This window comes from Meles meles, chromosome 12, assembly GCF_922984935.1.
Source record: "Meles meles chromosome 12, mMelMel3.1 paternal haplotype, whole genome shotgun sequence".
NCBI lineage: Eukaryota > Metazoa > Chordata > Mammalia > Carnivora > Mustelidae > Meles > Meles meles.
In genome coordinates, this window is record NC_060077.1 from 8937647 (window position 1) to 9008321 (window position 70675).

At 51.1% G+C, this 70675-nt stretch overlaps 1 protein-coding gene across 1 annotated transcript; it reads left to right on the plus strand.

Annotated features, from left to right (window-relative positions):
• Positions 1 to 13433: 13433 nt before the first annotated feature.
• On the plus strand, positions 13434 to 56243 carry TBX5 (T-box transcription factor 5). The gene is made up of 8 exons (XM_046025948.1): positions 13434 to 13580; positions 15248 to 15342; positions 17502 to 17621; positions 18383 to 18530; positions 22093 to 22245; positions 30326 to 30417; positions 46168 to 46394; positions 55669 to 56243. Exons 1-8 carry the CDS (start codon positions 13434 to 13436, stop codon positions 56241 to 56243), a joined length of 1557 nt encoding a protein of 518 aa, XP_045881904.1.
• Positions 56244 to 70675: the final 14432 nt, after the last annotated feature.

Here is a 70675-nt window from a genome sequence, read left to right on the forward strand (position 1 = left end):
TCTGCTCCCAAATCCTGAGAAGCTTTGTCAATTCCCTTTCAGATCACAGCACCTCTAGACCTCGGTCTCCCCACGTGTAAAATGAGAGCAGGACTAGTTAGAGCTCAGGGCCCACTATAGGGTCTGTGTCAAAGCCTCAGGGCCTCTGTGGGGGTTGGGGGGGGAGCTGGGAATGAGGTGGGCTGAGGTTGAGGGTTTATCTGGAGATGGGCTTCTCCCTTGCCTGCTGCAAAACCTGCACGGGCTTCTTTCTTCTGAGCTGGTATTGTCCAGCCCAGGGAGGGGCTGTTGAATCGAGGGGTCTGTCCTGAGGAACCTCACCAGGCCCTGGAGAATGATCTCTGGTGGTGCCCATCCAAGTGCTCCTCCTGGGCTGGGGCAGCATCCGAGAGCTCCTGCGTGCGTGACCACAGCGGAGGAGACGTGAGGGTCTGGGCCAAGGGGGGACGTGGGATGGACTGCAGACAGAGGTAGGGGAGGGACTGTAATCGTGATCATGTGGCTTTCTGTGTGCAACTGGGGGCTGGTATGACAGTTTGTGATCGAATGTGTGGCTTAGCTCATGTCCACCTGTGTGCGTGATCACGATTGTGTGTCTGTGTGTGTCTAGTTTGGTGTGTCTGTGTGATGCGGCTGTGTCTTTGTTGGCAGTGAGTAGGAGCCTGTGTGTGTGTGTGACTGAAACAGGAGTGTATCTCTGGATACTTGCTTGTGTGAGTTGGCGGGAGACTAAGGACAGGTGTGTGTGCGCTGTGTTCCTGTGCGCCCAGCAGCGGTGGGCTGGGCACGGCGGTGTGTGCTCTAAGTAACTCCCAAATGGCCTGGTCCGGGGCATCTTGCTGCTTGACCTCTTGTAGACAGAGTGTCCTGCCAGCGGCGTCCGCGAGGGGCGGGCTCAGGATAGTCGGCTTCCTCCCAGCACCAGGGGACACAAGTGGCTGAGGCCTAAGACCACGTTCAGGGCTCGAGGGGCTGGAAGAGCGCCTGGCTGGGCAGCCCAGGTAAGCGCCGTGCCACTCCTGGGCTCCAGGAGGATTTCTGCAAGCTTCCCTGGTGTCTGCCTTCGGTGAGACAGGAAGAAGCAGATCTATCAGGGAGGGAGCCCACCAGGCCCCCCGACATGGGGGACAAGGTCAAATACTGCCTGGAGTGAGGCACTTGGGGGCAGCCCTGCTGTAACCCGGGATCCCTTGGGAACTGACTTCCAACAAGTAAACAGGGTTAAGATTTAGAGCCAACTCTGTCCCTCTGGGGTTGGGGAGGGCCCTGGGGGTGTGCCCAGGTCGGGGTGGCATGATGGGGGTCGAGAGGAGTCGGGTGGGCTTGTGTGTTACCTCCCCACATGCTTAGCTCTGCCTGCTGAGGAAGCAACCGGGCTCCGGCGACCGTCCAGGTGTATATTGGGGTCCCCTTGCACCTGACGTTTCCAACCTGCCGAGGGCGTGGGGCTTCGCCTGAGCCCCATGGGGGCCGGCAGAGCGGCTTCCTTAACGGACACAGCCCCCTCTGCTCCCAGGCACCTCTCACCCAGTTCCCAGGAAGTGAGTGTGGAATTTGTTTCCAAATATAGACTCTGGTGACCCAGCGGCCTGCGGACAGCCCCTCTGGCCTCCCGGGTGAATGGCAGGAACTTCAGCTGCCTTCCAGGGGGCCCAGGCCTGCAGGCCTCCACTTGGAGCTGTGGGTAAAAATAATAATCATAAAAGTGGTCAATAAAAATGGAGGGGAGCTGAACGCTGGGTTATGAGCCCGGGACACCACTTGACCTGTGGTGATGTTTGGCTGGTGGCCGCCCCGCCACTTACATGGCTGCTCCTGCCACACGGAGCCTTACACGCCCACACCCACACCCACACATCAGGACGAGTGCACCGCCGACTCACGTGTTTTCACGTAAGGAGGTAACACAGGGAAAAAAAAAAAAAAATATATATATATATATATATATAAAATAAGGACATGATGGCACGCGCGCGCACACACACACACACACACACACACACACTCAGAAACTAACACAGTGGCAGAGAGACCCACAGGTTCTCCACAAATGCCACGGAGTCATGCAGAGAGACTCCAAGGATAAGGTCATACTCAGTCACACAGGAGGAGACACGAGGCCCATGGGTCCAGGTGGAGAGGGGTCCCTCCAGCTTGCAGCTGGATCCAGCCTTGCCTGTGCTCTGATTCAGGTCTCCTGGGGTCAGACTCTCACTCCTGGGTCCTGGGGTGGGCTTGTGTGTTAGTTCGTTAGTCCTGGGGACTCACCAAGATGCTCTAGGAGCAGGCACGTGGGGCCCTCGGGGAAGCCGTTGATGGTGAGGAGCTGGTACTGGAAAGGTCTGGGAGGAACCCCAGAACAACCCAGCTTGGTGTCCTCTGCCAGCAACCGGAGGGATTGCGGTGGGGGGAGTCTGGAGAGGTGGCAGCCCCCCAGAGAGTGCACTTTGCATGGTGGCAAAGTGCACTGGAAGGCTGAGGGGCTGGCAGGTCCCTTGTAGAACTGTAAAGTGGCTGCTAGAGAGCGGGGACCCCTTGGGCCTCCCTTTGGGGTGCTCTTCTCAGGCTTTGGATCTGAGTCCTCACCTTCTAAAGAAGTCCTTCCCTTTCTAACTAGTAGCAGCCAGCGCTGCACCAGGGCTGGCCTGGGAGGAGTATGGGCAAGCGCAAACAGGGAGCAAGACAAAGGGTCTAGAAGTGGGAAAGCAAAAGGCCACATGCGGGGAGGCCTCAGGACCAACATCAGGCCTCTGGGCCCAGGATCTGGAGCTCCTAAAAGGCCCGGGAGCTCCCTGAGACCTGCCAATAGGACCTTGAGGCCATGGGATCCATGCACATCCTGAAGTCATGTAGGTCTGGGGCGGCGCAAAGACAGAAGGGCCACCCTGAGAGCTGAGCGTCTGGGAGAGGAACACCGGTGACCCGCAGAGTTCGGCCTCTGTGCCCCCAAGGGGGGGCACCCTCAGCAGGCTGAGCCCACAGCCAGCTGTGGGAAGTGGCTGGGGTTCCCTTTCAGGCTCTCCCTAAATGTGCAAAGCTAGGGAATGGCAAGGAGCTGGGTGCATTTCTGTAGATGCTGTGTAACCCAGGCAAGACTTCACCCTCTCTGAACCTAATTATTTGTTTTTAAAAAACAGAAGCAGGGACATCTCCTCCCCACCTCCCCTGTATCCTACCCACCCCCATTTCCCTCCTGTCAGTGTGTGCTGGGATTGAGGCTGTGATGAATATGGGCCAAGGTTTGGGAACAGGACTGAGCGCAGAACACTGAGGCTGACAGGGAGAATGTCCGCCCCTCTGTGTCCTCTCTCCCATCCTGCTGAGTTCTCCTGAATCTCAGTCTGCAGGCCCACGAAGGCCCTCTTCTGCTTCCTCAGTGGGAAGGAGGACAGGGCATAGAGACCCGACAGAGAGATCTGAGCCTTTACTCCCAATGCTAAGTCTCCGGCCACGGCCCTTGTTCGACTGAGTGTGCTTTTTATTTTTTTTTTTACTTTTTTAAAGATTTTATTTATTTGACACTTAGGGAGAGAGCTAGCAAGAGAAGGAACACAAGCAGGGGGAGGGGGAGAGGGAGCAGCAGGCTTCCTGCCGAGCAGGGATGTGGGGCTCCATCCCAGGACCCCGGGATCATGACCTGAGCTGAAAGCAGACACTCAACGACAGAGCCACCCAGGGGCCCCTAAATGTGCTTTTAGATGCTTAAAATGTGTCCGTTGTGCTCACTGTGGGTGACTGTGGCCAGGGCCCCAGGAGCTACCTCCTCATGGAGCTACTGAGAACTAAATGAGTGGGAGAAACCGTGTTCCGACAGGTCCTAGCCTGTTGTAAATGTCAGCTTGATCACACCTCAAACGCTAGCAGACTTCCGAGCCTGGAATATCCACATTTCTCTCTTTGTGGCCGTAGAGACGCAAGCAGAACTCTTCCGAACACATTAATGGGAAATGCGGGGAAGGAAAGACCATGGGGGTTGGGCCTCAGACTGGAAAGGAGACAGGGCAAGCCAGCTGGGAGTTCTGGGGACATTAGATGCCCCAGTAGAAGCTGAGGGAGGGGGATGGGGACAGTGTAAGCCAGCTGGGAGTTTGGGGGACATTAGATACCCCCAGTGGAAGCTGAGGGAGTTTTTTCTTTGTGGACCAACCTGGAGATGGATGGTGTCTCCTTCAGAGAGTGAAACAAGCAGAGGGTGGGGAGCCAAACCCCAAACCTGCAGCCGTGGGATTCCACCCGCACACAGGTCTGCACCCTTCTCTCTGAGGCTCTCTCTCTCTGGCTCCCTCCACGGCCTCTGAGCTAGTCAGTGCCCTGGCTGTTTCTGGGAGCTTGCTGCCTCCAGAATGAAACAGAAAAGTCAGCCTGTATTGTGCGCGGCCCACCCACAGATAATAAGAGGGGGCCTCTTGCCCTGCAGGTTCAAGAAGAAAGCAGTGGAACCCCAACACACTATTTGAATGTTGTTTCTATTATACCCACAATGGAAAATGTTTTCTCTAAAAGGCGGATGAGGTATTCTTTCTCTCTGCAAGGCCTTGCAGATGTGGAAAGCCACGACTTCGAGTTCCTGACTTTTCTAGTTCCCTTTAGACGTTAATCCAGGCAAGCAAAAGTGTTGTTGGGATCCATGCAGGGACTGGGTAAAGAATTGGGTGGAGAGACCCAGCATTCCCTGAGTCCCAGGTCCCTGGCCGGGATTTCGGGTTGCGGCTCGGGTGGGATGCTCTCATCTCCCTGAGCGCGTGCCTCTGAGGTCACAGCCAGCCTTCAGTTCCAAGTGGGGACTTTTGCTCCAGACCTGAACCCAGCCTGCAGACGTGGCACTAAATCTGGATTTTTCTCCTCTGTTTCAAAAAGGGGGGAATTTGTCAGTCCCTGCCGCGTTGAACACATGCAGGAGGTTTGGGAAAGCCCAGACCCACCGGCGGAAATAGAGCCTTGCAGGCCTCGGAACTCAGGGCAAAAGCCCAAAATGGTCCTGAGAGCGTCACATTGTTGCCGGCGATGGGTTTCCTGGGTTGCCATGGTGACCAAGAAACCAAGGGCCCCTGCGGAAACAGTCGCCAGGGACCTTTTCTGTGCTACCAACCTGTCAGGGGCACCCCAGGACAAGCCTCGATCAGTTTCACCCCACGGTTTCCCACGTGATTGTGCTTGGCAGCTGGGCATCTGGGGTCCCCGCTTCTGGAGCCTTCCGTCGGGGCTGCCCCCAAAGGCCAGAAACCCAGCAGTGGGAGGCCAGGGGGTCTGGAGTGGGGTGGAGGCGGGAGGGAGGAGACCCGCTGCGGGCGCTAGAGGCCCCGGGCTGAAAGGGAAGAAAAATTAGAGGTCTTGACCAAGCAATCGTTTTGGTGACGGATCTTTCCAGTTTGGGGTCTGACTGCCTTCCTCACCCGCACCCCCACACGCGTCCCTTCACCTCCTCAAGGTCATTACTACAGTTTTCACTCGCAGCTCGGGGAGGGGAGGCTGCTGCTTCCTCCACTGCCACCTCCCCAGCACCCGTGCAGGGCTCCTCCCGTGGCTGGGGCCTGGAGCCATCCTAGCAAGTTTCTCTAGGAAGGAGAGAAGCGAGGGATGCGGGAGGAGCCGTGCAGATTAAATTGGCCGTTCCAGCCTCTGAAGCAGGACTTTTTAGGTTCTCTGGACCCAGGTAGTTCCAAGTCCCAGAGGTTAGTCAGACCTTAGAAATTTCCAGAATCACTGGCCTGGCTCATTTTGGTTATAAAGTGAATGCTACCTGATTCATTGGCTTGACTAGGAGGTATCAAGCTGAACTTTCTTGAAGTTTGGGGTGGGGGGATGGTCACCACTCCCATCCCCTTTGTTTGCTTTGCTGCTAATAGTCTGCCTTCCGACTCCCTGTAGCACAGACAGGAACCATGTCCCTTGCCCCTTAAAGAAATCTCTTTATGAAACATCAGATCGGGCTCTCTCCGGTGTGGACATCTTACTCTGTGAGGCCCAGGCTGGCTGGAAGGAGGCCCACGGGCAGCCAGAACTGGAGTCGCGGTTTCGTCTCTGGTTTTGAATCCGGCCCTTTGAGCAAGCTTAACACGTGTGGATTTAATTTCCCTTTCTTTCTCGCTTTCTTTTCTCCCCCCACCTCCTCCACCCTTGCGAGGAAACAAGAAAAATAGTCTGTCGTGTCGACAGCGCGACACCGTTCCCTTTGCCAAAGAAAATTTGTCTTTCCAGAGCCCCGGAGAGCAGTGGGTTCCCAAATTTCCACTGCACCCTCCAGTTGAAGGAGGGGGCTACCCAGACAGGATCCCCACCAGACCTGGAGGTATCAGCCTGGGTCTCTATCGTGCTGGGTCAGAGCCCTGGAATTCAGCATATGTCCCCCCACATTTTGGGGGGCTGCAGGGACAGGCTGACCACACAGGAGGCCTTTCTGAAGGTCCTGGGCTGCAGACACGGTTGGAGCGCTCAGGCTCAGTGCAACCCACGGCGTAGGAGGCAGCTCAGTTTCTCAGTTCAAGACCCTTCTCCTCGACGGAGGACTCCCTAAATTGGAGGGGGCAAGAACAGAGATGTTCCTTTGCATCCCAACCCTGCTGTTTACCACCTTCTCTGCTCTTCCGGGCGATTGCAAATCTCTAGCCCTGAAATCTCAGTCGGGCCTCTAGAATGGTGCTCCCGCTTCCTTTTCTCATTTTATTACCCTGATCGCTGCGGCGGGTACCTCACCCGCCAAACTTGGGGGAACGGGGAGGAATTTTTCCAAAGCACAGGGAAGAACACCAACATGAACAAAAATACTAGCAATAATAAATCCTGGTGAAAATACTGGAGGAGAATATGGGATATTAAAATAATAGCAATGGCCAGTATTCTTCCCAGATGCTTCCGGTCTGAAGGGAAGAAGCTAGGAACAGAATCAAACATTGGGAAGGGAGATACAACGGTCCTAGAAAAAAAAAAAAAATAACAGAGCCAGATTTAACTAGGCAGGAGGGGAAGTGACCCCCTGAGAAACGAGGGAACTTCTCTCCCTTAGTCTGACTCCCTCTTTTGCAAAAGGAGTTGGTCCAAGTTTCCTTGGGTCATATCTGTTGTTATAATTCTTACTCATTTTCCCAGGCCCTTCTGCTCTTCTCCTTACTTGATGCCTCCAGGAGAGACCGGAGTCAGGCAGGACGCAATGGAAAAGAAACAGAAAAGAGGGTGTCTTTTTAAGCCACTTCTTTTGGGGGAGGAAAGAAAGAAGGTGGTTTGGGACTCGATTCTGTTAAAAAACAGAGGCAGGAGGGAGGATCCAAGAGTGGTTTCCTCTTGCCTTCGCCTGGTTTTGTTTTGGCCTTTTTAAGTGGGAACCTCTAGTCTTCTGCCCACGGTGATACTAAAATCGGGCCGGAATTTTGCAAAATGAGGAAAATGCATTTTGGGGGGCAAACCCAGCTGGGAGCAGGTCGCGGAAAGCGGCGATCTTCCGGAAGAAGGAGCGAAGGCTGCATGTTGCCGCCTCGCTTTGGAACTTACTGCCCAGTGACTGGGGGGAAAGAATGGGGAGGCTCCGCACAGGCTGAGGTCTTTAATTTATCCTATTCGGCCCGTGGTCCGGCCTCCGGAGCGTCTGGAACAGAGGGCCCGGGAAGCTGAGGCTTCGGAATCCTCTGCGAGCTGGTCCGGGGGAGTGGCGGGGTCCGCGCTAGGGAGCCGAACGGAAAGGAACTGGCCCCGCTCGGAGTTTCGCCTTCCCCTTCCAGCGCCGGCGGGGCTCAGGCCTCCGTTTCCCGCCCACCTCGGCCCCGAGGTCAAGCGGGAACCCATCCCCGGCGAAGGATTTCGGCTTGCACTTTTGGCGTCTGGGAGCAAACGCTGCACCCAACAGACCTCAGATGGAGGAAAAGATAAATTGTTAATAACTTGGGAAACGGAAGAGAATTTGGGGTCAGTCAGTGCGGCCTGGCCGAGCAGAGGGACGCGGGTCCTGCTTGCTGGAAGCAGCAGGGTCTGCGGCCCGGCTGGCCCCGGCGCTCGTGTCCTGCGCTGGAAACCACTGTCCATTCTCCCCGCGGGCCTGACCTTGGCTTCTGGGCCTGCTCGGTCGGCTGCGTTCCTGACTTTTCGCGGTCGCTCCGGCCCCAGACGGCCCAGGCCTGGAGCCAGGCCCTGCTTCGGAAAGCCCTGGGGGTTAGACGCGAGCGAAACCCGGGATGGAACCCCGAAACTGGGGTGAGAGGCCAGATTGCGACGTCTGCTTCCCTCTCGGCCCCTTGGCGGGGAGCTTACCCTTGTGGAAGGCCCGGCGCTCGCTTGCTCACTCCGGGGCAGGCCTCTAGCTCTTCTGCGGACTTCTACGCAGTACGTTTCGCAACCGCACCCAGCGCGTTTCCAGCCGCGCGCAAAAGCTGGAGCGCATCCGCCACGGGGCGCTTCGACGTTATGCCCATCGGTGAGCCCCCCAAAACTACGAATCCTTATTATAAAACAAAATAGAGCGTCTCGCCCAGTGCAGGCCCGGTCGCTGTAATTTTTCTCTGCAGAAATCACTCCATTTACCCCCTCCCCACCACCCACTCGCATCCCGCCCCCGCCGCGCCAAGCTAAGGACGAGTTGCATCCCCGGACCCAGCTAGGGGAGCTCGCGCAGAATGGGCTTTTTCTCAGCAAAACCGTTGCGGACGACTCTCTTACCCGCCACGCCTCGATCTCATTTCCCCTGCGCGATAACCCGGTAATTACTTCTATGCAGGTCTGCAAGCCGGCGCTGAGTTATCGCGTCCCCAACTGAACCAGCTCGAGCGGCGCCTCGATATTCATTTGCCGAGAGCTCCTCCTCGGAAAAAAATATTTTTTAAAGAATAAAAGGACTCTCGTGCCTCCTCCAAGGGACCCTGTTCCACCCTAAACAATCTGATTTCTTCCCAATCCGGGGGCGACGGGGGCTCCCACCTCCCTTTGCCAAGAGCCCCCTCCCCCTCCCTAAGGAAATCGATCTTGGCTCTATTTGTGCCTGATGTTCGCCGCCCCCATTTCCCCCAGAGAGCGCTGGGTTTGTTTATTTCCTTATTTATTCCCGTGGCCGAGGTGTCTGGGACTTGTGGCTGCGCAGACCCGGGGCTGATAGGCGAAGATGGACAGAAATTAACCTCCCGCCGCTGCCCCCCAGTCGAGCGTGACAGCGCGCGGGCCGGTTGCGTGACTCGTGACGTCTCCAAGTCCTATAGGTGCAGCGGCTGGTGAGATAGTCGGTATCGCCTGGTTGCCTCTTTATTTTATTGGGGTATGCCTGGTAATAAATAGTAATATTTAATTTGTCGAAGACCACAAACCAGCTTCGCGAGCTGGGAGGTACATACTACTCTTGACAGAGGCTGGAAGAAGGCTTGGCCTAAAAGGGATCTCTTTTCGGGGCCCTTTGCAAACTTCACTTGAACCCCCACTCTCCAGCAAGGCGCCCCTGTTGGCTTCTGCCGTGGAAAGAAGAGGTGGGATTTTGGAGGTGAGTCTCCCTCTGGACAGCTATGGGGGGGAGAGGTATCCCTCAGCACTTCGCCTGACCAAGGCCCCCTGGCTTTGCACCCCAGCTGGGTCCTGCTGAATACCCCCTCCCAGAGATGCTGTTTTTCACCATGGAAATAAGAATGCATGCTCTTGCGTTTTGCCTTGGAGTGTCACCTGGCAGGAATAGATTCCCGCTGGAGGTTTCAAAATCCCAGTTTCGCTTGGTGGCCGGCACAGCCTGTGTTCCACAGACCAAGTGAATCCGGCCAGGCAGTTACTTGGGGGAGTTCAGATTTGCCCTCCCCGGAGGGGGCTGCAAATTATTTATGGGAATTTATTTTATCCGCAAATCCCCGAGAGTTTAAGGGGATTGGAGAAGTCTTTCTGGATTTCCCCTTCCTTTTGCCAGAGATGCAGAGATCTGAGCTCATCCTGAAGCCATGTTTGTTTCCAGTCTTCGGCCCGGGGTCTCCTCCTTAGCAAGCCCAGAGTCCTCTGAGCTGACATTCTGGAAGGGTGAGGGTGTCTTCACATTAATAAATAAACTGCTGTGGTGAAAGGTTGTTTGCAAACAAACCTGGAAGGTGGAGTGAGAACTGCTGCAGACGCCGGGCTTGCTTATTCCCCCTGGTCGCCCCACTTTTAGGGATGAACGATCTGCTTTGCAATTTTGCAAACGGGCGTGTTACACCCATCTGGCCGCTGGTTTCCAGCGCATCTCTCCTCTCTCCATCCCTCTCCCCGGACCTTGGCCTGCAGGCCCAAGTCTCTAATCAGAGCCCCAGGAAAGAATACGGTGAGGGGGTACAGGAGGCAAGGGTGGGAAACCAAAGGGAACCCTGACAGTCATTCCAAGCCCCGATACTTGGTGCTCCAAACTGGGTCTGCTCAGGGTAAGACCTACTCACTGTGTTTACGCTTCTTTTGACCTCTTCAACCCGCAAAATAATACATTTCAGAGAGCTGGGAGGGGAGGGAGAGGGGCCCAGTAGAGATGAAAACCCCAGCCAGTCTCCCATGACTGTTTGATTATTTTAATAAAACCGGGTACCGCCTGGCGTACACCTCCGCCCGGGGAGGTCTGGTGGCCCTGGGGGTGGAAGCCACCCCCCACCCCAGGGCAGTTTCTTGGCACCTTTGATCTGGGTCCCCATCCCAGTGCACCTTCACCCTGCCTTCACCCTGGAGTCGCTGGGAGTTGGGGTGGTGAGTGGGGAGGAGGAGAGATGTCAGGACAGCCGCCGGCGGCCAGCCGGGCCAGGCGGGGTCATGCAGCTCTGTCTTGAGGTCAGCGCTGGAGGGAGAACGTGGGCCAGGCTGCAGAGGGGGCGCGAGGCGTGTGTGTGCAGCGTACTGTGCTCAGACCCCGTTCTCTGCACAGCCCTGTCCCCGACATCACTTCCCAGGCAGAAGCCGAGCGGGTTTGCGATGATTTGTGCAGGACTTTTTTTTGCAGCCACCGAGCCGAGCTCAGAGCAGCGGAGATGGATGGAGGTTGGGAAGGGGGTGGAGAGGAGGGGTGATCTCGAGGTCTGGGTTTGAGAGTAGTGCTGTGATTTGAGTGTTCGGGAAATCTAATGGAAAAGGTGGTTGGGGGAGGGAGTGAGAAGAGGGAGAGAGGGAGGGAGAGAGGGAGCGAGGGAGAGAGAGGGAGGGAGGGGGGCGGGAAAGAGGCAGAGGCAGGCTGTGGGCAGTGGGAGCTAGTTGGATAGGCAATTTCAGTATTTTGTAAGCATTAAGGCAGCCCAACGTCACTGAGCTCAGCTGAGTCGGCTTGTATTTCTGAGACAGAGAGAGAGAGACTCTTTCCTTGGATTCCAGAACTTTAACCCTGAAAGCGGCTCCCAGAAAGGACCTTGTCCATCCCCACAGCTCCCTTCTGTCTCCCCAGCTTTCCCTCCTGAGGGGTCCAAGTGAGAAGCAGGGCGCTGAGGTTTCAACGTTGAGGGTGCTCCCGGAGACTGCTGCGTGCGTTCCCTGGAGCCCTTCTGGCGCCTGACAACTTGGAAGTCTTTAGGGAGAGCGAGTGAGCTAACGCAAAGCGGAGGAGGTGTGTGTTGGAGGTGGGCAGGCGCTGCCGAGGCTCCAGCGGCGGGTGATCCTTTGTATGCAGCGGTAGCCGCTAGTCTGGGCGAGCAGTCCCCGGCATAACCCCCCCGGAGCCACCATGCCCGCACCCCCGCCTCGCCGCTGGCTTCCCTGCTAGGAGCAAGAAGGGATTTGGTGAATGCACCGGCTTCGCCCAGCGAGGTAACAGTACCTGCAGATAGCCGGGGAGGCTCGGGGAGGGAGCCCCTCCGGCCGAATCGGCTCCGGGAGGTGCGATTGGTGGGACTCCAGCCCTGCCCGGGATGCGGCAGAGCCCGGCTTGTAGAGAGCTCCTGGCGCATGGAGCCAGCCGGGGAGGCGCGCGGCCCAGGAGCAGCGAGGAGGTTTGCAGGACGCGCGGCCTGGTTCTGTCAAACCGCATCTAGCTCGCCCCCGCCAGCCCGGGAGCTGCCGCCGACCCCGACCTGGGCGAGCTGATTGCGATTGACCCCGCGGCCGGCGGCCAAAGGCGAGCGCACGTGGGGAACGGCTGCTCCGGGTTCTTTTGTTGCAAGCAGGCTGCTGGGGGCTCCCATCACCGCCTCTCCCGAACCCCGAGGGTGTGGTGAAGGAAGCTGCTCGGGCAGTCGGGCCTCGGAAGCCGGCCTCCTCGGTCCCGCTCTGGGTGTCCGGCCCCCGCAGCCCTGGGTGGAATCCAGCCCCTTGCTGGAGCTGCCGCTAAGCTTTGGGGGGCCATCCTCGGCGTTCCCTTCCCAGTCTAACCGGGTTTTGAGGGAGGAAATCCTTACTTGGAAACGTGGAGGAGATTGGAAAGCGATCAGAGCAAGAGGCAGGCTCCTCCGGGCTTGAACAGTTCTGCAGCTGTTACTTTTCGTGTTCCAACCTCATAAGCCTGCAACCTGGGCCATTCCACCCCTTGCGCCGGACCTAGGAGGCCGATCCAACGCCGGAAGCCCAGAATTTATCTGGGACCCATTAGATCCTCGCCGGCCCCCTGAGCTTAGGCCTGCAGTTCCAGCGAGCCAGGCCCGGCTGAAGCTCAGAGAAACTCCCCTCGGTTGGCCCCTCGTCAAAAATGCCCGTCCCGGGCTGGAGAGCCGAGAAACCCGAGAGAACACGCCGCGGAGCAGGCGGTGGGGTGCGGGCCACCGGCGCCAGGAGCGCACCTCCCTCCGCTCGGTCCTGCCGCTGCTGCTTTCCTGCCCTTTCCGTTGGGCTACTTTTCATTTTTTTTTTTAACCGTTGCTAAAAGTTGGGGAAAAGGGGGAGGACTCTTACTGTTGAAGGACTTTTAATTTTAAAGGCTGTAACTGATAAAGGATGAACGTGAATTCTCCCGCCGACCTGGTCTCTCGATCTGCAGATCATTTCCCTCCCCTGTTTTTGGTTTTGCAAGAGGCGGGTTGTTGCAGACATTTTGCCTGCTGCCCAGGAATATGCCTCTTGCGAGTTTTAATGAACAGAGCTGTGATGTCCTTCTGTAAATTTGACGAAGAAAAACAATTCTAAAAGGACACTAGGTTTTTGTTTTGTTTTTGGTTCGTACCCAATGGCTTCCAAAAATACCCAGGCCTTATCTTTATTGGCTCTTCCAGAAGTCCAGACAAATTTGACGGGCAGCTGGCTTATCGTGGGGAGCCTGCGCAGGGGGGACACGGGCCTCGACTCCTCCCGTTCTGACCCGGCTCTTTCGCAAGAGGTTGTGTGCGCTCAGAGAGGAGTAATAATGATAATAATAAGGGGACCTCCTGCAGCCTCCTTCAGCTGGGAACGGAGGTGCTGGGAGCTGGAAGCTGGGGGCCCGGCTGCCCCCTCCTGTCACTAGAACAGAGTTTCCAACTGTCTCTTCTGTCTCTCTGCCTCTGCCTCTGTCTCTCTGCGTCCTGTCCTCAGAGCAGGACCCTGCGCGGGCACAGGGCGCCGGACACACCATGGCTGACGCAGACGAGGGCTTTGGCCTGGGGCACACACCCTTGGAACCTGACTCAAAAGAGCTACCCTGCGACTCCAAACCCGAGAGCGCGCTGGGGGCCCCTAGCAAGTCGCCAGCGTCCCCGCAGGCCGCCTTCACCCAGCAGGTAAGGAGACCTCTAGCCTCCTGGCCCTTTGCAGACCTGGAGGCCCTCCTGTGGGGGAGGGGTGGGGATGGGTTACTGATTGCCCCCAATTGTCCCCTTTCCTTTCCATCCGCACTCTTTCCACCTTCCCACGCCCTGCGCCCTGCGTCCCCAAATACCAGTATACTCCTATCCACTTTATTGTGACAATAATCTTTAGGGCTAGAGGATTTTGGAAATACATTTAGGTTGTTAAAGAAGGCTTAATTATCTGGCTCTTTGGGGCCGGCTAACAATAGCCCAGATCATGCCTTCGCTGCTGCACTAGGTGTAGACTCAGCCCCGAGCACCTCATTAAGGGCTGGGTCAGCGGCTGCTTCAGGCCGGCGTGAGCGATGGCTTGACCCCTCTTCAGATCTGCTCTAGTCTTCGCCGCCACGGGCCTCCTCCACGCCGCTGCCCAGACCCGGGAGTTGCACTGTTTGTGTTGGGTCAGGCTCTGGAGGGCTGGCTCGCCCTGGCCGGGGGCCGGGAGCACAGGGGTGTGCTGGGAGGCTGTTGGGAACCACAGTCTCCCCTGGCTGGAAGCTGGGCCCCACTAGAGGGTGAGGCTTCCGCGCACTCTCTGTACCCTCTTCCCCGGGCGCCGCGGAAGTGAAGACGGCCCGAGCTGCTCTTGATAATTTACATAAGGCCTCCGATGGTGCAAAGGAGGGTGACTTGACCAGCACAGAAACTTGGATGTAGCCAAAACCTTTCTTTGGGATTTCGATCGATCGATGTCTTTCCTGCCTACTTTATCACCTGTCTCTTGGCCCTTCCCATCTCAGGAAAATGCGTGTACGGTTATAGAGAAGCCGAGGGCAGTGGGCACCGAGTTTGGGAAACTCAGATTGTTTTTGTTTTCGGAAAAGCACATCTGCTCACGAGACAGTTACGGATCATGGCAGAATGGAGGTTTTCGTGTCTGTGCATTTTTTGCACCGGTTTTGTAAAATAGCTTTTAGTTGAAAGTGGAAATGTTGAGCCCGGAATCAAAACACCTCAAAGTGAACGAAACTGGATGTGAGGAGATCCTGGAAGGTTTGTTAATATAGACATTTGCGGACTAATTTTTTGGACTGTGGGAACCTATCATCCTATAGAAACATTTTTTTAGATTGAGATTTTGACGTGTGTCTATGTTTGCCCCGCCATGGTGAGACCAAACGTACGTAGGTACAGGATTTGCACGCCCGTGTGTTTGTGCGTGCCCGTGCGGGTGTCTGCAGAAGGATGTTCTGAGTGGGCTTTTTGAGATCGAGTATTTTTGTTTTTGCTTTTTGCTTTTGCTTTTTTTAGCCGCATCTTGGCTGAAAGGCATTGAGATTTGTACCCCCCCACCTGCCGCTTTTTTTTGGTCTCAGTCTGTCCTCCCATGGGCATGCTAAAGCACCCTGATGTGTGGGGACTCTTCTCCGGCCTAGTGTTGGTGGCACTAGGAGACAGCAGTGCACCATGGCGGGGTGGGTGCACGGGGCCTGCACCGGGATTCCTACTTCACGCCCCAGAGTCCATGCAGCCCTGCCATGGTCTGGGGGCAGCCCAGAGGCTCCAGAGGGAAGGAGACATCTGTGTTTAGGGGGCATTTGGGGAGGGAAGGCCCCCGCTCCTGGGACTTGTCTGTGTGACTTTTCTCTTTCTTATAGGGCATGGAAGGGATCAAGGTGTTTCTCCATGAAAGAGAACTGTGGCTGAAATTTCACGAAGTAGGCACGGAAATGATCATAACCAAAGCTGGGAGGTGAGCTGTGGAGGGCCTGGGAAAGTCGAGGGGGAGACGAGAAGGAAAGGTGTCTCGGAGACCTGGAGAAGGCAGAGGGGCAGAGAAAAAGGCAAGAGAACAGAAGAGAGCAGAGAGAGAGAATGAATGTGTTTCTGTGTGACCCGATTTCGGTTAACACTGCTTGGAGAACTCCTCCAGTGACTTCCACCCCTGGTGGGGGAAAACGCCTTCAAGATTCACCTCCAAAGCCAGGCACGTCTCCCGCCTGATACAGAAGAATTGAGAGCTTGGGGGGGGGGGGGCGCTATGCTCCCGGAGGATGGATTGGTAATGGGAGACAGTAGGACCAGGGGGAGAGAGGACGGGAAAACAGAGTTGCGGAGTCGGCTCAGAGAGGAGACCCGCTTCCAGCCGGGACTCCCGGCCCCCACCCTCCTTCCCGCCCTCCCTGACCTTGGAGCCCGTCCAGAGTCCCACCCGATTGCCAAACTCGGAATCGCTGAATGTATTCGCTACCTCTTTCATTGTTTATAGAAAGCAGGCGAAGCCTTTGAAACTGAACTGGGGCTCGGCCGGGCTCTATATACAGACACCGATAAACACGGCTGTTTCAGCAGTTTCGCCAAGACACTCACCCCAGAGTTCCTCTTAAAAGCTCGCAGTTTTTTTGCTAGAAGTGCTAGATGGCTGTGGGGGGAGGGTCCTGCAGCTCTGTATTTCCAGGTGCCAGTTTGCCCAGGCCTGGGGACAGCCTCACCACAGGCCTCCCCGTGCTGGACCGACCCTCCGCGTCCCGAAGGGCAGCAAGCCTGGAGTCAGCCCCGACCAGGCGTGTGAAGCCGGCGCGTGAAGCCGGAGAGGCAGTAGGCCCGAGCCGCCCGAGTGTGTGAAGGGGGAGGGAGGAGCCGCTTCGCCAGACGCCCCCCCACCCCGTTCTCCCGCAATAAACTGACAACAGTGACATTTATTATTATTTGAAATTAAACAACGTCTGCTCCCCCGCTCAGCCCAAGTGAACCAGGAGGCGCGTTCTGTTTATACTGGAAAACTAAGCTCTTCTTCCCATTCTGCCCAGGAAGGACACACACGGCTGGGCCCCCTCTGCCCCCAGCCTGAGTTGAGGGGATTTAACTATAAAAGGCCTGGGAAGCCTCTCGTGTGTCCACGGGCAGGCACGCGCTCCGCCAGATAAACACCCCCCGGTAAACACCCCCGGCCCGGGCTCCAAGGCCTCACTTCACTCACCCCTTCCTGCCATCCCTGGGTGAGCCAGGATCCAGCAGCTTGTCCTGCTGGCTTTCCCAGGCACAGAGCCCCTCGCCCCCCCCCCCCCACCATACACAGGAGGATTGGGAATTTGGAGTGCACGTCCCAGAACCCAGAAGGAGGGGGTACGCAGCACCCACCTGCCCGTGACTCCATCCCAGTTCCAGCTCTGGTCTTTCCGAAACTAGACCTGGATGGGTTTGGAGTTTCTTTGCGGAGGGCCAAAGTGTTTAGACTCTCCGAGGAAGAGTGCCAGGCACGTCGGAGAAGTTGGGGAGCACTTAGAAATAAATTTCGGCTAGAGTCTCGGCGGCAGAGGTCACCCGCTGAGCTCTACCCTGGGAAGGACTGAGGACCATAGCGAGGGCGGGAGCTGTATGGGCACCCACGGGTGTGCAGTCCCGAGGGCGCACACAGCCCCGTGTCCTCATGAGGTGGGAGCAGTGGGCTCAGCGCTCAGGGGCTGGACCACCTGCCTGGGTGCAGGACGCCGGCGTTTCCCCTAACAGGTCTTCTTCTACCCCTAAATTAGAAAGTAGGTCTCTGGCTCTGAAAAGAGCGTTTACAAAGAGCAGAAATGGAGGTTCCAAGCAGGGCCTTCTACACAACTGGTTCTTTCTAGAAGCCTTGGCCTCCAGCTTTCTCTTTTCCTCCTGGTTACAAATAGTCACCAGCCTCCTGCTCACCTCTGGGCCTATCTCCTCCCCAAAACTTCAAGGGAAACCTGGAATGGATCTTGCCAAGAGCGGAGCAGGGGCCACTTTTCTCCCCACAGGCTTCTGGAAGAGCCGCTTTCATGAAAATGTGTAGACGTGCTCTTCACTGGATTGGCAGTAAAATTCTCTCTCTCTCAATCTCTCTCTCTCTCTCCCCCTCCTCCCTTTCTCCATCTTCCTTCCGTTCTCTCCCAGGCGGATGTTTCCCAGTTACAAAGTGAAGGTGACGGGCCTGAATCCCAAAACGAAATATATTCTCCTCATGGACATCGTTCCAGCGGATGACCACAGATACAAGTTCGCAGATAACAAATGGTAGGCACCGAATGGGCAGGTGGGATGAGGGGGTGTGGAAAGCCAGACTCCTTAACACCGCCCCCCCCCCCCCGCATTGAACCAAGAAACAGTTTTTGAACGCCCTACTGTGTGCCTATCCCAGCCCACCCCGAGAGAAAGAAACAGCAGCCATTAGTCCCCATTTTATAGACAAGAAAACTGAGGCTTGGAGTAAGTGAAGGGCCCGTATCTGTGGCTGCACCCGCGGGTTGTGGATTTTTAGAAAAGGGTATTGTTTCCAAGCACTGGAGGTATTTCTGGGGGCATAAAACTATTTACAGTTATTTTTTATGAGTTACCTGCTTTGAACATGCTTTTTATGAAATTGCAAAGTTCGGCCATGGTATTTGAGTTAAGCAGGCAACAGAGGAGACGACCATTCCTTGGCTGCCAAGCGTGCAGAGGCTCGAACGGCAAGGCCCGTTTGAAAGCCCTCAAGGACTTTGCTTAGACTTTTTTGTTCAGACTTCCAGAACCTCCTGGTAGTCCATGGTCAGCAAGAGGCTGCGAGGCCCGGCCGCGGCACCCCTGGTGCAGGGGAAGGAGTGAGACCGAAGAAGAATGAACCGGATTGGGGGCCTGCCTAGATGCTGGCTTGCAGAGGCCCAGGTGAAGCCCAAGGGTTAGGCCATTTCCAGATCACTCTCCCATTCAGCAGCTCTTGCCTGACCTGGCCCAGGACCCCCGCCAGCATGCCAGGATGCTAAGTCTCAGCGGGTTTCCGCCCCTCCTTGCTCCAGGTCTGTGACGGGCAAAGCAGAGCCTGCCATGCCGGGCCGTCTTTACGTGCACCCGGACTCGCCCGCCACGGGAGCGCATTGGATGCGGCAGCTGGTCTCCTTCCAGAAACTTAAGCTCACCAACAACCACCTGGACCCATTCGGGCATGTAAGTACCTGGTGCAGCTCTCAGTCTGTCTGTCCAGTCAGTCGGTCTTGCCCTCTCTCCTTTCCCTCTGCTGGCTCCCTTGGTTTTCTCTCTCTTCTTACACTCACCTCCTATCCTAGGCTCACTCCACCCATTCTTTCCTGATCAGGTCTTTTTCTGTTCTGGTTCCGGCGCTCTCCTGTGCAGTCCTATCTGTGGCCCACTGTCCCTTGCTCTGGGGCTTCCTTTCCCTGGGAGCTGGGGACCAGGGCCCTGGGGGAGACTGAAGTGCACATCCCTGGTCTGGACCTCAGGCTCACCAGTGATGAGGTGTGGTGGGCTGTGTGTTTCAGACCTTAGAAAACCCAGTCCTTCTAGCCCAGTGGGGACTTGGCGCAGGCTGCCCAGAGACAGGACCGTGGTGGGAGCCATGGACGCCTTCCCTGCTCACTTCCAAATCTTGTCTTATTATTGAGATGTTCCAACTGACAGGGAGATCCCAGGCCACCTGTTCCCTCTTTTACAGATGGGGAAACCAACCTGCCAGAGGCCAACCCTGGCACCCCTTTTTAGCTGATATCTTGGGTTTATCCGTTTTCTCCTCCCAACAACTTCCAGCTTCTCTCCCTGCCCCCACCATGCCCAGAGCAGACCAACCTGGACCAGAGTCCTAAACCTGGAGTCCGCAGGGGCCCCCCTCCCTCAGAGCAGCCTGGTGAACCCCCGAATCTGCATAGGGAGCATTGAGTGTGCTGCCCCCCACCTTCCAAGAGAATGTGTAGCTTTTAGCAGATTCTCTCGCTTAACCTAGATTCTCTTCCTCAACAAAAAACAAATGAAGAACAAAACACTGATTTGGAGGAAAATGTCTCTAGATCTTTTCATTGGCAATGATTGATCGCCAGGACAGGACACCGTCTCTGACTGAATTCAGTGTGTCCAGAACCCTTGGCTTGATGATTCCACCATCAAGGGGGTTTTTGGGCATTTGGCCTTCATAGCAACTTAGAAATGAGGACACAAATATCCAGCCTGTATAAATGGGAGTCCAGGGGGAAGAGAGGGGATCCGCCCAAGGTCACACAACTTGTAATTTGGAGCGGGGATTTGAGGCTTGATCTTTCTAATTCCAAGAGTGGAAATTAGAGGGAAGAATCAACAAACACATAGTCCTCAGTTGAGGGAACCCAGGTAGAATGGATTTGATTTGGAAGAGGGACAGTTTGTGAAGGTCCGAGGGGAGAATTCTGCTCCTGTGGGGGCCTTAGGGCTGAAACACTGAACCGCCAGGGTCAGTGGTGGGGTTGGGACAGTGATGCAGGCGGCCGCTGTCTCTGCACGCAGCTTGAACTGCTGGCGGCTGGGGAAGAGAGAAGGGAAGGCCCATTGCCTTCCTGCGCGGTGGGGAGGAAGCAGAGGGTGCCAAGGGCCGTTTCAGTGCAAAACGCGGGCCTCCTTCCCATTTCATCCAGGCAGTTCGACAGCCGTTTCCCGCGGGCGGGACCATCCCTGCGCAGAAATGCCCTCGAGCTTCTGGGGCGTTGGCTGGCGGGGGTGACGCGTACCTGCGGGCGCAGAACCGGGACTACCTGGGTGAAGCTCCGGGAAGAATCGGGACTGTTTTCCCGCCTGGCTGGTGGCCTTGTGGAGGCTCCATAGGACGCTTTTGGGGGGGTAGTGGGACTCGGGCGCCTGGCTTTCCCTCTGCGGGCCCTGCGGTGCCCTATGGGGTGGGCGCTGGGGAAGGCGCGCGGCCAGGCAACCAGGCCCCGGCACCCTTGCGAGTTTCCAGTCCTCCCGAGCCCGCGGGAGAGCGAGGGTGCTCGCGGTGGCCCGCTGGACTCCCTCGTTGCCACGCAGCCCTGTCCCCCAGCTCCAGACTCGGAGTCCGGAGCCGCCCTAATGAAATTAGGAGCCATTAGATCGCCCTCGCGCTGATGTCTCCACACTGTCCCCGGCCGTCAAAGCAATTTGGCTAAGCCGGGACGATGGCCGCGCCGGCCGGCGGCTGCGGCGGCCCTGCTGCGTCTCTCTGTCGCCACGCCGCCCCGGCCGGCGTCGCTATCGGCCAGGGAGGCGGCCCGGCCACGGCGGCCGGAGATTAGAGCCGCGCGGCCGGGGTCGTCGGAGCCGCGGGGCCCGGGTCCTCGCCCCTCCCCGCCTCCCCTCCCCCCCATCCAGGCGGGTCTCAAGGGTTGGCCCAGGACCCTGCCCCAGGGTCATCAACACAAATAATCAAAGACACCGGGACAGGCCCCCGGCGGTCCTGCGGAAAAAGCAGGCCAGTTTTTCAGCCCGTTCAGCGCAGGGATTGGCCCATTCGGTGGGTCTGCATCCGAGCGATTTGATAAATTCGCGTCCTCAGCCTCCTGAAATCATCCAAAGCCAGGCGTCCTCAAAACCCCAAAGCTAGTTTTATTAGCAAAGATGCTCATCTCCTGAGACTAGTCCTGCTCCAGCAGAGAGGGAGTCTGGAGCCCCCCCCCCCGCCCCCTTAATACTGATCGTAGTACTATTAGAGGGGCAGCTGGAACAGTAAGACCCCCCCCTTGTCCCTGGGAGCACCCCCAACATGGAGATGGTGGAAAGGAAGGAGAAAGAGCGCATTCCCAAGAAAGCAGATGTAACGGTTCTGTCTGGGGCCAAGTCTGGAGATAATTCTGACTGTGGATCCCGAAATGTTGATAAAGTCCCAGAAGGGGAACTGGGAGTGAAGCAGGCCCTCCTTTGGTGGCAGTAGGATTGGGGGGGGATGCTTCTTCCCCCCAATCTCATCATCCTTGGAGGCTCACTCCCCATCCCACTATCTTCTTTTTTTCATTGACTCGACTTTGTACCTTTTTTTTTTTAAAGATTTTATTTATTTATTTGACAGAGATCACAAGTAGGCAGAGAAGCAGGCAGAGAAAGAGGAGTAAGCAGGCTCCCCGCTGAGCAGAGAGCCCGATGCGGGGGCTCAATCCCAGGACCCTGGGATCATGACCTGAGCTGAAGGCAGAGGCTTTAACCCACTGAGCCACCCAGGCGCCCCTCGACTTTGCACCTTTTAACAAAGGACCAAGCCTGTGATTTTTATTCCAGTTCTGCAAACACTGGTCTTTTCCTCTGCCATCTATGCGAAGGAGCTTTTTTTGGTGGGGGGAGGATGTTTGTTTATTTATTTGTGTCTTCTCCCCTGTCATTCCAAAATTGACGCTTAAACTTGCTCCTGGTTCCTTGCTCCAGACTTGTTTCTTTTGTGGTGGTGGTGGTGGTGGTGGGCTGGGCTGGGGAGGGGGGGTGCCCTATGCAGGAGTTAATTTATTAAGCAAACTTTATTAAGAATTCTGATTTACTGCCGTGTGTGCTTTGGGTAGATTCCTGGAATATTACCCTGGCTTTTTGGGTTGGAAATTGTCATTTTTGAAATGTTTCTTTTTAATGAAATCACTGGCCCCTTTTCAAAACAGGAGGGGAAAAAATCAGACCATTTTTTTGAGAGTCTGTGTAAGGAGGTGAATTTTAGGGGTGGAGAGAGGGGATTTATCGGGAAACAAAGGAGTTTTGATTTTTCTTACAATCTCATTTTCCTTATTATTTTTAGATTATTCTAAATTCCATGCACAAATACCAGCCCAGATTACACATCGTGAAGGCGGATGAAAATAATGGATTTGGCTCAAAAAATACTGCGTTCTGTACCCACGTCTTTCCTGAGACAGCCTTTATCGCGGTGACTTCCTACCAGAACCACAAGGTAAGCCCAAGGCCCGGGAACCATGTGCTGGGGCTGCTGCCCGTGCCTTTGCAGGAGAATGCAGGGGTCTCTTGTGGAAACTTTTAAGCTTTAAGGGCTTCTTTATTCCCTCACAGCGGGCACCAGCTGCGGACCGGGGTCGGGGGGTGGTCCTGGAGTAGGCACCAAGCTATGGCCTGAACGTTTCAGCTGTTTGTACTGTATTCACGGGTTTTGCGGGACACACTCTCTCTGTCTCTCTCTGTGTCTCTCAACACACTAGTCAGACTGTAGGTGACAAATAGAGGAACGTATCTCTGTACTCACTAAGTGATGGCCAGGAAGAAAGGTCGCTTTACTGCAGGGGTCCATGCTCTTGGGTGGAAGCCTGGGGCCAGCTTTGTGGAATGTCTTTTTGTGGGTGAGAGTCTCTCCCCCAACCTGCTTTCTGAACACATTTCAACTTGACCTGGGGCAGGTGACAATTGCCTAGAAGCTCTGGGCTTGGGTTTGCAAGGTGCTTCTCTCCTTGTCTCCGCTGTTACTGATCCTGGACCAGAGTGAGGCAGAGTTGGCATCGTTGAAAACAAGAACAAAAATCCCAGTGACCTGTGCCCTGTCCCCTCCCCCACCCCCCAGCAGCTCCCAGGAGTTAGATGAGACCACAGTAAAACCAGAGCTTACGGAGGGAGGCGAGGGAAGCCTTGTTTTCTAGAAGGAGGCTGGAGGCTGGTGTAGACACAGGAGGGTACAGCTCAATCCTGTCAACAGCAGACCCCACACTGTTCAAAATCCACACCCCAATTTGGGCATTTCCAAGCTGGACGATGGTGCTGGAACAGGGTACCCCATCACCACAGGTTGGGGGTGGGGGATCTTTTCTTCTTTCCCAGGAGAGAGGGGTCTGCTTGACTTGCCATGGTTCACTTCTGTTCTTCGGAAACGTGAGTGCCCCTGGATTCATTTTCTTGGTGGGAGGACAGGATTGAGTGATTCTCAAGCCGAGTTCTGAAAAGACATAGAATCTGGCAAGGCAAGATACAGGGCAGAGGGGGGAGCACCACAGGGGTGCAGGCTGTTAGCATTAAGTACTGTGGTCTGAGTTGGAGGACTGTTCAAGAGGAATGTAGGGGTTTCCATATGGGATCAGTGAGGGCAGGTCACTGGGGCACCATAAGGAGATGGACATGGCGATGGTCGTGACGCCCTTCCTCCAGCTCCTGTCCCCACCAGCAACATCAGGGTAAGGTGGCAGGAAGTTACAGGGGCCATGAAGCCAGGTGGGAGAGGCCGGGGCAGGGGTGAGGGTTGGGTTTAGCACCCTAAAGCCTCCTGCCTACACTGAGTGTCAGATAACACCCCTCCTTACCTCCCAGCAAAGCTGGGGCAGTTCCAAGATGGTAATCTCCAAATTCGGGCTGTCAGTCAGCAGGCCAAGAGGTGATGGATGGTCTCTTCAGGGCCGCAAGTCCTGTCTGGGGACCCAAGTCTTGAGAGAGCTTCCCTCCAGAAGGAAACTCACTCTTTCCCAAATGCAATTACTTTTTAAAGGGGAAGAAGGATTTTTCTGAATTCTACCCCTGACTTGTCAAACCAACAAGAGCAAAAACATTAAGGTCAAATACTCTGAAAATTGCAAAACTATTTCAGGCTAATTTGGGTCTGGCTGCGAGAGACCTGTTTCCTCTATGGCTATTGTAAATCTATGTTTAACTTTGTGGTGACAGTCACAGGGGAAAAATTTGGAAGAAAATAGCAACGAGGACACTCAGTCTCACCACGCCTCTCTCCTTCCCTCCCTCTCATATGTGTGAATATACATATACACACATGTATCTCTATGTATTAATATATATACACACACACATGCGCACACACACTCAGACCTGAGAGGGGATCCAAAGATATATCAGATTTTCTTTTCTTTTCTCTACTTTTCTCCTCTTTTCTTTTCTTCTTTCTTTTCAACTCAGAAAGTCCAGACTCATACAGAAAGGACAGGAAATAGTAGATTCGTGAAAGTGACGTGCTAAAGAAAGATGTGAGTGCTCAGATCCTTTGGGGGGAATCCCTCTGTAGTTATGATCTTAGGGTCCATCAAGCAAGGCTAGATCTGGGAGAGCATGTCCTTCCTTCCTTCCTTCCTTCTTTCTTATTTTATTTGAGAGAGAGAGAGAGAGTGCACATGTAGGAGAACTCGATCCCAGGACCCTGGGATCCTGACCTGAGCTGAAGGCAGCTGCCCAACCAACTGAGCCACCCAGGCACCCCTCTGTCTTTGCTTTTTGAGGCATAACTGTCATATAATACATTGCATATTTGAAATACACCATTTGGTGAATTTGGCATGTAGGTAACCATGAAGCTGTCATTGCAATCACTTGTGAATATACCCCACGCCCCCCCATTTCTCCTTTATCTAAAAAATGCCCTCCCCAGTGAATATATTTAGTGATCCATGCACTTGAAGGAGTGTCTGCCCAGTAGGGTGTGTACGTGTGAGATTTGAGCACAATCTAGGGGATTGTGTGTCTAAATGCTCACGGGTCTAAAAATGTGTGCTCCAAATATCCATCTGGATAGATGTGTGTCTGATGACCACACAAAGGGTTCACAGATGGGAATTGGGGTATTGGTTTGGTTTGTTTTTAATTGGTTGGGTCCATAAAGGTTTTCTTAGCCTGACATCCGGAAGAGGGATTTTTTTTTTTTAAGATTTTATTTGCTTGACAGACAAGAGATCACAAGCAGGCAAAGAGGCAGGCAGAGAGAGAGAGAGAGAGAGAGGAGGAAGCAGGCTCCCTGCTGAGCAGAGAGCCCGATGCGGGGCTCCATCCCAGGACCCTGACATCATGACCTGAGCCGAAGGCAGAGGCTTTAACCCACTGAGCCACCCAGGTGCTCCTCAGAAGAGGGATTTCATAGGAGACAACTTTCCATCATTCTTCTTCCCCTGCCCCCCAACTATTTAGTTGTGGACTACCAAAGGCATCTCTGTTCCTTGTCAGGAGGTAGTCTAAAGTCATACATTTTTCCAGCCCAGTCCAGGACCTGTGTAGGCATTCCCCACATGGATGTAGGACATGTGACTTAAACACTCAGGCCAAACTGAGTGTGGTTTGTGGACTCCGTCTTGTTCCTTCCTTGTCCCACCTGGGCTAGGTGTGGAGACTCTTGACTTCATGGGCAGAAGCCACCTGCTGTCTTACTCACCCTTGCCTAGGGACCAGGGGGGACTCTGGAGGCAGGCTGCCTGGGTTTAAATACATTTGACTTGCGCAAGTTGCTCAGTTTTCCTCGTCTGTGAAATGGGGATGAGACAAGAATTGCTCGTGTTTATCATTGTGAAGACTAAACGAGGTAGTCCTTGGAAAATGTGTAGTACAGGGCATTCATTACAAACATTCTCACCCAGAGGGTGAGCGATGATCCCATGGATTGACTGCTCAACCAATCCTTACATAACAAGACAACTCCATCCAAAACGCAGGCCCTGGGACACTCTTTGACTTCCTTGATTATTCTAGAATCAGAAGAACTGAACTTTTATTTTTTATTTTATTTTGTTTTAAAATTTTTAATACAATTATCTTTTTTTAAAAAAAGATTTTATTTACTTATTTGACACAGAGAGAGGGAGAGATCACAATAGGCAGAGAGGCAGGTAGAGAGAGAGGGAAGCAGGCTCCCTGCTGAGCAGACAGCCCAATGCGGGGCTCGATCCCAAGACCCTGAGATCATGACCCGAGCCGAAGGCAGAGGCTTCAACCACTAAGCTACCCAGGCACCCCAGAACTGAACCTTTAAATAAGTTTCTTCTTACCGTGTTTGAAAAACAATGACAAGTGTCCGTCTTTGTGGTTGAAGGCGTTCACTCGCTGAACATTCCATCAGTTTGGGGACTCTTTGCAAAGATGCTTTGAATACATGAGTGAGGACAGAACAGCAACCCATGGGATTTAATTGTCAGGACAATCTGGGACCATAGGAGGCACTCAGTTTTAGTGTAAGTGGACCGATGCCTCCGAATGAATGCTCTTTCTCAGCTGGGATGCCGTTCCAGGCGGAGGCAGGTACGTGGCGACCTTCATTTGTGAGACTGGGGTCCGCGGGGGCTCCTAATGACACGACATGTTTCCTCAGCCCAGCTGTGATCCCAAGCTGGATCTGGGAATTATTTCCCCAGATGGCTGACAGCTTGAAAAAGATATTTAAAAAACTCGACTCTTCCGCAGCAACGACGTTTGCTCTGTGAAACACGTTTTTGTAAGGTTTTCACTGAGGCTGTCAGCAGCACCCAGAACGAGCCCTAGAAATATTTAGGTGTTAAAAAAAGGTCACGTGGCCATTTCATTTCTCTGCTCTTGCAACAATGGCTGTGTATGCAAGCATGTCTGTCCCCCGATATTAACTTACTTTGCCATTAAAAGGCATTTTTCCTCCTGCTTAAATCATTGCGTAAGGAATCTGTATTTATGAGGTATGAGCTTTCTGGTTGGGACCAGGAAATGAACCCCTAATAGAGAGACATAATTAAGATTTTTGGCTCTCGTGAGGTTTTTTTTTTTTTTCTCCAAAAGCAAGAATTCGCAACAATTATTCTCATTAATTTTTACAACCTCTGTCTCACTGGTTGGAGCTGGCATTTATATTTGTTTTAGCCCCCCTTTCCCCCCCTCCTCCACCCGGATATCCGGTTTTGTGCTGATCTTGGAGAGGCAGTGCATTTGGTGACTAGTGCGAGTCGGTTTCAGGGGAGCCTTTTAGTAGAACTCAGACATCCGACCATGTCATGTGCCCGTGAGCGAGCCAGCCAACAGGCAATGTGTTTGGAAGGGAATTTCAGAGACGGGGGGTGTACAGAATCAGGCTGACGTTTTCACCCGCTGCAGAGCTTGAGTATTAACGGTTCTCCAGGGTAATAATTCTTGGGTCCTAGGGACCTGCACAGTTGGTCTACAAATAAGACATATGTAGGATCCACATACCTAAGTGTCTGTGTAGCAAACTGGGCTCGTCCTGTGCAATCATATTTTTGGAAGCTCAAACATTAGGTAGGAGTAGGACGTGTCTGGGATGCAAGGAATCGTTTCGAGTGAAAGATTTTTGCTGATAAAAATACCAAAACCCGCCTTCCCTCCTTTTCTTTCTTTTTTTTCCTCCCCTCGCGGTAATTGTTTGCCCTGAGCTATTGATGGAACAGTGACGTCATGGATCAGGCATTAATTCAGCCCCGATACCACACCCATGTTGCCTATGAAACTCGCAGGGGGTGCAGCGAGGATTCCCTCCACCCCTTTTGGAATGACCTGATTTTTACTTCACATTTTGAGAATCCCTCTCCCCACCACCTTTTAAAAAAAAGCATGATTTATGGTCAATGGGGTTGCATTTTTTTTAATGACAAAGCCTGAGTGGGAGAGAAAGCTCCATTTAAGTGACTCGGAACAGAAGCAGATTCAGGAGTGCCCATTTTAAAGGCTGTTTTCCTAAGAGACTTTTTTTTTTTAAAGATTTTGTTTATTTATTTGGCAGACAGAGATCACAAGTAAGCAGAGAGGCAGGCACAGAGAGAGAGGGGGAAACAGACTCCCTGCTCGATTCCAGGACCCTGAGCCGAAGGCAGAGGCTAATCCACTGAGTTCCCCCAGGTGCCCCATCCTAAGAGACTTTTACAGACCTTCCTACTCATTTGGAAGGGTCAGGTCAAAAATCAGAAAGTTGTATGAATAGATCCAGTGGGGGGAAAAAAAAAATAAGGAAAGAGGGAATGTGTGTACCCATAAAGACCCACCCTATTTTAGAAGTTTTAAAATCGGTCTTATTTTTTTTAGAGTCACTTAAAGATGACAGCAAGGTTAAGTAGGAAATACAGAGAGTTCTCTTGGACCCCCTGTCTCTGAAGGGGGAGACCCTCCACAAAGGCTCCCCCACCATCAATATTGCCCACCGGGTGGGACATTTATTACAAGCGATGAATCTATACTGAGACATCATTATCACCCAGAATCGGCATGAGGACTCACTCTTGGGGTCATAGATTCTGTGAGTGTGGACACGTGGGCAATCATGGACATGTATGGACCGTTACATTATCACCAGAATAGTTTCATTTAAAGTCCTCTGGGATCTGCCTGTTCACCCCTCCCTCCCCACGCCATCTCTGGCAAACCACGATCCCTTTTGCTGTCTCTTTAGTTTTGCCTTTTCCAAAATGTTGTCTGTTTGGAATCAACGTATTTTTAAAACGTTAATTTTATATATATTTTTAAAAGATTTTATTTATTTATTTGACAGAGATCACAAGTAAGCAGAGAGGTAGGCAGTGAGGGGTGGGGGAAGCAGGCTCCCTGCTGAGCAGAGAGTCCGATGCAGGGCTTGATCCTAGGACCCTGGGATCATGACCTGAGCTGAAGGCAGAGGCTTAACCCACTGAGTCACCCAGGCGCCCCGATTTTTTATTTTTTATTGCAGGCATACACACACCCACGTGTGTCACATAGTAATTTCATGTTCATTAGAGAGTCTTAGAGTTAGAAGGAAACCTTATAAGGCCATCTCTTCTAGAAAACAGAACGTACCAGAATGCCTGCCCCCAAATGGATGAATTATGGGTGCATTCACTAGTTACTACTCCTGGCTTCTCAAAGAGACTTTCTCAAAGTCTGTAACTCTACTACTGGGGGTAGCTGACATGGTTTTTGTGGGTCCTTGCATAGGATGGGATCACAGAAAATTGTTCTCGTTTTGATTATCTTTCTACTCATCTATCAGGAAGAGAGTTCAGTCCCAGTGTGTGTTAAATGCATTTCTAAAAGTGTCTCGTTTTCTCTTGCAACAAAGTGAGGGCAGGCCTTGGGTTTGGAACTTTCTGCGGGCGCCAGCAGAGAGAATTTGATACAGTAGTTTTCCTTTATTGGAATAGCTCATGATTCTAGTTTGAGGTGGAGAGAAGTGATATCATATTTTTTAATAAAATAAATGTAAATGTGGGAGCACCTGTGTGGCTCAGTCTGTTAAGCGGCTGCCTTCGGTTCAGATCATGATTCCAAGATCCTGGGATCGAACCCCGCATCGGGCTCCCTGCTCAGTGGGGAGCCTAATTCCTCCTCTCCCGCTTCCCCTGCTTGTGTTCTCTCACTGTCTCTGTCAAATAAGTAAATAAAATCTAAATAAAATAAAATAAAATAGATGTAAACAAAAAGTGGTGAGATTTAAGTCAAAATACTAAGTAGAGATCAGTGTACAGGTAGATACAATGTTGTAGATTTAATTTTATATTGTAAGTATAAATAATACATATTATATAATGTTACTATATAATAAGATTATGGATATAATAACGATGGCGAAGGTGAAGCTTCCGTGATTGAACTTCGTGAATGCTGCCTCGATGGCTCTCAAGAGATTCGATAAATAAAAATTCAGTTCACACGCAGCTTTTAGGAAATATTTTAGCGGACTCCATACGGATGTACTCTTTGACCAGAATCTGTCTTGTACGCTCACGCTTATAGACCACGTGTTCATGGTTTCCGTGAAAGTTCTGACCATTGAACCCAAGATCCTGTTCTGCTGCTAACCTCTGTGTATTGCAGCAAACACTTCCAAGAAGAGGGCTCTCTCTTCTTTATCTGGAAAATTGAAGGGCTTTGGAGCTGACAGACAGCTATCATGCATGCTACAGTCCTCTCTCTGGGTGTTTATTTAATTCGGCACCAGCTTCCACCTGTGCCAGCCAGCTTTCTCCAAATAGCGGTCACCAGGCTGCGGGACAAGGGACACCATGTCACCGTGCCCAACTTTCTGAGGGGAAGGGGGACTCCAAGATTGTGTTTGAAACACAACATGCTGGGATTAAAAAACAAACCAGCCCGGCTGGAGTGATGCAGAGTATGACTCCAATTAAGGGGCAAACCGAAACCAGGTTTTTTTCCTTTTTAAAAGCGGTCTGATCTAGAGCATTTTTCAAAGCCTCCTCTAGAATGAAGTGGTGGGTCCCACGGATGTGACTGGCTTAATTTGCTTCTTTTGGTCGCCAGAGGCTGCGTTTCCAGCCATCGAATGAAAACCGACTCTCTTTCTCTCCCTCTTCCTGCAGATCACCCAATTAAAGATTGAGAATAATCCCTTCGCCAAAGGATTCCGGGGCAGTGATGACATGGAACTACACAGAATGTCAAGAATGCAAAGGTAAGAAGGTGGCGGACTGGGCTCCTGTCTCTCCCCCCCAAGGAATCAGGAGAGCCCGCAGCCGCCTCCCTCCTCCCACCTTCCTCCCCACAGAGGCCCAGGCACATTGACCATCGAGGAAAAGGAGAGACAGCCACCTTTGGCCCCCCATCTAATGACCCCCACATGCTCCCACGTGGCTCACCCTATGGGACAGCCCTGGGTGGTGGTATTGGGGGGAATGTGTCCTCCGGGGATGGGAAGGGGGAGAAGGCACCGGGGAACTTGGCCTTCTCCATCTGCCCAGGGCAACAAAAGCTCCAGCTTTCTCTCCTTTTTCTTTGCCTTCTCTTTCCTTCTCATGAAATCAGTCCTTTCTCTCTTTCTTCCCATAAGTCACAGCCGATGAATGATTTTCTTTTTGGCAACAACTCTTGGTAAATGAAAGGGAAGTTAATGACTCGATTTCCTGGGGGTGAAATGCAGACAAATTTGACACCACGTGGTGGTCCGGGGCACTGGGGGATTGGAAGCTGGTGATAAAAATTGCTCAGCGTTTTTACATATCCTGTGGTCACAGTCGCTGATATGATGAATAGAAGGGGTTGTAGCAAATGTACATAGTGGGAATTTGGTCTGATTTGAAAGGATTGTACGAGCATTGCCAATTTTGTCAAACATTCTCTGTACCTCTTCATATGCTTCCAAAATAACTTACCATATGGCAAGAGAATTAGAAATACATCTTGATTCCTTTGACCAAGAAAGGGTTCCTCGCCTCCCCCCTCCTCTTTTGTGGGTTTAGTGTTTCAAAATAAAATGAGGTCACGTAGGAAGCTTTTCTTTATCCTTTCTGGAAGACATGAGAAGGGTGAGTCAGGCAGATGGGACAGACATACCCATTCAAAGAAAGATAAGGGATCTAAGAGAGGAACAGAGAAAGGCCATAGTGTTGTCGTTTTCACACTGGTTTGGAAATTCATGCCGTGGAAATTGTTTCTAGTGAGCAGGCTTTCCCGATCTAAGTTTGCGTGCTTTTATTTATTTATTATTTTTAAAGTACTTTAAAAAACAAAGATTTTATTTATTTATTTGTCAGAGAGAGAGAGAGAGAAAGAGCGCAAGCAGGGTGAGAGCAGGCTCCCTGCTGAGCAAGGAGCTCAATACGGGACTCTATCCCAGGACGCTGGGATCATGACCTGAGCTGAAGGCAGACTCTTAACCGACTGAGCCACCCAGGCATCCCAGATTTTGCATGATTTTCAAGAACTACACCCTGACCTTCAGTTGTGCATATCTCTGCCCCACTCGTCTGCATTTTTGCATTTATAATCGGGTTTCTTCCCGATCACGGATCAGTAAGATGCTTTTTGTGACTACAAGAACCAAGTTCTTATAAATTATCATCGTTAAAAAATAACAGCTGGCTTTTTGAATGTCTGCATTTTGAAAGTGGAGTTGGATTGAATCTATGGTCAGTGGAAAAGTTGACAACAGGGATCCTAGAAAGGGGGGGCCAGCCTTCTAGTTGTCACTAAGGGATTTTAGGCTTTGACAGATTCTCACCCCCGTCCTCCAGCTGGTGAGGGTCGAGGCCATGCAGGTAGGGACTGGAAGCAAGGCACCCCGTTCCAGCCCGAAACCAGGGGTCTTCCCTCCCTTCCACAAGGTCAAGAGCAGGTCGGATCGTGGACTTGAGGTATTGTAAATTGCCCCCTCGCGTGTAACCAGTCACCAGGTCCTGTTGATTTTGCCTTCCTAACATAGGTCTGAATTCACCCCCTTTCTCCTGCTGGGCTATTCCCATTTTCTTGCCCACCACAGCCTCCTAAGTTACTTAAACCCTTCCGGGAGGGACTTTCTCCAAGCATCTGCCAAAGACATCTTTGCAAAACACAGATCCGTGAAGGTTACTCCACAGCGTAGAACACACCCAGGCTTCCTGTTGCCCTCAGGATAAGGCCCAGACTCCTCCCTCTGGTGGGCCATGCCCTTCCCGTCTGACCCAGCCACCCCCTCGCTTTGCCCCCGGCCAGTGTCCTCTCTCTGTCTCCATCACGCTGAAGGAGATGCTTCACGCCTGTATCCTTCCCACTGTTTTTGGCCCTTGGAGCAGTATGTCTGGTCTTCTGCAAGCTTTCTTCCTTCCTCTTCGCTCAGCCATCTCCTGATCATCATTAGGTGTCCTTGGAGCTGTCTCTTCTTCCAACAGGCACCCCCTGGCCACAGACTGTGGATGTCTATCCCCATGACCCCTTGGCGCTTTCCTGTTTCAGGCCCGGGCTCTGCACTTTGGAAGCTGATGGGATAGATGATAGGCATGGAGGAGAGACAGATAGGGAGGGCAGGTATCTGAGAGATGAAATGTCGGTCACCCCAGAGACTCTCCCCTGAGCTTCTAAACACAGCTGGTTATGTATTTAGGCGGATGGCTCTACTTTGATCTGAACTGACTGTCCCAATCATCCCCCTATCAGTGCAGGTTGGCTGAGGGGTCGTCTATGTGTCCTCTTTGGGTAGACACTTGCAGAAAAAGGCGGGACACGGTGGCCAGTAGTCAGTAGGCACTAATTGACATGTTGGGGGCAAACCTGCAACCAAAGAACCACGTGTGTCTTTGTGGCCATATTAGGAGTTGTGCCGGGGAGCCAGAGGGCTGACCTAAGCACCCACCAGGCCGGAAGAGCAGACGGAGTCATCTGCCCAGTCCTGTGCACATGGCCCCCGGGAAGGAGAAGGAGTAAGGCAGAGTGGCTCCAACAGAAGGCTTTGGGACTCAGACGAGCCTGACTTCCATCCTTGCTCTGCATTTGTGAGCATGTGACCTCGGGCAAGTGACTTAACCTCACAGAGCCTCAGTATCTTCATCTGTAAAATGGGCATCATTGATAGCCTCCGCTTTCCACGATTCTCATAAGAATTATATGAGAAAATGTCTATAGGGTGCCTGGCTCCTAGTCAGTGTATCTGATTTGGGGGAAGACTCCCCGTTACTCCCCGTTCTGCCCTCACTCGGTATTTATTCTGGGCTATGGTCCCAGCTCCCAGTGACAAGTGGGGAAGATGGCTGTCCAGAGTCGGCTGTGATAGCAGCCGGGCCAGAACGGCAGGCTCCCTGTTCATCTTGTAATCCTGTTTCCTGTCCCCCACACACCCAGTGACAGCTGGCCCGCGGGGGGAGCGGGAGAAGCAGGAGGAATGACATTTCCTCTAATTCCAACAGTTGGAAGAAGGGGAGAGGGCCGGACACGGACCCGCGCGTAGCCCACATCAGTAACGTCTGGATTAGCTTGCAAACGTCTGGACACTCACCCTATCTCTCCCAGCCCCACTCTCTGCGTTTGGAAAATGCAGATGGTGTCTTAGTTGTTTTTCCACCGCTCATTTATGGGCTCTGGTGGCAGGAGCAAGAACCGCTTGTTATAAAAACGGGAGAGCTGTGGAAAAAGCACGAAAGAGAAGATGAAATTATTTTAAAATCCTGCCTCCAGCTGACCGATTAGAATATGTGCCAAGGTCATTTCGAAAGGTTAATCCGCGGCTTGAGAAAACATGTTACCCTAAAAAAAATAATATTTCCCAAATTGCAGGACCTCTAGCCTGGTGACAGATGGGAAGATTTTAGAAGGTATACAGGCATGGGAACATCAGGCAGATTTTAGAGACAACGTTGCTTGGAATGAGAGTAAGTTCTAAAGAAGGAAGGAGAGAGGAGGGCGGGGCAGAGGTAAGGTGGATTATTTAAGGGAAAATGGTAATTAAATGAGAGTAGAACTGGTGTAAAATTTTGGTGGACTTGTCAAGGTGATATGCAAGTAACAGAAATTTGAGAAATATCCCTAAATGCTCATCCTAACAAGAAAGGCGTGGGCGCTTTCCTGCTGTTTGAAATGACCTAGGCCCTGGTTTTCCGTGAAATGTTGCTTTCTTTGACCTCTGCTTCAGTCTTTAAGATGTGTTTAGGCAAGCTGTGAACTTCCTAAGAGTCGAGGGTGCTGGAGGCCAAGGCCAGGGCTACTGGGATGATGGGGGGAGGGGCGATGGAGGAAGGAGGGGAGGGAGAGGGTGGGAGCTAGGCCTTGTGGGAAGAGTGGGGTTTGCATGTGTTGGGAAGAAGGGTTTTCTGGGTTGGGTCAGAGTAGAAGTGGGCAGGGATCTGCAAGTCTGGAGTAGGGGTCAGAAAGCTCTCCTAAGCCCCCTGGGGTGGCACAGTGGAGGGGGAAAAGGCGACAGTTGCTCCAAGAACATGACATTCTAGAGACAGAAGGGACTAGAGGAGACCGCATCGCTTCCAATTTTGCAGAAGGAGAAACTGAGGACTGGAGAGTCACGTACTTTCCCAGTGTCGGATCCGTCGGTCTGTTATTCGGGGAAAACATACTTACTAAGTGCTCACGCTGGGGCAGCTCTCCAGGCGGCAGAGGTGAATCAGCCCCCAGAGGGGCAGCAGCGTCCCCGGGGGGGAAGCCTCCGCGGTTGGGCTCCCCCAACTCCACCCAGCCTCTACTCCCTCATCTGTAAAATGGGAGATCATTACGGAACCTTCCTCCAGGGCTGTTGCACGGGTGGAGGAGGTGATGCGTGTGTCCTGATGACTGTTGCTACGTAACAGAGTATTCCCGGCCTCACTGGGGCTGGCTGGGGAGCCCTGGGCCGCAAGCTAGGCCATCCTCTTTCCGTATGTGAGGGTAGATCCGGGAAGAGCCAAAGCTCCAGAAACCACTTGCTCTGTGCCTCCACGGCTCGTTCAAGGGACGCGGAAGCACAGACGACCTCAGTTCTGACTGTCGCCCCTGTATGCACGGCAAAGCACGAGGTAACACGAAGCACTTTTATTTTGTTCATGGTTTGTGGGTCAGGAACTTAGAAGGGGGTCATCTGGGCTGTCCCTGCCTGCCTTCTGGTGTTGTCTGGGGCGGCAGGTAGCTAATGGCACCAGGCCGGGTGTCCGGACTGGGACACTGCTGTCATCCATGCTCGATGCTGTCTTTCGGCTAGGCTGTCAGCGGGGCTGTGCCCTGGAGCATGTGCATCCGGCCTGGCCAACATGTGCATCCGGCCTGGGGAGTCAGACTCCTTCCACGGCTGTGGGCTGCCCCCCAGACAACCAGGAAGAAGCGGCGAGGCTCTGTTCACCAGCCCTTGGAAACCGTAGTGTCCCTTCTGCTGCATTCTGGTGGTTGAACGGGACTCAACCAAGGGGGGACCCAGTTCCAGGGGCAGGAATCCCTCCTCTAGACAGAAGGAGAGTCAGAGTGTGTCCCCATAGGCGTGGAAGCACTTGGCCCAGCTTCGGGCCCAGACAGGTTGATGTCAGGCACTGAGACGGGGTCCATGTCCTTGGGAAGGCAAAGGCCAGGGTGACATGCCCAGAGCCACACAGCTGGTCAAGGGGAAGAATCCTGGCCATGAGCTTGGTTTCTTAGGAGAGACTCTCCTGCCTCAAAGTGATTTTTTAAAAATATTTTTTAAAAGATTTTATTTATTTATTTGACAGAGGGATCACAAGTAGGCAAAGAGGCAGGCAGGGAGAGAGGGGGAAGCAGGCTCCCCGCTGAGCAGAGAGCCCAATTCGGGACTCGATCCCAGGACCCTGGGATCATGACCTGAGCTGAAGGCAGAGGCTTAACCCACTGAGCCACCCAGGCGCCCCTCTAAGTGATTTTTATTGACCTCCATCTTCTTCCTCCACGAAGGGCTGGGTTTCCTAATCAAGGTCCCTATTGAAAGTCCAATGAAAGCCAAGGACTGTCTGAAAAACTCACAAGATATAAATAGACAAAAATTTCAAACCATTTTCAGGGATTCAAGGTTCTGGGGCTCCCGAAAGGTTAAAAGCCTTCCGTTGGCACCTTCCCTCCTTCTCCGGGCCTGGCTTCCTGATTCTAAATTAATGTTCAGCTTCTTAACCTCAAATGGTCACTTTTCACATGGCTTCGCACTCTTGTATTCCCATGCTTGCGGTTAAAGGTAATCGGAATGCCCGGTTAATGAGCAGTGATTTCCAAGACAACATTCTGGAGATGGCATTAACTCCCTGCTTCTTGCCCTGCTTTTGGCTAGCCACACGGCTTCCCCCAGAGAAGTGTAAATTTACGGAAAACAAGAGGGGGTTGTGTTTGGGAAGCTGAGCCAGCCTAGGTTACAAAATTGAGGTTTGTCCCAAGGGGTCCCACCTTGGCTCGAGGTTGTCTGTTGAGGATGTGGAGGCTCAGAACAGCCCTCCCACCCACCCGCCATCCTCTGCCCCAACCCCCCCCCCCACTGACCCCCATTCGTCTGCAACACTGTCCCCGCCCTCCCCTCCCCCACCCGCTGCCCAGCATACCTGCTCTTCAGGGACCGTGTCAGTGGGCAAATCACTCATTCACCTTTAAGCAGTGTTTCTCAGACTTTGGCAGACATTGAAATTACCTGGGGTCAGGGGGAGCTTGTTAAGAAAAGCAGATTTCTGGGTTTCATTCTCAGAGGTTCTGAATTGGTGGCTCTAGGGAGGGCTCAGAAACTACCCTTTGACAGGTTTTCTGATGGAGGGGGTCCCCTGCTTGCACCTGGGTAGTCCCTTGGCTCTGCAGAATGAGCAAGGGCATTCAGGTAAATGCGTGAAACATATCTGGAAATAGATCCCATGTGCTGGGCTGTTTTATAAAAAAATAACCATTGGCTCTAAGTGCTCAACTCTGGCTGAATATGAGAAGCACCTAGAGTGCTCCCCCAGGGTTTTATTATGAAAATGGAAGACCTGTAGAAAACATGGAAGAATTGTACAGTGAACACCCACATACCCACTGCTTAGGTTCTGTAGTTAATATTTTGCTGTATATTTGCCTTATCATCCATCCACCATCCATCCATCTACCATCCATCCATCCACCCACCCACCCATCCATCCACCATCCATCTATCCATCCATCCATCCACCCACCCACCCACCCATCCATCCACCATCCATCCATCCAAACACTGACCCATCGATCCATTTGTCCGTCCATCCAACCAGACATACTCGAATCTATCTTATTTTTCATACTGAGTGGCAGACATGAGTACATTCCACTCCTCTGTACTTCTGCAGGCGTATCATTAACGAAGATTCAGTTTTTGCTCACAAATCTCCGTTTTAGGTGAAATTACATACGGTGAAATGCACAACTCTTAAGTACACTGTTCACTTTTTAACAAATGCACATTCCTATGAAATCCAAGCCCCTGTCATAATATAGAACATTCCCTCACCCCAGACATTTCCCTCGTGCCCCACCCCAGTTAATTCCTGCCTCCAGACCCCACCAGAGCAATCCGTGTTTCAACCTTTTTCCTTTTGACTGTAAGTTAGTTTTGTCTGTTCAGAATTTTGTGTAAATGAACTCTTGCAGTGAGTCCTCTTTCTCCTGGGGAGATTTATTTTTTTCAAGGTTTTATTTATTATTATTATTATCTTTACATTCTATATTTTATATTTTTATAAATATTTATAAATATTTTATAAGTATGTGTATATTTACGTATATTTTATAAATATATATTTACATAATATATTTTATAACTATTTATGTATTATATATAATATGTAACATATATAAAAATATCTATAAATATTTATAAATATTTTATAAATATTATAAAAATGTATCTTTTATTATTTTATTTTATTATTTATTATTTTATATTCTCTATTATTTTTATATTTTAATAAATATTTTATAATATTTATAAATATTTTATGAATATTATGATACCATATATTATTATTATTATTATTATTATTTATTTTTACTTATTTGTTTGACAGAGAGATACAGCAAGAGAGGGAACACAAGCAGGGTGGGGGGGCAGAAGGAGGACGCAGGCTCCCCACTGAACAAGGAGCCTGATGCGGGTCTCAGTCCCAGGACCCTGGGATCATGACCTGAGCCCAAGGCAGATGCTTAACTGACTGAGCCACCCAGGTGCCCCAGTATTTTTTTTTCTTTGCAGAACCTTTTTTTAAAATTGAAGTATAGTTAACATATAGTGTTACATTAGGTTCAGGGGTACGTATTAGGATCCAACACTTCCAGATGTTGCTCCGGGCTCATCAGAACACTTGTACGCTTAACCCCTTCTACAGATTTCACAGGAGTCAGCATTTGGTTCTTGAATCCCCCGCATGAATGCTCTCTACAGCCAAGCTTGAAACCCACTCGCGTCTCTCTACCCGTCTCTACCCTCGGCCTGGTATCTCAGCTACCCCGTCCCAGTAATGTGCTCACATTAGAAGCTTTGTCCTGAAGACCCCCTCCCTCATAGATGTCTGTGCCTGTTTTTAGGGGGAAAGACCAATTTTTACGTTAGCATGCGGGCCGCTTAGCATTCCTGCAGGGGTGGTTGCTTTGGGGTGACTTTGCCAAGGTCGTGATTTGAACTGAAGGTCACCAGGAGCTGCTTGATTTTCTTCTGTGTGACCGAGGAGCCCCCAGGGGATAACCCTCATCAGAACCAAGGTCTCAAGACCATCCCCTTCGGTATAGGAAGCAATTCAAGAAAGGTCTGTTAATCTGGACACTTTCAGTCTTCTGGCTTCCAGAAAGACCCCAGCCAAACCTCGGAAAGTCCTCTCCACCTTCCCATCCTCCTTCCAAAATCATGAAAACAAACAAACAAAAAAGAAACTACTAATACAGAGGCATGGTTACAGTTGTTAAAACTGCTACTTTTAGGAGACATAACCAAAATGTTGAGTTCCTGTCTGTAGTTTCCCGTCGTAGTTCTTGCTCTGGGGGCTCACGACAAGGACGTGAGACGTGGGCCTCGTGATTCCCATTCTGTGAGTGGAGATACTGAGGCCGAGGCTGACCTCATCCGTGGTCCGTGCAATGACCCAGGGCTTTCTCCGTGATTCTGGAGCTGCCCCTGTCGTGTTGCTCAAAGCTTTATTAGGTGATAGGAGTATGGACTTCTCCCTAGAAAAATCGGCAAGTTCTAACTATCTAATATTTTGGGAGGGGAAAGGGGGTTCATAGGCCATCCAGAGACCTTGCGATGTAAGAACTTCTGCTTCTGAATAGGATCCTGGGCGATCTGTAAGCTGGTGTATACTGAGCTGTGTGTCCCAATATATATACTAAGCCTTTCCACGCATCGTATTGTTTTACAATCCCGGGAGGCAGTGAGTCTTATCATTCCCATTTTACAGACAGAAGACTGAGGCTCAGAGAAAGGTGGAACCTAGCCGGCTCCTCCGTGGCCAGGTTTGATGCCAGGTACCGAAGTGAGGCACATCCACACAGCCTGACTTCAAACCCCCCACTCCACACAGCCACCCAGATGGTAAATTACCTAGAGATTTAATAAGGGAGCCCGGGCTCTTGGACCAAAATTGCCGTAAGTGGGGGGTTGCTCAAAGCTGGAGAGGGAGGCATTCTGGAATTTTTTGGTGCTCCTCGAATCCTACTGCCCTGGTGGGATCAGCGCGGGGAAAGGTGTGCGGCTTCTCTGTGCGCCCCGTTCTCACCACGTCCTTCTCCAGCTTTGCGGGCTGGTGGGAACTGAGTCCTAGAGCGACCGTAAAGTGCTGTAGATGTGAAAGAGGCAGTGATGAGGATCTGCCCCGAGCTCAGTCCTGCCCAGGCGTCCCCGCACGTGAGATCAGAACAGCGTCCCCCGAGCGAATTAGAAAGTTAGTCGTGTGCGCTCTTGTGGGATGATGGGGCCCCTTTCTGAATTTTAGTCGCAGATCAGGGTACTAGCCAGAGGAGGAACTCGCTCCGGGAGGACGGGGATCCTGCAGTCCCAGCCCTGCCCCGGCACGCCGCTCCCTCCAGCCAGCCGTTTGAGAGAGGCTGCCCGCACATGAGCTAGCTGCCGACCCCCTGCCCCGCGCCCCCAACCCCAGCACCCCGGCGCCCCTGCCACCTGCTCCCGTGAAAAGACCGATTCAGTTGGCGGCGGTGGAAAACGTTCTTGGGGGCGTTCGTTAGCTGGGTTAGCTGGCGGCGGGCAGTTTGGCCGTGGATCTCAGTGTTCCCTTGTAATGTTTTACAACCCAGACCCGGCGACAATGGCGTCATTCACTGCACTCGCTCACGTGGAACAGAACGTGAGAGGGGGCCCGAGCCGGGGAGAAGCTAGTCTGCAGGTTGCGACACCCGGGGCAGAGCCGAGGTGCTGGGGGCCCTGGCTAGCATTGGCGGGGATGCGGCCAACGGCAGAGACAGCAGCGGTGGCTTTGGACATCCTGGTATCCTAAAGGTGGCTCAGATGGTAGGACGGACAGATTGACCAGTAGCCCTTGACGTTGCCCATGCAGTCCGTGTCCTGCCGCCAGCAGCAGGCGGCCTTACAGAAGAGGGTGGTTCTGTTGCTCTGTGTGTCTGGTTGGTATGAAGGCGCTGTTCCTATGATCGAGTAGAAGTTCGCTGGCAAGAACTTGGGAACAGCGCTGACCAAGGCCAAGCTCGGCTTTATCCTTTTCTTAGCTGTGCTATCTGGGGCCAGGTGCTTAGCCTCTCTGAGCCTCAACGTCTTTACCTCTAATGTGTCGCTAATCTACCAACGAAGGGGCTTGTTGCCCGGAAGGAACGCATGTGAGTCGACCAGTAGAGCGGCTGGAGCGTTAAGAAAGCACCAGGGAACAAGACTGAGAAGGAGCTGGAGGTGGAGGACAAGGATGAGAATTAGGCTGAGAAAAGAGCTCTCTGTTGCCGCCTCTCTTCCCAGACACTCAGGAGCTTCTCCACTTTTCTTTTGCTTCCTTTGTGCCCTGGATTCCTCGCCGATGCTCGCGAGCTGCAGGGCCAGATTCTGTCTTCGCAAGGACGGTCGACAGAGGCTCGCACGGCCACGGGTCTTGTGCCTCGGGCTGGGGAGCCTGGAAGATGCCCACAGCCCATGTGATTGCCGTGTTTCCCTCCCTCTGCCTCTGTAACCCCATGCTGGTGGAGAACATGCTTCACCCTTGCACGCACCCATTTTGACACCTGTCCGAGGGACCTGGGGACGTGCTCCTGATTGACAGTGGGTGTTGCAAGCACCCTGGGGAAAAACAAGCTGCGAGGGACGAGTGGTTATTGGGATAATATGGCTTTCCCACTTCTGTGAGTGTTACTAATCAAAAGCAGGATTTGGCCTTTCCAGAGAGTAATTTTGCAATTTGGCAGCGCTGGAAGGGAGAATTCCGCAGAGTCCATTGATACATTCTCTTGTAAAATCCCTTGGCCAATTTTTTTTTTTCCTGTGGTGGGGGGTGAGTTGTTTTCTTTAATTAAAAAAAATAATAATAACCGTCCCCATTAAGAATATAAAACTAAAAGAGATTTCCCCTTTCCTGTTGGAGCTCCGGCAGCTTAGTCCTGGAACTAAGCAGACCGAAATGGAATTGCCAGAGAGATTTGACAACTTTTATAATGTTTTATTATTATTATAATTTTCCTCCTCCTTCTTCTTTTCTTCTTCTTCTTTTTTTTTTTTTTTTTTCCATTACGTAGCTGGAGCCGCAAAGAGAGGTCTGTAAAGCGAACTTCATTCCTTTCAGACTTCTGGCCCCAGGGGGAGATTTGGAGTAGTGTGGCTGCTCAGGATGGTTCCAGCTTTGGTTCAGAGGTGGTACATGCCACGGGAAAGCTCGGCGGGGGGACCCCTGGGTGTCGTGAGGGCCCTGTAGCCTCATGGAAACTTGGCAGACACTCGTGTGCCCTCCTTGGCTACTCGGATGTGCTTTCGCATGACAAACAGAGTCCGGGGCCGGGCTGGAGATGGTTGTGCCACCCACCCCCCGAGGGGTGGGAGAAGCAGGAGAGGAATCATGGGCCCTGAACCCCCTGCTCCTCTAAAGGTCTATTTGCATCCTCGAAATGGAAAAAAATCATCAGGAGCCTGTCTAGGAGGAGCGGTTAGAATCCTGATTGTGTCTCTTTCTAGCTCTGGGACCACGGGCGAGCTGCTTGACCTCCCAAGGCCTTGGTGGCCTCATCCCGGAATGTGGGGACAAAACCTACTTCATAGGGTCTCAGAAAGGATGGAAAGGGCCAATGAAGCAGCCCTCATGCCATGTTAGAAGTCGTGTTCTTGGTACCTGACCTGATTTCAGGAGGACTTTTTTTTTTTTTTTTTTTTAAAGAACGGCCTAAGTTTTGTTTTGTTTTTTTTTTTTAAGATTTTATTTATTTATTTGACAGACAAAGATCCCAAGTAGGCAGAGAGGCAGGCAGAGAGAGAGGAGGAAGCAGGCTCCCTGCCGAGCAGAGAGCCCAATACGGGGCTCGATCCCAGGACCCTGAGATCATGACCTGAGCCGAAGGCAGAGGCTTTAACCCACTGAGCCACGCAGGCACCCCATTCAGGAGGACTTTTAAGGCATAAAAAAGTAGGTTTATGGCAAAAGTCACAACTAAGTTGGGGATTTGCTGATACGTTATTTCTTCTAGGGAGACGTTCTTAGGTGGTTTGGTGCCACGGGCCTCTCTGGTGGTCCGGTGGACCTTGTGGGCCACCCGTCTCAGAATAATATGATGAAAGGCATCCTATTAAATGTATAGATGGCCAAAAGCAAACCAGTGATCCTGAAACGTAGTCATCAAAATGTTCTTCGACGGCGGTGTGGAGTTACGCGTGCTTTCTACGTGCCTTAAATAACGGGATCTAAGACCGTAATTTTGAAGCCGTGATAAGCACAAATGGTATCTTGAGGCATGTACAGCAGCTGGGTGGAAATGAAATTGTTTCGTTTCTGTTGATGACAGTCGCTACCACTGCTAATACAGCCATGGCTTGTTGCCTACATTTGTAAGAGAAAGGAATGCTCAATTTCAGTTCAAGATTAGTGAAAATAAAGACGTCATTTTAAAAATCCAAATTTAGACCCTTAAGTTTTCCCCTGAGTAAAGGCCTCCTAAGTCAAGGAGACAGGCTTATGGGACTGCTTCCCCCTGAGAAATTCTGTGGGCTGAAAGCCTGAGTCATTTTTGTGAAGGTGTGACAGAAGTTTCTGCCAAGTGCCAGGTATTTTCTAGGGCATCTGGTGGGATCTTTTCAACATCTTGTCAGGCTCAGAGAGGTTGAGTGCCTCATCCAAGGCCACACAGCATTAGATGGCGGATCTTTTAGAGAACATATGTCTTCCCGAATCCAGCACCTTCCTTCTTTCCACTACATCCAGATTCTTAACTATGTGAATAGAAATCAGGGTCCAGTGGTTTCTTCAGGGATAGGAAGGTATTGGGGGGTGCTCAGGGTAGAAGGCTGCGGTTTCTCCGCATCATCTCAGCATTTTCCTCATTTCACAGATGGGAAAACAAAGGCTTAGCGAGGCGACCTGCTTTATCTGAGCTCACTGGGTTAGTGAGAACGTTGGGCTGGGTGTGCTACAGCTTCAGGTGTAGGTGGTGGGTAGAGGACTCATTTCTGGGGTGTTTTATGAAGACTGGGCATTTCCTGGAAGTAGCAGCTTCTCTGCATTTCCAGGTGACTTGGGATCAGATTCAAGTCCTGTTCTCCTCCCCCCACCTGCAAGTAGTCTTCTTGGGAGAAGTATGGGGAGGGCTTTGAATAGCTTCCTCTTTTTTTTTTTTTAAGATTTTATCTATTTATTTATTTGAGAGAGAGAACATGAGAGGGGAGAACGTCAGAGGGAGAAGCAGACTCCCCATGGAGCTGGGAACCCAATGCGAGACTTGATCCCGGGACTCCGGGATCATGAACCAAGGACATGACCTAAGGACTCCAGGATCATGACCTAAGCCGAAGGCAGTAGCTTAACCAACTGAACCACCCAGGCATCCAGTATTTTCATCTTCATCTCTGTTTTGCTTTTCATCCAAACAGGGCTCCGCTTTGCACAAAATCGTAAGTGCCCTTAAAGTTTTCCCATATCCCCAGTTCCTGAGGGGAGCCCTGGTAATTTTCATAAGTTAGACACTGTTCTGTGTCCTCCTGCCTTGGTTCATCTTGCATGGCTTTCTGCATCCCTGTACGGACAGCCTTCAGATTCTTTTTCAACCCTGTATAATATTCCATTCTCCACACTGTCAGAGTTGACAACCATTCATTCATGAAGACGTTTAGGCTGTTTCTTGTTTTTTCCCTATTATAGACAGTGCTGCAGAGAGAGTGCTGTCTTTGCACACAGACTTGGACAACTTTTTTTTTATTTTTAAGATTTTTTTTTTTTTGAGATAGAGCAAGAGTGAGAGAGAGAGAGAACGAGAGCGCAAGAGTGGGAGAGGAGCAGAGGGAGAGGAAGAAGCAGGCTCCTCACTGAGCAGGAGCCCGATGTGGGGCTCGATCCCAGGACCCTGGGATCGTGACCCGAGCTGAAGGCAGACACTTCACTGACTGAGCCCCCCAGGTGCCCCTGACTTGGACAACTTCTTAGGAAAATGTGTAGTAATTGGATTGTGTGTTTTTAAGAAAAGGGCTGCTATCCTGTTGCCTTCCAGAAAGGAGCTGGGTCACCCCTCCGACTGCCTGCACCATGTAACTGTGATTCTCCTGCCCACCATTTCCTCATTAGCAGCCTCCTCCCCTGCCTGGATATGCGCGTGTTCTAGGCCAGACCATTCTTCTCTTAGGTGTGTGCGCAAAAGCTTCTCTTGGTTCTCCCTTTGGTCTTGGAGCCACTCCTCCTCCCAGGTCCTCTGCAGACTCCCACTCTGACCTTCCCACCCACCTGGCTTTCAGTGGGGGTTCTGAGCTGCTGAACACCCCTCCCTCCTTCCCGGGGAGGTTTCTGTTGCAGACCCCTAGCCCTCATGAGGAAGAGAGTGGGAATACTGGCCTGAAAGCTGAATGGAAGGATGTGTGGGTGGTGTCTCCTAAGAGGGTGAGCAACCACATTTTGAGCCCTTGGGAGGATGTTATTCATAGGATGTGACTGGATTTTATTCTGCTTGGTTTACCTGCTCAGACCACTGAGGCTCCGAAGGGCACACAGTCTATAAGTGATAGAGATGGGACGTAATCTTGATCTGCCTAATCTTAGATCCCATGCTCTGTGCTGTTTCCTTTGTCCTTGCTCTTCCTTCTCCCTTCCTTCCTCTCTCACCCTCTCTTCCTCTCTGGCCCTACTCTCTCAAAACAGTGGCATAATGAGGACACTTGCCATTTGTGGAGCACTTGCTGTGTTTGGTCTTTCACACATTATTAATTCATTTCTTCTCTCAGCAAAGCTTTGAACTGGGGGTTTGTACTAGCCCTGTTGCACAGATGGGAAAACCAAGGCATGGAGGAGGAGTTAAATATTATGTCTGTGGTGACAAATACAGCCGGGTAAAAGGAAGTTCGAAGGCACAGGCAGCAAGCTCCCCAGATTAGGGTAACAGGGGATCATACCTGAGTATCCTAGGTGGTCAGTGACATCTTCGCTAAGGTTAGACAAAGACCTCAGCCCTGTTTTAAAGATGGAAACCCAGAAGTTCAGTCTAAGTGACTACTCAGCTCTTCTAGCTTTTGAATTAGGGAATTCAAAGACATATACCTTAGGTTGAAGTATTTCAAAATGCCATGTAAAGAGGGGTTCCTCGTGGGAGATGCTCATTTGATTTTCGGCATACACATAGAACTGTTCATAAGCCTACTTGCCTAAGGTATAAGGCATGAAAAATAAGTGCGTGAATATGTGTGTCTGTCACATTTGGTGCACTCGGGTGTAATTGGATCACGGTGCTCATCAAAGACTACTTTGTTTCTTATTCTGTGATGCATTTCTTGTGGATTCTTTGACTCTTTGGTTCCACTAGTGGGGAGGATCTCTATCAGGGCACTGATCAATGTTATTTCCCATTTTCTCTCTTTCAGTAAAGAATATCCCGTGGTTCCCAGGAGCACAGTAAGACAAAAAGTAGCCTCCAACCACAGTCCTTTCAGCAGTGAGCCTCGAGCTCTCTCTGCCTCATCCAACTTGGGGTCCCAGTACCAGTGCGAGAATGGTGTGTCTGGCCCCTCCCAGGACCTCCTGCCCCCGCCCAACCCATACCCACTGCCCCAGGAGCATGGTCAGATTTACCATTGCACCAAGAGGAAAGGTGAGTGTGACGACCCTTTTCTGTGTTTCCTTCCTTTCCTCAGGGAAAAAAAGTACACTTATATATTTGAAAAATGTAAGCAATATAAAAATACATGGAAATTGTAAGAAATTCAAACTGTTCAGTAAAAGTAAAGATCTTCCTTTGACATGTCTCCTTCAGTTCTGGCCCCTTCCTTGGGGAAAACTTTTTTGAACCATTTAGTCCTGTTTAATGTATTCACACATATACACATGCGTGCATGTGTGCAGAGACACATAAAAATAGTTGTTTCTACTTTTAACAGTTGATATTAGTCTGTGTTTTGCAACTTGCGTTCTAAAGCTCGAGAATATGTTGTAGATGATCTTTTCATGAACGTAGAGGGGCCTCGTGCTTTATTTTAGCTGCTGAAGAGAAAGCAGAGTTTGTGTCCATTCCCATGAGTGGGCAAGGTGGCTGATTCTCACATTTCTGGGTGTATTATAAGCCAGGCTGCAGGGAGCCTTCTTGTTGTTGGATGTGCTTTTGTTTATGTGCTAGGGTTTCTCTTAGGTGGGGGATTCTGAACTCTTCTCTCCTTTCCAGATCAAAATTAAAATCAAAGAAAGAAAAAAAAAAGGAAAAGAAAATCCCAGCTGATCTTCTCTCTCTTGCATTTTGTCTTTAAGTCTGGTTTAAATTCCATTGGAGATCCTTCATTGTCTTCTTTGCCAAATGAGATATGGGTGCTTTTCCTAAGTCATCGAGTCGAGGGCTGTAACACCAAAGGAAATTTCTGGTGGCACATTTTTTGAGCCAGAGTCGAAGCAGGTGCAGTTGAGTTCAGCTTGATAGAATGGTCGCTTGTGTGAACAGCAGACCAGCACAGGGAGGACAGCGTGGGTGACAGGGCTCGACAACACAGACTCAGGTCTCAACTCTGCCACCAGCTTCTTGGGTGACCTCAGCCAGTCGTCCTGGCCTCTCTGTGCCTCGGTTTCCCACCTTGTCAACAGTGCTTGAGTTCCTGAGAGCACCTGATACCCAGCAAGCGTCCAGCGTTTGTCAGGTCTGATTGTGAGAGGGGCAGGTACGGCTCCAGGAAGAGCATCCACAGAGGAAGAGAGGGCTGTTTCTGAGTGAAGTTTTGAGAAAGCAGATATGGGGCGTGGTGGGGACCATGTACAATGGGGATGAATCCCACCTTTGCCATTTACAGATTTTTATGAATGGGGCAAATTCCTTAACTACTCTAAGCCTTTTTTTTTCTTTTTTTTTTTTTTTAAGATTTTATTTATTTATTTGACAGATAGAGATCACAAGTAGGGAGAGAGGCAGGCAGAGAGAGAGAGAGAGAGAGGAGGAAGCAGGCTCCCCGCCAAGCAGAGAGCCCGACGCGGGACTCGATCCCAGGACCCCGAGATCATGACCCGAGCCGAAGGCAGCAGCTTAAACCACTGAGCCACCCAGGCGCCCCTTTTTTTTTTTTTTTTTCTAATCTGTAGATTTGGTCCATGATTGGACCTGTGCCTTAGGCGTGGTGTGAAGATGTCATGAAAGTGTGCTTGCCGTAGTTAGCACAGGGTTGACCCAGTAAGCAGTTACTGGTTTGCTCCGGCAGGCCCAATTCTTAGTCTTTAAGAGTGGTCTGTCGTACTTCCCAGCCTCCGTGGCCAGCTCGATGCCTTTAGAAGTCCTGTGCCCAGTGTCTGAGACAACGACTACTTCTTCCTCTCCCTCCTCTTCTCCTCCCCTCCCTTCACCCCTCCTTTCCCTCCTCACCCTCCTCTTCCCCTTCCTCCCCCTCCTCTCCCTCCTCTTCTCCTCCCCTCCCTTCACCCCTCCTTTTCCTCCTCACCCTCCTCTTCCCCTTCCTCCCCCTCTTCTTCCTCCTCGTTCTCCTTCTTCCTCTTTTTCTTCATCTTCTAACTCAGCTCACAAGAACTGATGGACACAGATCCTTCGGCAGTCTTCTCTGAGCTGAGGTTACTTGAGGAAAGTAACACAGTCTGACTATTTGACATTTACTGATCTCCCATTTTGAAGGAGGAAAGGGCTGTCCTTGGTTCAAGTCTGGGACTGGGGAGCTGACCTGGGTGAGGCAGAGTTTCCAGACCTCACCTGAAGCTTGTCCAAGCTTCTTGGATCTTGAAGTTCTGAACAATATTATCACCTCCACAGGCCCCCTGACTCAGCTCCCAGCGTGTCCACTGCTGCCTGGGCTGGAGACCAGAGACCTGCAAACATGCCCGCCTCTTCAGGCAGGAGCAGGGGTTAAGGATGTCCCCTGGGGCACAGGTACCCGCATGAAGTTTCTGGTCTATGTCCCATTGAAGGGAAGCCCTGCCTAGGTTCTGTGCCCTGGCCTTTCGACAACACTACTGAGTAGGTGTTATTATTCACCCACTTTACAAAGAGGGAAACTGAGGATCAGAAAGGCAAAAATCACATGCTGTTGGTTCCCGAAGGTAGAATTTGAACCCATGCCTGGTCTGCAGGCTCTGCCTGAGCTCCGAGTCCCATTGTAGACGGTTCTCATTACCTTTGCTTATCAGCCATAATCCCAAAAACGCCATATTTCACTAGAGATCGGTCTGGAGACTGAGTCAAAAGTACTGCTTAAGAGCTCACCAGGTTTGAATTAGGGAGTTCCGTCAGTTAAATTCATGCCAGCCCAAAAGAAGGGAAGGAAGAAGTTAAAAAGCATCCAGGTGCTTTTTAAGACTCAACATTTACAGCAGCATCCTCGCAAAGGTGTTCTCCTAGAGGGCGGTGTGAGGTGGGTTTAGGGGATGAACTCTTCTGATGGCAGGATCCTCAGGTGAGCTCAGGGTCAGCTTGAGGTGGCCACTGGGGAAACCGGACTTGGTGGCCGGTCTGGCGCGGGACATTCTGGCAGCTGGTGCTTTCCAGAAATGTGGCCACGGGCAAACAGCTCGCGTTCTCGGCCTCAGTTCTCTTTGCTGTAAAATGAGGATCTCAGTAGCATCTCCCCCATAGGGTCATGATGAGACGGAATGAGGGGGTCTAAGCCCCCGAAGCAGTGTCCGACCCAGAAGTGCCCAGCGCACATTATCCGGCCACCGCTCTGCCCTTCGGAAGCTCATGGTGGCAGGCGGGTCAGATGTGTAATTACATATTGTGATGCGACTGCTTGATTACAAGGGTGATCTGATGGTATGGAGGAGATAGGGAATGAGCCGATGATGCATATGGTGCAGGGGTGGGAGGTAGGAACGGGGGATCGGGGGATTTAAGCCAGGATCTGCAGAGTGGGAGCTGGATGGAAAAAGAGGGGAGATGGCCAGGGATCCAGGCAGAGAGAAGGGTATGGGTGCAGCCCCTGAGAAGATGGGGAGCCAGCGCCCCACTGGGGAGCAGACACAGGGCCAGTGTGGCTGGAACGCAATGAAGGGAAGGGGAGCAGATGAGCTACAGAGAAAGGCAGGAACCAGCACGCTGCTAGCCCTTGTAAGCCATTTTAAGGACTTTAGATAAAAAAAAAAAAGATTATTTATTAATGAGAGAGAGAGAGAGAAAGTACGCATGAGCTGGGGAGGAGCAGAGGGAAAAGGACCAGCAGATGCCATGCTGAGCAGGGAGCCCGATGCGGGGCTCGATCCCAGGACCCTGAGATCATGACCTGAGCCAAAACCAAGAATCAGGGAGTCAAACAACGGAGCCACCCAGTTAGATTTTATCCTAACACCAACAGGCAGCCCTCGGAGGGGTTTCGACCTGTGAGGGGCATGATGAGGTTTCTGTTTTGAAGCAGGCATTTTGCTGTGCTGGGGGGGTGGTGCGTGTTGGGGGTAGGGGGGACGAGGATGGGCTCCAGAGCTCTGCTGAGAGGCTGTCGCAGGCTGCGAGGCGGGAAATGATGGCATTCAGCCCTGGATGCGGTGCCAGGAGCTGGAGGTGTGGGTACAATCCGTCCCCGGGACCCATTGCCCGGAACAAGGTGAAGGCTGGCCCCTTTCCACAGAGGCAGAAACTGAGGTTCAGAAGGACTGACTGATTTGTCCCGAATGGTCCTGCCCCAGGTTCAAGCCACGGTCCGTGCATTCAGGTTGCCTGGAGTGTGCACCGTGCAGGAACCCTTTCACCTCGCCACCAGACTCTTCCCACCTCCCTCCACCCCAAAAGGGCGCTCCCAGGGACAGGGAACATTCCAGCCGAGCTCTGTCTGTCCGGCGTGCCTCAGAGACGACAAAAAGCAATTCATCATCAGCCTCCATTGTGAGGTGATAAAGAATCAGCAAGGTTTCCTTCCAGTTTGGGATTCCCGTGAAGTGATGGCTCCATGGGTGGCTTCCCCCTCCCCCCGCCCCCCCCTTGGGCCCCTGCCTGCCCCACTATCTGACTTCCCCTCATTGTCTGTCTCCTTTCCAACGAGCCCAGGAGGCAGGCCCAGTGAAATGTCAAAGGGCCAGGCAAGCCGGAGGGCTTCTCGTGTTTGGGCCCGGCTGTCTCCAAACTCTCTCTCCCGATGGAGGGAACCCAAAGAGCCGGGAAGGTCTTTTATCAATGCCACTCAATCAGATCCAGGACCCCGGGCCCTGGGAGAGCCCTCATCTGTCTTTCTTTCCTCCTCCCACCCTGATAACCGCCCCACACGCCCCCAACCTTAGAAATCCAGAGGCAACCCAAATAAAGATTTGAACAAAGCCATCGACTGCCCTGGCCATTCAAAAGGAAGTCAGGGGAGTGGGAGAGGAAGGGGATTCTGTGGGGTGCGTTTTGTCAGTGCTGGGTGCTTTTTAGAGCAATTTCACATTGTTTTCTTCACTGGATCCTCATTCCAGCCCCTGAGCGGGGGCGGGGGTGTCTTCCATCCCCATTTTGCAGGGCGTATAACGGGGGGAACGAGACGTTGGATTGGCTTCCCAAGGTCATGTGGCTGGTGAGTGGCAGATCTGGGATGCCTTCGTGGAATAAATATTGGTTGAGCATTTCCTTTGTCCTGGGCACTGTCCCAAGTACATGGGATAAAGGGACAGCAAGGGGGCGAAGGTTCCTGCTCTCCCAAAATTTGTATTCTCATTGAGGATACAGATAATAAGGAAATAAGTAAATGCCATGATTTTCAGTTGGTGGTTCAGTGAGAGTGGGACCCGAGTCTTTTGATTCCCAATTCAGGATCTCCTCACGATACTGATTCAGTCTGTCCAACTTTGAGCTAAAATCTAACACTACAGAGATACACACACCCTCCATCCATCCTTCTGTCCATCCATCCATCCATCCATCCATCTAACCATTCATTCACCCATCAGGTCAAAGTTACCATCTTTTCCTCTTTTCTGGACACAGTAAGTTTCATGAAAGCCGAAAGGCTAGACTGTCCGTCAAAAAGAACGCTGTGCTGTGACCCAGAAGGCCCGAATCATAGTTCCACATCTGACTTTGCCAAAGGTCATCCAACCAAGGAACGGTAGTTCAACAGGATCTTTTATCCGAATGAACCAGGTCGGCAAGCGAAATGACCCATTTGGGAATAGTGACAATATTTGCTTAGTGGGATGAGCAATATAAAAGCAGCCTTGTGAGTTTTCCTGCTCTGGGATCTCCCCAGGCACCTTCAAGCATTGGACAATCCCCAGAGCCATCTGTCCGATTTTTTTTTTTTTTTTGGTCCGATCTTCTAAGAGGGAACAGAGAGAAGACCCCTATTATTCGGACAGATAAGATTTGCACACTTATCATTTCCATTCCTGCAAGAAATTAAAGCATTATCCCCCTACATAGTCAGAACTAAGATCGGGATATGGTGCAGTGATCTGCCCAAGGCCACATAGCCAGGGAGAATCAGAGACAGGCCCTAAAATCTTTGCTCTGGATTTATCATTGAAGCCATTTATCCAGAATCAGAAACCACTAGAAAAATGCAAGTGGCTAGGATATTTCCCAGCGCTGTGCGGTGCTCAGAATCAGGAAGAGCTTTCCTGGTATTCAACAGACTCAGTTGGGTTCAGGACAGGTGGAATGTAATGGACGGCTCTTACTACACACATTTTTGAGACTGAACTGTGGGCCCGTCTCATGGAAGACTTGATACTTGACTACCCGTTCCCCGACCGTGGAAAGCAAACACAACTCGGCTGGGAAAGAGGGCTTTGCTGTTGTCCGGTTATCGGGCTCCCAGTAAAGAGAAAGAAACCAAAACTGTGACCAAAACAAACACAGGGATTCCATCCCAACCATTGATCACCACCGACCTGAAATTTGGATCCATGCTTTGGAATTTCTTTATAACGTGATGAGGTCCAAGAGGAATTTGAGAACGCTCGAGACCCGCTTTCATGAATAAGCCAGACTTTTGCTTTTCTTAGGACTCTGCATCAGATCTTTGGGTTATTAAAGACTGGAATGTGTAATTTTACGATTTTCCAAAATGTGCTCCGGCCTTTTTCATATTATTCTTCCTTTTTTTCTGCTTGTAACAAATCTGGAAGGGGATCAGAAACTCGGGAATGGTTCATTTGCCTTGTTTTTTTTTCTCTTGCCAAGGGTACCCTGCAGCTGTACTCTTGATTATTGAAAAGGGGAAACGCCCTGGTTAAATGGAAAACCCAAAGGTTATGATTCTAGCAACAATGGAAACATTCAGATTTATGGATCCGGGGTGTGGGGGGGTGTTGTGGGGGGGGTTGGATGGGTTGGAAGGAAGCACGGAAGCACGAGGTGACTGAGGGAGGAGGTGGGGAGGACAGAACAAGTCGAGCGTAGCAACGTCTTCAGGACACCAAAGACAAATGTCCCGTTGAAAGGTGGAAAAAGTGACCACCAGCTCATCTGCTATCTTCACACATCTGGAAGAGAGGCCGCATTTTTGGCTTTTATTCTGGACAAATGTTTGGGCGTCCTATGGGGCCCAGATGTGTCCCAGAAGAGTCTCGCTGAAAATAAACACGCTCGCTGGGAGGTGGGTACAGTCCCAGCCTGGATGGGTTTACATGGGGGCAGAGTTTTCACCCACCTGTGGGTGTCACTCCGGGCGTGATGCCCAGGGGAGGATTTGGCGGAAGCCAAACCCAAGCTCTCCTACTTGAGTTCGGGAGCTGTTTTAAAATCTGGTGCAAAACCAAAGGACTCACTGGGGGGCGAAGATTTATACGCAAGGCCCACCTCCTATTCACCGCCTGTCAGCCTCCTGCCTTGTCACTGCTCAGGGTGGGATGGAGAGGGTCCCCCCCTTCCCACCTCCAAGTGCACTGAGCCGGACCTTGGCTCATTACTGGCCGCTCTGGGCGCAGTACCTGGCACTGGGGAGCGGCTCAGTACATCTCTGTTGGAGAACTAGGTGAGTGGCATTCGGTGTGAGAAATCGAGAGAGCTGGAAGCAAGGTGCCGTTGGCAAGGAAGGCAGACTTGGCTTGGGGTCCAGTCCAGGCTCCTTCCTAGTTCCGTGACCTTGGGAAGGTCACTTCTCTGAGTTCAGTTTCTGCCTCTGTGACAGGCCACCTGCAGGAATTACTGTGAGATCAGGCATCGGGGAAGGATCTGGGGACTCGCCCGAGCTCCCGTCCATCTGTGCACTTGTCCCTCTGTCCTTCCGTCTGTTACACAGATACTCAGTGTGTGCCCTTCTGTGTAGCCTGGTCTCAAAAAGCAGAGACTCCTACCTAATTCGATGACTTGAATTCTGGCTCAGCAGGAGCTCAGTACAGAATAAGGATGATCTTCTCCTGTTAGTCCCACGTCCGGCCCCCAGGCCACTGACCATCACCACAGAGGTGTAGGAGTGCCCCAGTGTTTCCTTTTTCTTCACACCCCGCCCCCCAACAACAGACCTGATTTCTTCCCACGTATTGATTCGAAAGAGACTGGAAGAGGGGGACAGAAAAATCTCCAGGCTGGGGGATAAAATTCCAGCAAAGGAATGAATCTGTGGGCCGTTTCCACCTTGCTGGAAACTCTTAAGATGGCTTCCCCGAAGGAAACACCTGGAGGCGTGTTCCTCTGTATCAGGTCTGCCGAGAGACTGACTGGTGGTGTTTCCCTTGCAGCAAGAGCTGCTTTTGTTGACAGATATCAGGAGATTTATGGGCTTGATTTATTGAATTCTTAGTGGCCCGGTGAAGTAAGTATTATTGACTTGGATTCAGACATGCCGAGCGCAGGTCTCAGGGCAGATGCCTGAAGCAGGCACATGGATGGGAAGTAGGAGAACCAGACTGAAACCCAGATGCGTCTACACTTCTTAACTTGGGGTCTGGATTTGAGGGGATCCCTGAGCTCCCAAAAGTGCATGTGAAGCTGTGCTGGGCACACGGATGGTTTTTAAAACGTTGTGTTTCGGTGTGTTATTTTGGAGAGAGCCCAGCCCTTGTGATCATTCCCAAAGGAGGCGGTGACCCCGACTAGTTATGGGAGACCCTCTTTCAGAGACGGAATGATCTCCACGGCCCTACGCCAGGGACTCGCTGGTGTCTGGGGGAAGGGAAGTGACTTTTTCAATAAGGAAATGGTGACCCATTAAGTTGTACCAGCTCTAAGAGATATTGACCGGGACTTGCCGACACAGGCATCGGGGAAGGATCTGGGGACTCGCCCGAGCTCCCGTCCATCTGTGCATTTGTCCCTCTGTCCTTCCGTCTGTTGCACACTCAGTGCGTGCCCTTCTGTGTAGCCTGGTCTTGGAGAGCAGAGACGTCTACCTAATTCAATGACTTGAATTCTGACACCCCCCGCCCTGTTCCATTGTTTAGCAGCTGCATAACTCAGACCTTGGACAAGTTGCGTGACCTCTCTGGTCTTCCGTTTTGTGATCTGCAAAGTGGGGACCCTCGCAGAGCCCACCCGTGGGGTTGCTGGGCCGGCTGCCTGGGTTCGCTTCTGGAGAGCACTTAGGACAGCTCCGGGCAGAGTAAACGCCATTTGTGTGCCTTCATACTGTAATCGTGGGCGTTATTATTCTTACGTTAGTTCCTAAGTATGTTCTAGATTCTGGGGGATACCGTGGTGGGGAGCACAGACCATGTCCCGCCTTCGTGGAATGTGCATGCCAGGGCAGAAGGAAGAGAACAGGCATCTTTACGTACAGGGTATTGTCTGCTCCCAAGCCCTGGCCTCGGTGCTCAGTCTGTATTCTCGAAGCCCTTTGTCACCATGTCCCTCTGTAGCCTCCTTTTCGTGCTAGAGATGAAACCGAGCTCAGGAAGGTCAAAGTCTTCTCTCAAAGTTTCCACCGTTACTGATCAGAATGGGGGCTAGTCCCCCCACCCCCACCTGGGGAAGGGGTCCTTGAGTCCCGTGGCCACGTCCGCCTCTAGCCCCGGCCTCACTGGTCTCTTTCCTCCCGTCTCCACAGATGAAGAATGTTCCACCACGGACCATCCCTACAAGAAGCCCTACATGGAGACGTCGCCCAACGAGGAGGACCCCTTCTACCGCGCTGGCTACCCCCAGCAGCAGGGCCTGAGCGCCTCCTACAGGACAGAGTCAGCACAGCGGCAGGCCTGCATGTACGCCAGCGCCCCGCCCCCCAGCGAGCCGGTGCCCAGCCTGGAGGACCTCAGCTGCAACACGTGGCCCAGCGTGCCTTCCTACAGCAGCTGCACGGTGGCCACGGTGCAGCCCATGGACAGGCTCCCCTACCAGCACTTCTCGGCCCACTTCGCCTCGGGGCCCCTGGTCCCCCGGCTGGCTGGCATGGCCAACCACGGCTCCCCACAGCTCGGAGAGGGGATGTTCCAGCACCAGACCTCCGTGGCCCACCAGCCTGTGGTCAGGCAGTGTGGGCCCCAGACTGGCCTGCCGTCCCCCGGCGGCCTGCAGCCCTCCGAGTTCCTCTATTCTCACGGCGTGCCACGGACCCTGTCCCCACACCAGTATCACTCGGTGCATGGGGTTGGCATGGTGCCAGAGTGGAGTGAGAACAGCTAAAGCGAGACCTGCTTCCTTGCAGACAGTGGCTAGAGAGAGAGAAGAGAGAGAGAGGGAGGGAGGGAGAGAGACAGTAGCAGAGAAAACCCCACGGACGACAGTTTTCATTTTCTTGTTCAAGTCTTCACCCATGAGAGCCCCGGGCGCTGATCTAATCAGCCGCTGGAAACCACAATTCAAAAAATGTGACTTTGTTGTTCCGTCTCAAAACCAACCAGGACAGGATGAGCCCCCACCGCCGAGCCCCCACCCAGCCCCACGACCACCACACTCATTGGCCGGCCGTGTTCACACCACCTCCAGATGTCCTCCGTGATTCCTTCTTTCCGTCTCCAGAAAGCCTTGCCTTATCGAGTGTTTTAGCTGAATGGTGTAGTTGGAGTCTTCCCTGTCTTGGTGTTAATGTTGACATTGTTATATAATAAATAATAATATATTTTTTTCCTTTCAATTTTCTTAACGGGACCCAGTCCCTTATTTTGGGGGAGGTCTGAGGCAAGTGTGTTTCAAAATATGTACTTGTGGGGTTCCCCCCCAATATACAACCCCTGAAACCTAAATTTTGCCACCCTGCCCTTGACTAAGAAATGACTACCTCTACCATGTGACGTTCCTGAAAAGGTTCCCTAGATCCCGGCTTTTGTCCGATTTTTTCCTCCATTGCCCATCATCACGGAGCCCAGCGTGGCCCTCTCCTTCTAATGCTGGCCTCCCTCTGGCCTCCTATCTCGCTTGGCCCTCCCATCTTCCCAGCTCTGTGTCTTTGCAGCCGTCTGTCGCTAAAACGTGGCCTATAGCTTCCCGACCGGAAAGCTTGCTTTGAAAAACTTGAAAAGCCCTGGTTTACATGTGGGCAGAACTGTGATAAAGCAAGGAGCAACTTCTGTGCTGACAAGCGTTGCAAAGAGGCCAAAATAAATATTGGTCCTGATAAAACACAAAGCCAGCCCAAGCTTCCAGACTTCCATCACCGGCGACCCACCCCGGATGCCAGGCAAAGCCCAATGTTCCTACAGAAGAGGCCAGACCTGCTCGCCAATTGGTTCTCTCCAAAGAAGTCACACCGACACCAGATGCTGACACCAAACTGTGGTTATTGAAAGCAGAAAACAGTATAAAAAAAATAAGCGTGTAAGTAAAACGTTATTGCAGGGTTCTTCAGAGGTAATATTTTACTGGTACTATTTATTTATAAATAGGAGATCTAATTAAGTAATAACATGAAATGAAATCCAGCATGGGAGCTGGCCAAGAGCTTTTAATTTTATTAATACTCAAAACCAAGTTTGCGTTTTCTTTTTCCTTCGAATGTGCTTTGCTTTCTTGATTAAAAATTTTTTTTTAAAAAACCGACCCTAATAAAGAGAACAGGGTAATATGTGAGGCTAAGTATGTCCCAGTACGTGTGAGTGTGTAAGTATGTTTGTACGTGAGTGTCTTCATGAGATTATGTCTTTTTATGTTGCTAAGGGGTGGGGTGAGAATTAAGTACTCGTTTCGTATATTTGTGTGCCAATTAATGCCTAATAAATACCATGTGCTTAAAAAAGTACAAGGGGCTTGAATACCCTTCTTTCTCCCCCTGTTCTTTTTACCGACTGAAGAGAGGGGAAGTTAGTCGGAGGTCTTGGGAAGAAGTTGTCTTGCGGGTGTAATTTGGTCCCATCTTCTTTCTCCTGCTGGTTTCAGGGAATATTTGGAATCCCGTACGTGAGTGTAATGGAGCTGAATAGGTTTCTCTCCAGGCTTATATCCCTGGGATGGAGTTATTTTCTTTCATTGGATTTATGACAGAGTTAGAAAAGCAAGAATCTCAACTGACCAAAAATATTGGTCAGATTTTCTGTAACACCTAGTATTTGATTTCCTGAAGGATCTGTTTCTTTAAATTGGTTACAGGAATCAAGTGTTTTGGAGGTCCCCATGAAGCAACGTTTGGGACCTTCGATGGCTATTTATTTAAAACCCCCAAATTTAAGATTTGTGAGTTTGTTCTGTATGATGCATATAAGGCAGGGCACAGCAGCAGATCCGTAAGTAAACTGATGCTGCAGTTTTGAAAAGTTTTTGTGATTTCAATGCCCGCACCTTTGAAATGATCAAGAACCATCAGATATGACACATCCCCTTGAAACAGGAACAACTGGATAGTTGATTACAAGTTATTCATTGAATGATTCATTGAATCAGGTCCTCCTGGAAGCTTTCCTAGGCAAAGAACTCCCAAGACGTGTGAGTTAATGATCAAGAAATGACAATTCAACTTCTTGTAGGTACAGTGGAGAAACTAGGTGAATGCCATCCTTGTTCCCACAGAGAATGAATTAATAAAATTTCACTGAATAAATTCTGACTGTACCCTAAGTAAGCATTTGTTCTGAGGGATTAAGGGGAAAAAAGTTTGCGCTGGAAACAATTACCTTCCAAAACTCATTTACCAATGATACAAGGTAGCCAGTCTTATTTTTTCCCAAGAATGTCAGAAGAATACTGAGTTAGCACCCCTCAGGCACAGCGCTCAAACAGTTGATACTGATGGAAAATCACTAAAAACATGCTCGCGGCAAGTTTCATAGGCCAGAGAAGGGACAGGTATTTTGTTTTTTTGTTTTTTTTTGTTTTGAGAAGAGACATCTTGTTCCATTACAGATGGAAGTTCACTTCTTTGGGTTTCAAACAATGGTTACAAAGGATCTTTTCACTGAATTGGTAGGTTTAAGGATGTCACATGCAAATATTCATGTAGTTTTATTACTGTTTAGGTGTCAAAAGACATGGTGTAAATTGTTATATTCCTGTAGTATATTTAGTGAATCTTTCTTCTGGACTAGACATGTGTAAATGCTGAGGACACAGTAGTGAACAAGGTGATAGAGGTTGTATCCTTCTGGAGTGTATGGTTTAGTGAGAGAAACAGTCTTTAGATAATCTGTGTCATCAGTGGATTGCAAAGACCTATGAAGGCAGCATGCATGATGTCATAAAGGGACAAGACGAGGAGTCCTAGCTTGATCTGGAGGAGGTGTCTTCTGAATTGAGCCCTGAAGACTGGGTAGGAATTAGCCAGATGAAAAGTTGGGAGGAAAAGCATTTCAGGCGAGGGGATAGCTTGTGCAAAGGTCCTGAGGCAGAAACGGTGATGAAGGAACGAGCTATAGGGTTCATGAATTGGCAGTAATGACCTACTTTGCATTCACTCATTTATTCAAGAAGCATGTGTTAAGGTCCCACCTGTGTGGTAGATACCCTGACTTGCTGAGCACCAACTAATTGTGTTAGGCTCTTTTCCAGTTAGTTCTCATGACTGCAGAGAACAGTCTGGATCTGTGAGCTGGTAGGCTTCTTTGTACCTGAGAGAGGAGAGTTATAGCTCCTCCTGGCTTCCTGGTGCAACATTGAGCAACTGGGACTCAAAGTTAGGGGATCACCAGAAGGATGACTGGAACTTTCAGAGACTCAGATCATTAGTATTCTGGAGCTCAGAGAGGTTGGAAGCACCCCCAACATCACACAGCTGGTGTGTGGCAGAGCTCAGCGTGGAACCTCAGTTTGCCCAAGACTTAGCTTCCTTGTCCATTAAAAGGAGATAGTGTGTCTGCTTCAAAGGACTGTTGTCCATTGAAGTTTAAGTGAATAATATCTTTAGAAATGTACCATAAAGGACCTACCACAGTACATGTTCCATGAATGCCTGGAAAGATAGACTTATCAATGAAAAACAAGTTAAGCCTAACTTGTATGCATTAACTTAGCAAATGTATAGTCAAGTAATCATGATGCCTATTGCTAATGAGAAAATAAGCCCCAGAAACTGCTGCCTGGAATGAAAATAGATACACCTTTTAAGAGGAGAATTTGGCAAAAGATACCAGAAGCCTCAAAATTGTACTCATCAGTTCATTAGGTAATTCCACTTGGAGGAATCGGCCCTAAGGAAATAATCAGGGATGTGCATCATACTAATTTTCTAGGAAGTTCATCATGATTTTTAAAATCATGCAAAACCGGAGACAGCCTTATTATCCACTAATGTGGTGCTGGTTAAATAAATTAGTGTCGATCCATGCAATGGAATACCACATGGCTTATTAAAAAATACATTTGTGAAAACAATTGGAAAAGGATATTTAAGATACACTGTAACTAAAAGAAGCTGATTACAAGTCACGTGCATGGCAGCTTCTCAGTCTTATTGAATGCAACTGCATTCATTCCAGCTTGCAGGGCAAAAAAAACCCAGTTAGTTTGTGGAACATAATCATAACAGTGGCAGGACTGTGAGTGTTTACATGTTCTTTGTGTTTTGGGGTATTTCTTAATTTTTTTAAAAGATTTTATTTATTTGACAGAGAGAGAGATCACAAGTAGGCAGAGAGGCAGACAGAGAGAGAGAGAGAAGGAAGCAGGCTCCCTGCTGAGCAGAGAGCCCGATGTGGGACTCGATCCCAGGACCCTGAGATCATGACCTGAGCCGAAGGCAGAGGCTTAACCCACTGAGCCACCCAGGCACCCCCTCAATTTTTTTTTTATGAAGATGAGTTATCTTTATAATTAGGAGTAGAATTAGTCAAATAAAATCTAGTGTATGCCCTGGCCATTGTCAAATCGAGTTTGTGAGGAAGGTGGGGCTCCCTGGGTCAGCTTTGAGAATGAAGGGATACAGATCCAATCAGGAGGGCCATTGGCCCAGGAGGATGACAGAGCTGGGTACCGGCACCAGTTAGCTGACTGCTAATCGCAGAACATTCTCCATCTGAAACAAGGAGACACCGGCTGCTTCTCTGTTTCCAGTTTTGGGATTGCCCCTTGCTGGCTATGGTCCTGGGGTGGACTCTGATTCTCCTGTTAACAAATCCAACACACACAGGTATGTGCACATGCCCACAGACTCACAAATACGCATATACAGTCACAGACAGACACACAACACACAGACACACACACAATGTACACATATGTAATCACACAGAGACACACCCACGTGCACACACACACACACAACACACGTGCATACACACATACTTGCTCGCTCAGGTGGTTTTAAGAATCTCCCCTTTGTTGTCTACCTGACCTGGCTTATGTTTTACTTTTTTTTTTTTTTTTTTTTTTCTGACCTGGCTTATAAAATTCACTTTGTCACTTACAGCTTCAGTGACCTTGGTCAAGTCATTTACCCTCTTGGACCCTCCATGAAATCATCTATTGAAAGAGGATAATAAGAGTACCTCCCCACCCAGGGGCAGAGGGATGTTCTTGTGGGCACACAGTGAGAGAGTGAGTGTAAATTTCTGAACACAGTGCCCGGCCTAGGGCAATAACTGTTAGTCAATAAGATGATGAATTAGTATTAATTATTATTATTTTTAAAAGATTTTACTTATTTATTTGACAGAGAAAAATCACAAGCAGGCAGAGAGAGAGGAAGGGAAGTAGGCTCCCCTCTGAGCAGAGAGCCCGATGCGGGACTCGATCCCAGGACCCTGAGATCATGACCTGAGCCGAAGGCAGAGGCTTAACCCACAGCCACTTAGGCACCCCAGTATTATTATTGCTATTCATCTCTCCCCTGGACCCCTTTTTCCCCCTCCCTCCTTTGCTGGTTGGGAAATTGGCCCCTGTGATCTGCGATTGTTTTTATAATGGACCTCAGCTCAGCGAGGGTTAGGAAAACATCCCCATCATCATCATCACCATCCTCATCACTTTGAACAATAATTAAAACACAGCTTTTCCACACAGGCACCATCTCAAGGATGATTACAATAGCTAGCTTTGTAAGTGACTACCAGCCGTGGATCCTCTGTGGCAACCAAGAGGGACCAGAAATTTCTACATCCCCCAAAGGCTGACAATCCAGCACTGTCTCTTTTCTGACCTCAGAATGCCTTCTTCTACCTCTTCAAAAAGCGGTCATGCATGCGAATCCTGACAAATGTATGACTTTAAGAGCACCTGTTCCCGGTTCCTCGAGTGGCACACGCTAGGCGCTGGGAGCAGCCTGGAGAGCAGGTGGAGGTCCTTCTTGGCCGAGCTTTAATGTTTGGCCAACCTCCCTTACTTCTGCCATTACGAGCAGCAAACGTGATAAAGAGCAGCTTTCCTTCCCTGACTGTACAACATTTGCTGGCCCCCATGCCAAGTAGCATACCTACACAGTCCCTTTCTCGGGAGGTAGGAGCCAGTCTTATTCCCGCTTTATAGATGAGCAAGCACCCAAGCAGAGAGTGTCTGTGTCATGTCCAAGGTCACTCTGCTTGTGAGTGGCTTGGCCACGGTTCTGTGCTGCTGGCTCCCGAATGTAAGGGAGAGATCCGTGTCATCTCTGCCCTTCCCCGTGGGCCAGGAGAAGAGAGGGAGGGACAGGGTAGCTGGCGTATGCCAGGGAAATGTCTGGGCCTTCAGGAGGTTGTGCCATTTTGCAACTGGAAGCTGGGCAAGGCCTGTTGCCTTCCTGATCTCGGACGCCCAGCTAACCCCTGGTGCACGAGCTACTTACTCACTTCCGCGAGCCTCTGTCTCCACGTCTGAGAAATGGAGGTGATAAGATCTGCCTCGCAGGCCTGTGACGGGGATTACATGGGAGCCGTAATGGGATGTGCTCTGCAAGGCAGCTGGCCGTCTGCACATTTAATAAACAGAGGCCTAAAGACGGATCTCAGCTCAGCCCTGACGTCTGCCAGGAGGGCTTTGCTGTACCCGAGATGAGTCAGGAGAGCCTTCCTCCTTCCCGAACCTTCACCGCGGTTCACCCTTCTTACTGGCGGAACTGCGCATCTTCTCTCCTGGGGTCGTGAGAGCGGGAATGTTCCAGTGTTGCCTGCTTGTGTTTTCATTTCGAAGCTGTTCCCCAATGATGTGGTCGATGAGTTCATGAGTGGCCCAAGAGATGCACTCCTCGGAGAGAAGGTCTCCGCGAGAAGTCAAGGACTCCGTGGCCAGGTGACTTACGCCGTTTGCATCCTCTTTGGCCGCCTCAGATTTGAGGCGTAAAGGGAGACATTTCAGTGCGTGCTGGCAGCCCCCGACCGCAAGCATCCAGCCCTGGTCTGGAGCCACAGCGAGGGCTCCGAAATGGTCCACCACAAAGCCTCCGAGTCAGGTGTCAATCACCTGTTAGTGTCGCGCATGCGCAAAACGAGCTGCTAGGTCGTCTCGCCCTTGAATCCACCGAGCGGTTCTGCGGACCCAGGGCGGGTTCTGCTGAGCTCGGGTGGGCTCCAGGGCCGGCGATCGCCTGGTGATGGGCTGCGGGCAGGTGGATCTAGGAGGCCTTTGCATGGACGACTTAGTTCTGCTCCACATGGCTTCTCATCCTCCCCGGGAACCTGTATCACACTGATGTTTAGACCAGGCTGAGTATGGTGGGTAGGGAAGTCGTAGACACGTATTTCCTTAACGGGTTTTCTCAGCCCGGCTTCCAGCTGAGCAAGTAAGAGATATGGAGAAATATAGTACGAGATTTACTGCTGGAGATTGGCTCGTGTGGTTGTGGGGACTGGTAGGTGAGTCTGAAATCTCGGAGGGCAGACCATTAGGAAGGGCAGTGCCTCGCGGTCTGCGTGGTGGCAGGAACAAAACCCCACAGACGGGACAACTAACGAACAGAAATTTATTTCCTCACAGTGCTGGCAGCGGGGAAGTCCAAGATCAAGGTGGTTTCTGAGGAGAGCTCTCTTTCTGGCTTGTGGATGGCCACCTTCCTGCTGTGTCCTCACCTGGCCTTTCCTCTGTGCACATTCAAGGAGGGAGGGAAGGAGAAGGAGAGTGAGCTCTGATGTCTCTCTGTCTTGTAAGGACACTGGCCCTACTGGACGAGGCTCAGGAGTCAGGCCTGGGCGCTCACAGCCGCTACTTACACCCACTGAAACCACACACCACGAGGGAGAGATAACCCCAAGGAAAGGAGAAACGGATGCAAGGAGGTCGAAAAATATTGAATACCCATCACACGAGGAATCCAGAATACAGTTCTGCACGGATGTTGGCCCCACTTCTGCCACTAAGTAGCCCCACAGCCTTGAGCACTCTCTCTCACCCAAACAGACCACCACTCCCGAATCCTTGTTCCAGGCTCTCCATTGAGGAAATCCTAAAGTAATAGAGTAGAGCTGCTAGTTCAACAGTGCCCCACCCCCTTAGAGCAGAGAGGAGGAGTGCTTGGCCCAAGAAAGGCTCACTGTCTCTGTCTCTGGCTCGATCTTTCCCAGAGAGAGGATTATTTTATTTATTTTATTTTATTATTTCTATTTCTATTTATTTTATTATTTCTATTTTTTAAACATGGGGCTTGGACTCACAACTCTGTGATCAAGACTAGAGCTGAGATCAAGAGTTGGACACTTACATGGGGCGCCTGGGTGGCTCAGTAGGTTAGGCCTCTGCCTTCTGCTCAGGTCATGATCTCAGGGTTTTGGGATTGAGCCCACATTGGGCTCTCTGCTCAGCAGGGAGCCTGCTTCCCCCTCCCCCCGCCTGCCTCTCTGCCTACTTATGATCTCTCTCTTTGTCAAATAAATAAATAAAATCTTTAAAAAAAAGTTGGACACTTAACTTACTGAGCCACCCAGATGCCCCACCAGAGAGAGAATCTTGAGTGGAGAATTAAACAGACTGATACTGCTAGTACTTACTCACTCTAGGCCCTGACTAAACTCTCTTTTAGTTCCTTCCACCTGGATCCCCAAGATTGTTCCTTTCTTATAATTGTGGTTCTCCAGCTTTCCTGTCACTTCCGTGAGTTCCCTTTCAAAGCTGTCACCCACAGTTGTATAGGCTGAGCATGGCACAACCCTCAGAGCATAGCCTTCACAATGACAGTCTACCTGAATGGTGCCTCTCAGAGTTGTGGCAGTGCACAACCTGCCCAACTGTTCATAGCAGCTCTGTACCATTAATACTCTCAATACATTCTTTTCTTTTCTTTTCTTTCTTTTTTTTCAAAGATTTTATTTTATTTATTTGACAGAGAGAGATCCAAAGTAGATAGAGAGGCAGGGAGAGAGAGAGAGAGAGAGAGAGGGAAGCAGGCTCCCTGCTGAGCAGAGACCCGGATGCGGGACTCGATCCCAGGACCCCGAGATCATGACCTGAGCCGAAGGCAGCGGCTTAACCCACTGAGCCACCCAGGTGCCCCAATACATTCTTTTCTTTAAGATTGTACCATAGCTGATAAAAATCTTGATATGGAAATCACTTAGAGATCTTCTGTTTCAGCCCCCTCCCTTCAGGTAAGTCATGAGGTAGTTGCAATATATTTGACCCCTACTGAAACACAATTCAGGTATTTTCAGGTTGACCTTTGTCCCTAAAACAAAAATCCAGAGGAGAAAAAAAGCCAGCTATCACTAGGGAAGCTTGGGGCAGAAGAGCTGACTTGGTTTTCTCAATATCAATTGTATACAGGGGGTGAGGCTTATTTTCCTGATTATAGGCTTGAAGTAACTCGACCTGCTGGAAGCCCAGCCATTGGCAGTGGCCTTCTCCAGCTCTCTCTGCTACCTGCCTCCTTTCCCTAGAGAAAAATGCAGTGGAAGGAAAAGGGGAAAGAAAGAGAGGTCAGGAAAACTTTTACATTGCTCTAATTTCTGAAACATAAAAGCTATTCTTTTAGAGTAAATCCATTTTTTCCCTGTGGCATTAAGGACAGAGAAATTCCTATGAAAATAATTTGTCAAGTCCCGACTGATCAAAGATACATATGAAAGGACCCCACTTTTTTTCTTCCCAAAGCAAAAACCAGCCCCCATCGCAGCTCAGAATGAATTGGCAATTCATTTACTGACTGTCAGATAAAGTAGCACGATCCCCATCACATCTTTAACTGGGACGGGACCAGAAGGAAGCAATTCCATGCCCACCGAGTGTACAAGCTGGGGGTATGTTAGTGATTAAGGGATCCTGGCCTGGGGGAGGCAGAGAGATATGACTCAGATTTACAAATGTACCATAAATCTCCCTCTTTTTATTCAAAATGTGTGTTTTATAGTCGTTTCCTGGCCAATTGCTGCCTTGAATAAATATATAATATATCTGGACTTAGCCTTTGGGCCTGGAGCTGGGGTTTGTCTGGAGGGCCAAGTATTCTTGATATTTCCAAGAGCTAGCAAAAGGCGAATAATGAAGCTTGCCTTTCTTCCTGACTCACCAGCCGCATTCTACGTGGAAAATACAAGTTGAAGTTGGTGCTAATTGGGCCAACAGAGAACAAGCAATGCCCGGTCTGTTGAGCTAATGTCTCAGATCCTTCAAATAGGCCTGCTCTTCTACCTTCTCGCCGGGCACCCCTCCACCAGGCACCCGCCAATGGGGCTGCAGCCTCTGCGGTCATTGCACTGGGTCCCCCGACTTGCATCCCATTGCGTCAAGGCTGCCCCTTGCAGAGGTAGGAAAGCCAGAAGACCAATGACCTTATCCATTCTTTCCCTCCTCTTGCCATCAAACTCAGTTGAGTTTAGACCCAGCCCCAGAGAGCTCCCGGAGCCCTGTGGGTTGAGGGCTGATTGTGTGCTGAGCCTTCTATGGGGTGATCAGACACAGTCCTCAAACTTGCTTTTGAGCTTTTGAGAAGCTACAGGATTTCCGACACAGCCTTGTGAGGTGTGCGAGGGCTGTACTTATCCCTGGTTTACAGGGGAGCCAATGGAGGCTTCGAGAGGTGGTCACTCATCCAAGGCTTCATTGCTGAACCTTCCACCTTCTCCATTCACGATGCTAGGTGTTCGCCGAGTGCCCAACTTCAGAGCCAAAACGGCAAGGTCCCTGCCTTCAAATGTATCTCGGGCCCGTGTGACGTTAAATGTCTCGTGTCTGGATTCCTGAGAGTTAGCTCAGGGCCTGGCAGGAAGTGGGTGCTCAGAGATTTTCTGCCAAATTCCCCCAACTCCCCACAAGCTGGCTGATCTAAGTTGGAGAGAATGTTAATCTTGATAGATGTGCAGAGGTCAACGAATACTCTCTTATTTCTCAGAGAAAGTTGGGCATAAGAACACTCAGGGGTCGGAGAAGGTATCTGGGGGTAGGAAGGGCTCCCTCTCGCATGTTCTTCATGTTACAAGGTCAAGTCAGAAGCCTGGTGCTGAGTGAGGCTCCAAGGATGGGACTGAGCGTGGAGGCGGGGACTCTACCTGGGGCAGAGCTGAATGGGGCTGCCTGGGAGGGAGCCCCTCGTCTGCCACTTCTCTGCCTTGCCAGACCTGCTGAGTTTCATCCGCTTCCTACACTCTCATTTCTTCACCTGTAAAATATGGATGACCAGATTGCTTGTGCATTAAAAGGAGAAGGAAGGCTCTCTTTGCACAGCGTCAAACATATAAAAAGCACTCGGAAAACAGTGCTGATTAAGCACTAGGGGCAGAGCTGAGGTCCTCTCCCTCTCCTCCTCCTCTTGTCTCTCTGTTACCTGGTTCCATAAAGAATCTCGGGCTGCAATATACACGCAATTCACAGATGACAATTAACACGGCAATAAAGCCAAGCGTCATGAACACAAATCAATAGACTCCATTTGGTCCCATGTGGCAGACTGTGTTTTCCTAAAGTGGCCCCAGCAACAATTTTATCCCTCCTTGTCTTCTGGAACCGTGACGCTTCTCCCATCAAGAGATGGAGTCTGATTTTCCTCTTGATTATGAGCGGGACCTGGTGGCGGAGTTGATGCTCCCTAGCACCGAGGGCTGAGTTAAAAACAAGTCAGTCAAGGGTGGGGGTTGGGGAGTGACCTCCTCAGTCAGAAAATCTCCTGAGGTGAGGTCATGAAGAGTGAGACCACTTCTGCCTTACTTGCCCCTGTCCTGGGACGCTCACTCCTGAGCCCCAGCCGCCATGCTGTGAAGACACCTAAACTAGCCCCCAGGGAGAGTCCCCGGGGAGAGGTCCACGCAGAGGGAAGCTGACGCCTCCAGCCTGCCAGCACTCCCCCAGACACGTGAACAAAGAGCCTGCAGGTCATTCTGCTCCCGGCTCCTGACATGGGGGTGCCGTCTCTGTGGCCCTGTCCTGCCCTGTCTGAATCACCCACCCACAGAATCTGGGCGCCCCGGGGGAGCATTGTCTTCACGCCGCCACATTTTAGGGTATTTTGCTTCTCATTTTTCGGAGCTGGGACATCCTGTAGTTAATAGAAATGTGTTTGGCTCTGAACTTCCTAGCTGCCAAAACAAGGAGAGAATTACAGTTCTTTACAATACTCCGAGAGTTTGCACAAGACCAACGAGTCAAGATGTTTGCTAAAAACCAGGAGACGGGGGCGCCTGGGTGGCTCAGTGGGTTGGGCCGCTGCCTTCGGCTCGGGTCATGATCTCAGGGTCCTGGGATCGAGCCCCGCGTCGGGCTCTCTGCTCAGTGGGGAGCCTGCTTCCTCCGCTCGCTCTCTCTCTGCCTGCCTCTCTGCCTACTTGTGATCTTTCTCTGTGTGTCAAATAAATAAAATCTTTAAAAAAAAAAAAAAAAAAAAAAAACCAGGAGACGGTTCTTCGTTTGGGTTCTTGTAAAGACCACGTGGTGCTACGTGACTTTTGGTGCTGTTCTGGCGGATACCATCATGTTCAACCCAACAGCAAATGTTATAGGACGGTTTCCCCCGGATTCTCTCAATGGGCTGTAAGGCCCCAAATCACAATCTGGCAAAATCAAGTGGTCCAATAGCCAAACCGAGGTCTCTGCAGGTCTGGCTCAATCAAAGGGGATATTTTCTAGGGATCAGGAAGCAATTGAGGCCCTGCCTTTATCACCAGCACCCAGGGCAGACCCTGGCACAGAGAAGATGCTTCAAAAGTATTTGTTGAATGAATAAAGAATAAATGGCTCTCCATTAATTCAGATAATCCATCAACATAACTTCTTATAACAGAAGGGTGCAAGGAATACCCATGTTAAAACACTAGGAAGTCAGCTTTGGAATCAAGAGCTCAAACCAAAATCTAGGTTCAGATCCCATGGATGTCCTTGATTGGCTGTGTGACCCTACAAGAGTCACTCAATGTCTCTGGTGCTGATTTCCTTGCTTCGGGGACGGGGAGAAGAGGATGAGGTGAGTTCTTAAAGGATCTGGGGGCAGAGCTGAGGTCCGCTGGAGCCAAGGACCTTTCCCTTTTGCTCACTCTCTCCTTCCTACGTTTCACACTCCCCCGGCCACTTGAGAACAACAAGCTTCGGTTTCAAGTGGTTCCCCTGGGAATGGGGTCCCAGGTAGGGAGCCAGGGCGGGACCATCTCCCCAGCACTCAGGGCTGATCTAAAAACAGGCCCCAGGGGCAGGGGGTGACCTCCTCACTCTGCACGCCCCGTCCCTGCTCTTTGGGGAAGCAGGCCAGCAGCCCTGTCCTACATGCCTCCCTTTCTCCCCCCCCCCCCCCCCCCCCCCCCCGTGTCAGGCTTCTCCTCTCGAGGAGGGAACTGTAAGTACTTTAGACAACAGGCTGATAGTGTCAAAGAGATGGATGGGACAGGCAGCTTATCTCCCTTAAAGAGACACGACCGGCTGGGCCTGTGGCTCCCCCACCCCCCACCCCGCTTCCTTCCCAGCCTGTGAATTTAATTTTCTTTCAGACACATACACGTAAGCACAGATGCACACAGACCTGGGAAGCTTCTTTCTGTTTCTCGCGGCCGCTTACCTTGTCTTGTTCACTGAACTCATTGCCTATAAAACTCAGACGGCAACCAGGATACAGACTGTATCCCCTTAAGGAGGCTGATTCTGGAAATTTCAGGTGGGGGGTGGGGCAGGATGAAGGAACTATCCTCCCCTCCCCTCAGCAGAATGAACTTAAAAGAAATAACAAAAAAAAAAAAAAAGGAAGGAAAGAAAGAAGAAAACCAGAAAGAACTCAGCTCCTCCTCACCCTTCTTCCTACTCCTGACTTTTAGGCTTGCATTCCAGATTCTGGATTCTAGAATTGTATTCCTAGGTGTGACAGCATGCCCGCGCTTCGGGGCTGCAGGAGGCAGTGTGAAAAGTGGAGGTGCTCGGGAGTATGGCCCCAAATCTGAATCCAGAAACACAGGGATGAAGGGATAGCATGTTTGGCCAGGGGCTATTCCCAGGAAATTAGAGACTGCGAATCAGCTTGGGCACTCTGGATCGTTGTCAACTCCCAGGAAAAAAGGTGCACCTTTCCGAAACAGCCAACTTCCTTCGGGGTCCCTACCCCAGAGCTGTTGTTCTCGACCAGGAGTGATTTTGCTCCCCTGAATCTAGCCATGTCTGGAGACATTTTATTTTATTGTATTTTATTTATTTGACAGAGATCACAAGTAGGCAGAGAGGTAGGTGGAGAGCAGGGGAAGCAGACTCCCCGCTGAGCAGAGGGCCCTATGCGGGGCTCCATCCCAGGATCCCGGGATCATGACCTGAGCTGAAGGCAGACACTTCACTGACTGACTCAACCGGACACTTCCGGAGACATTTTTTTTTTTTAATATTTTGTTTATTTG

Coding starts and splice junctions, on each gene's coding strand:
- TBX5 (XM_046025948.1), top strand. CDS start 13,434: ATGGCTGACGCAGACGAGGGCTTTGGCCTGGGGCACACACCCTTGGAA. Junction 18,531..22,092: donor ACCTGGACCCATTCGGGCAT/GTAAGTACCTGG, acceptor TATTATTTTTAG/ATTATTCTAAATTCCATGCA. Junction 46,395..55,668: donor CCATTGCACCAAGAGGAAAG/GTGAGTGTGACG, acceptor CCGTCTCCACAG/ATGAAGAATGTTCCACCACG.